This window comes from Triturus cristatus, chromosome 1_1 (assembly GCF_964204655.1).
Source record: "Triturus cristatus chromosome 1_1, aTriCri1.1, whole genome shotgun sequence".
Taxonomy (NCBI): domain Eukaryota; kingdom Metazoa; phylum Chordata; class Amphibia; order Caudata; family Salamandridae; genus Triturus; species Triturus cristatus.
In genome coordinates, this window is record NC_140579.1 from 1,115,703,348 (window position 1) to 1,115,775,436 (window position 72,089).

Below are 72,089 nucleotides of genomic sequence, written 5' to 3' on the forward strand. Positions count from 1 at the left end.
TAGAATGTAGAGCAGCTCGCGGGCAGGAGAAGGGGAAACAGGGGGGATTGAAGGAGGCAGGGTTATAGCAGTAGACAGACCACGGAGAAGAGTGGGGCAGGATTAGAGTGATAGAGCAGTACACAATCATGGGGGAGAAGAGAGGAAGGGGCGCAACTGTTTGTTCGTTTTCCGAGTCTAACTGAAGGACTGTAATGGCGAGTGTAGGGTCAGTCATGCTTGGTCTGTTGTTCCTTTGTTGTTTCCCGGCCGGCGGTTGTCAGGCGTTAGATTGTGAAGGTGAGCGGATCTGTGCTGCTTGCTTTGTGTAGACAACGACGCACTCTGAACTACCCCTTACACACTGACAATCCCTCATCGCGATCACTCTAAAAGCGAAAGTGATCGCGATCGCGATGATGCACGCTAGGGATGTGCGCGCAGCAGCGGGGGGAGGGGTATGGTGCTGAAGGCGGGCGTAGGAAAGGCAGATGGCTGGGCGAGAAGGGAGTGGGGGATGCGGGGAGCAGCTGTGCACGTGCACGCCATCGTGCACTGTAGCTTGTTGCCAGTACAAAAATGTGGGTAGCACTTTCTAAACCCACCTACTAAATCTCTCGCCTAACCCAGCGCATGCGCTGGGTTAGGCGAGACCTAAAAATGGTCGTTTTGCCGAGATTTTTATACCTGTTCTCGAATATTCCAATAAAATTGACGCAGCACTTCTTTAAAGTCCTACGAACAGCCTTGCTCAAGTTAGTATGGGGAGGCAAACAGGCACATATCGGTTGGGCAACCCTCACACTTGACTATGCCAAGGGCGGGTTCAGTGCGCCAGATCTATACACTTATTACTTAAGTGCCCAAGCACAATATGCATATAATTGGGTTAATCCCTATGCCTATACGCCACATGTAGCAGTGGGAAATGGAGACGCCCATCCGACCCCCCATCAGGTATTCTCACGCATACTCGGCGAGACACCCCAAAAACTGAAATCAACACACTAGATACGACAATCGCAGCATGGCACTCCATAGGCCAACTTGCTTCTAAACTTCCTATATATGCCCCTGCATTGTCCTTAGCACAACATGCCGCTTTATCAGTGACACAAGAAGACGGCCCTGTGAGATCACTGAGGGAGGTGGGTTTCGTCACCATGCAGGACCTCTATCCAGAAGGCAAGTTCATTACAGATGAAGATCTCCAATACATCACCAACCCCACGCCACTATTTCAGTTCACAATCCGTAGGCTGCGACATGCAGTTAAATCCCATTATATTATGTATCCGGAGGAGCCACCCACTCTACAATCTTTACAGATATTACTAACTACTCCCACACGTAAAAAGTTAGTTACTAAATTATACAGAGCAATACGTGCCGAAACACCCAGCACATCGGATAAGAGTCTTGTCTGTTGGAACACTAAACTGCCTTCCCCCCTAACGCCCGTAGAGTGGGAACACATCTGCAAGCTGACCAGCCAACTCACTCCCAATGGCAATCTACGAATCATACACTTTAAATTCCTCCATCAGGTGTACCACACACCCCTCAAACTATACAAATTTGGCGTGCGTGACTCTAGCAGATGTAAACGCTGTAATCAACTAGATGCGGACTTCTGGCATCTTGCGTAGGAGTGTGCGCTAGTGGCTAAATTCTGGGAACAAGTGGTGCAACATATACACAAGATGTCCGGGATAGACTTGCAATGCACGCCGCTGATTTGCTTGCTGTGTTATATTCCACATGCGAAGGGGGTGCTGGGTAAATTTATACGAATCGCAATGCTAATGGCTAAACGCCGGGTTGCTGTTACATGGGAGGGGGTGCAGGCACCAAAGGTGATGCATTGGATGAAAGACCGGGTATATTGCAAAGAAAAATTGGAACTGTATGCGGAGGAGTTACCGACCTCATCCAAACCCAAAGACATTTGGGAACCTTTACGTCAATTTCTTCAACAATAAGCCCCTATGCAGCTCTCCGGACAGGACAATTTGACACTATGTATCACCTCAATACGTCTTTGTAAAGCCAGCTATGGTCACTGATTTGCGTTAGGTAGGTCATGGACCTCTGTACCGATCAATCACACATTGTTTATGTTGGTTCTGTTAACGAGCTACCTTGCATGGTAGCAATGTGGTTTATTTTTGCTCTGAAAACGCAATAAAGAGAGTTTTTTTAAAAAAAAGGACATTAGCTTTACCAATGTCCCTCCTTTTTGCAATATGCAAACTGATTCAGCCCTAAGGGTGCACCACCTCTACCGCACCCCGCGACCTCTGAGCCGGACCAGCACCACGTCCCCTTCCGGACCCTCTTGTAACCTGCTGGATCAACACCCTTCAAATCCTTACTCTTCTTTCCCACCTTGTCCTTTTCCTCATTTTCTCGATGCTCATAGTACTGAGCCATAATCAGTATCACCAAAGGGAAGGAGGTAGTCCAAGTGCTCTCCGAAGCTTGCAACCGAGCCGCAATCTCCGGAAGCAAATTCGTAACAAACCTGTTAACAAACAAATAAACACCACCTTTGACTGACAAATCCTACCCACTGAAATCCAAAAACACCCATTCAAACCAAGTAAAAAAATCAGACACACACTCCTCTTTCTTTTGACGACATGCCGTCAACTTGTCCCAATCTACTCGTCTGGGTGGGATAAGAGAATGCATATAGGTGATAATACGACTTGGCAGAGCCAAGATCTCAGCCCTAGGATTTCACGGGCTTTCGCTCCTTATTCCATACCTTAATCTCATCCCATGTGCAGCCCAATTCCACCCTGTGGTCCTGTGTATGCACCTGCCTCCATATATCCACCGGCACCAACAGCCTGAAAAACATCTCAATATCTGCTAAAGTCATAACTGACGAGGAGGCGGCCTCTGTTAACTCTTTATAATACGCAGTAGGGTTTTTCCTAGGATCCGGTAACTGACTCTTAAGAGCTAGCACCTCACTTCTCTTCCATGGGGTAAAGCCCCACTGTTCCTGAAAATGAGCCGCTACCCGTTGTTGAACTACATCTCTTCTCTGGTTCCGCTGCTCTGGGATGCACCTCCCTCATCGGAAATTGGGACACATTAATCGGAGTTTGGTGATGTAATCTTTTTCGATAACAGAAAAAGTGTCTCAACATTATTGAGAACTTCCACTGGGGCCATGCCAGCTGCATATACCCGGTCTCGAATATCATAGATAATTTGAGGAGCTGTACCACCAATACACTGTTCCCACAAACCAATCAATGTAGCCAACATATGCTGAAGGGCATGCTGTTGTACAAACAGATCAAAATCTTTCATCACACTCCATATATCCTCCACACTATAAATCAGACTCCAAGCCCATTGTGCTGCCTGATTTGCAACCATCCTTTTCTCCTCTTCACCCACATCACATCGAATCAATACTTGTTCCATTCGCTCCCGTGCTGCCGCCTAATTCCCACCATCCGACCCATGCACCGGTGTCCCAACACTACACAACACTGAGGATGAAATGTCTGGGAAAGACACAAGAGATAAAGACGTAGGTGACAGGGTCAGCAATGACTGGGTTGTAGGTGTGAGAAGGAGAAGAAACATAAGCGGAAACAGCAGACACTGCGTGGGTGCCTTCAGTCACCACACTCGCAGGTTGCGAAACCGGAGGGGAGACAGACAGGGCTGGAGCCGAAGCTGTTAAGTCTGCAGAAAGACCAGAGGAAGGCGGAGGAGCAACGGGGGACTGAGACGATGGTACAACAGGATATATTCTCTGCAGGGCAAAGGGAGGTGGGGGATGAGTTTTCAGCAGATCCTCCACAAAAGGATCCTCATTCTCTCGAACAACGTAGTACTTATTACATTGTAATTGAAACTTCCTATCTGCACACTCAATTTCCTTTTCAGTTTGTTCTCTATCATAGCTACAGCTTTCTGGACCACTGTCTGCATTGCTTTCTTCCTAGACTCCTTCTCAGATCGTATACGCTTCTGCTTAGCTTCCTTCTGCCATACCTGCAAAGTATTAAACATTGACTACCTACTTCTCCTAGTGAACAATTTGTCCTAGAGACCCTTTCTATCACAATCGGATCAGTCTTAATTCTCTGCAGAGATAGTGGCACATCTTGTAAGCCGGGCTTTGACAGAATAAAGACTGGTGAGATTCTGATAGAAAGGGGCTCTAGGACAACACTGGGAGGGTCTAAGCTTATTGGAATCTTTTGCATAAATTACTGTTAGGCAAGGGTTGCCATTGAGCAACTTGTTCCCTGATTTTAGAAGACACAACTACAAATTGATACTGTTTGTGTAAATCCCTAAGGGTCATTCATCACATGAATCTAACGTCCTGAAGAAGGTCTAGCTGATGTTCACACCACATAGACCGAAACGTCGACAATCACACCTACTTTCGTTCTGAATCATTTGACTAAAGGATATGTTTTCTGTGTAATCGGTCACATCTCCCTGTTATTGGTTGAAAGAGGTGCTCACAATACCAACAATGAGGTGTCTGTAACATCAAAATATTTGGAAATTCCCAGTTGCTTTGTGTTATTTCATGAAAATCTTTTTTACCATTTGTACCCTTTTAAATATCCTTTCAATATAAATTCACTTTCTTGAAATATATACACCTGTGTAAGACTTTTTGTATTAGATTAGTTCTAATTGAAATAAGTCAATTTGATTTCTACGTGATTAAAATGTGAGCTACTGGATAGAGCTTGCGACCATTGTATGCAGATCAAATGCTTACTAGTGCATGATTGAATAAATCCCTTGTAGGCACACATACTCGCTAATATTTTGATCACCCAAGCCTCCAAGGGTATATTGGGTTCCCCACTTTTACTTATACCTGTCATGTATTACAACATAATGAAGCAATGTATTCAATCCAGTGCTACCCATACAGAGACTAGCGTTCTATATCGCATCTGGATTTTCCGACAAATAGCATGTAAGCGGGGCCCAAAAGTCTTTTGGTTTAGAAGCCTCTGGAAGCTCTTCTGCATATGTAGCCAATTGTTCTTTACAATAAACAAGCTCTTTCAACCATTGTCCCACTTTTGGTGCAGTTTTCCCACACCAGTGCTTAGTTACCAAGCATTTCACCAATAGCGCAGCGACAGCAACAATGCGCTTGTTACAGGGCTTTAATTTTTTTACCAGACCTAATAAGCAAATCTCAGGCAAGCATTTCACAGTTTCCTTTATAATCAACGTGAGTGTTTGGGTGACATTTATCCAGAAGTCATTGATGGGACCGCATGTCCAAGCCAGATGCGCAAAATCTGCCCTATCCACCCCACATCTGGCACACTTAGCATCTTCATGCAAACCATATCTCTTCAGCCTCATCGGTGTATAATACATTTGGTGCAGAAACATGAAGTGGATTACACAAAGATTGCAGTACGGCGTGAGGCGACCAGTCAGCGCACAGCCGTCCACCCAATCCTCCCAGATCATCGGCATGTCCAGCTGCTCATTCCATTTATCAAGAGAGGTGGAGCCTTGCACCTCTGTTTCTCTTTGAGAAGCATTATCTAGCCTGGTGATGAGACCTGTTGATTCCCCCACTGATAATGCAATTTGTAATGCTTTCAACATTTTCGGCTCCTCTGGGAATCCTGGGTCAAGCGTCCTAACAGCCACACGCAACTAGGTGTAAACAAAATCCTGCATTGTGTTACACTGAGTTCCTGCCGTAAAGTAATTTAAAGATAAAAATCTTCCATTAGGGTACATTTCCCCCATTTTAGTAATACCTGCACCCGACAATATACTGAATGCCCCCTTCTCGTGTGTCACCGAGATATCCAGGTGAGCAGCATTCGGCACAGCTGGCGCATATAGGTTTTCGTGTCCTGCGCGAGTTCCCAGGGCTCTCCACGCACCAACAGTGCACACAACCGTGTTGAACTCCTTCTTATTCCTCAGTGTTTTATGGTGTAGCACCATGGCCATCAGTGGGGTCGGATGCGCATTATCAGTAACCCTGGGTGTCAAATCCGCACCGCTTGCGGAGTTTGCAGATTTTTGGCAGCTCCACGTTCCACGTAGAACACGGAGTTACCGAAAACTCCACGCTCTGCAACTGAGCGGAGGTTTTTTGTGTTTGCGTGCTCAAAATGCGTTCTCACATGTGCGGGAGCGACTTAACGGGATGCCTGAGTTGGCCGTCGAGATTTCCCATCTGTTCGCGAGTGCCACGACATTTGGTAGCCGGCCGCCTGGTCCCACAAGAGTGTGCGATCACAAACATGTCATTCGGGCGTGCCATCGGACTTCCGGCTGAACTTTTGTGAAGATCACAATCCCGAACATGCAGAATTTGCAATCTGGAAAAGAATCTCTCTCGAGCAGCATCAACACCTTCTCAAAATGATGATTTGGATTAAAAAAACTCCTCAGATTGACATTTGGCTGTACTTTTTTGTGCAAGGAATCCTTTTTCTTTTTTTTGAAGAGGAGGAAAGTGCCCCAGATTCTCCAACTTCCTGTTCCTGTCCAGCATGCACCTCCCAGTGCTTTGTCCATCTCCTGTTCACTTTTCATTTGGATTTGGAGCTGGAAGGATCACTCTTTGTGTCTACTCGATCATATATCATTGGATTTGAGGACTTTTGGATTTGACATTTCACAAGTAAGTTGGAAAATTGGTGTTTGTTTGAGTGAAGCATTGCACTTAAATTTTTTGTACTTTTCATTGTTTTTTTAAAATGTATTGTTGTCGAGCTCCGTATTCGCTTACAGCTGCCTCTCAAGATCACCACCGCCAGTGGTTTCACTAATCGTGCCACTTGTACCTGTTCCAGGATTCTTCCTGGTTCTTTTAGGGCTGTTCCCCCACCCCCATTCCAGTCCTGATGAAGACCCGCTCTTGACTACCTATGGGAGCATAACAGGGTCGAAACGTCGACAACCACACCAGGCCCGGATCATCCAAAGGTGCTGCCCAAGGAAAGAATCACCTTCTGACAGTCCTATTGTTTTTCCCTTGTAATATCAGGCCATGTAAATACTTTCAATATATGTGTAAAGAATGTGAATGCTAACATTTGGATAAAACGTACGCATCATACAGCAATCTGAGTTTTGTGCCGTATTGTTTAAAAAGGTATTATCTTTATCTAGGCATTCTGAGATACTCTAGTGACATGTTAAATGCGCATGTTTGAATTACTTTGAAACCCGACAGAACCATTTTTTGAATATTATATTATACCCAGGTTCTGAGGGACACAGGGTCGCCCCATTTTTTGTATAATTAATTGTCAATAAGTCACCAGCATCAGTGGCACCAGAAAAGAAAAAAATCCAGGCTACCATTCTCAGCATGTTTAGGTCGGAGGGGCAGTACGCACGCAACCACCACCACCAACGGCACGTTAGTACAATGCGAAGCTGGCTAAAATATTAGCGCTGGGCCTCCTCCCTTTTTCTTTTGTGGAAGGGTGGGTTTTCTTGAATTTGTGACTGCCATCTGCCCAAAATGGAAGGTTCCCAACCGGTCCTATTTCGCCATAGTTGCTGTTCCACCACTACATCACGACGTGCTGGAATTGCTTGGACATGCTTTGCAGCAGAGTGCTGTTCACACTATCCACCTGACAACAGACATGTGGACCAGTTGCCAAGCCACTGATTACATGTGCATCACTGCACACTGGATCTCTTTTGTGGGGGTTAGAGAAAAGATATCTGCAGCAGGTGTTGTTGACACTTTTGAGATTGTTATTGCCACTCGGAAACATGCAACTGGAGCCATGTTTGCCATGGAGAAATCTCAACTGCTGCAAACATTTTGAAAGACTTTGACAGCAAGGCCTTTGAATGGCTGCGCCCAAGAGGGCTTAACATTGGTTTGGCTGCCACGGACAATGGCAGTAATATAGTTAGGGCCATGTATGAAGGTGGCTATTTCAGGGTCCTGTGTTTGGCGCACTGCATTAACATCATTGTACAAGACTTTCTGAAAAAAGAAGACCGAGTCAGCAACTTACTGACCACCTGCAGAAGAATCTGCACACATTTCAGCCATTCTTTTAAAGCCCGGAAGCAGCTGAGGATCATTCAACGTGAGCATAGAGTGCCAGTTAGAGCACTTATCCAGGAGGTGCCAACACGTTGGAACTCAACTTATTACATGCTTGAACGTCTGTTTGAGTGCTACAGACCAATCAATGAATATGTCATGCAAAGAGGGAATGCTACTGTGAAAGGCATGACCATTCAGATGGACCAATGTGGCCTAGTTAAATGCCTGACAGAGATGCTACTTCCTTTCGAGCTCTTCACACGTGAGGCCAGCAAGGAGGACTGTACTATGGCCAAGCTATCCCACTGTTGCACATGCTACAAGAACAGCTGAAGGGGGTGTCTGCAATGTACGCAGGTATGGAGGGAAAGAAAGAGGCATATGAGTTGATGGAGAGCTTAACCCTTCGCTTATCTGGAAATACAAGGGTGCAAAGAGGCATTGTGTCATCCAACCATTACATTTCTGCCACAATTCTGGATCCACGGTACAAAGCAGTACTGAACACTAACACATTGATTCCTTTTTTAGAAGTGGATGTTGCCAAGTGCAAAACTTATATAGCTGAGGAAGCCAGTCGCTTAGAAAAAGAACAGCTGGGAATTAGAGGCCCGTTACTCCAGCCCACAACAAGTACTGCAGGGTAGCCGGCATAAAGTTCAACTTCAGAGCCTGAGGGCAGTGCGGTTGGCTCACAGCAGTCAAAACCACCAACAACACCAAGAACAACATCAACAACAAGAACAGGAGCATCAGCCTCACCAAAATCAGCACAGGAATGGTTTCTACAGCAAGGGCTTGTTAGGTCCAGTGCTGAGGTAAAGGCAAAAGAGGCCGAGCAAAGCGGAGCCCCCCTGAGCATTGAGCGGATGGTCCAGGCCTATCTGGATGACCCAACAGAGGTCATCAGTGGTATGACTGACAGGAGTGCATTGATTCAGTTACATAATTTGAAAAAGGATATGTTGCTGTATATGTGTGCACTGCTCAGTGCTGTCCGGCTCAAAATTCAAGCTAAGTGGAGATTGGGTGGGCGCCGCGGGCCTGACTCTGTCCTGTTGCTGTTGTTGTAGGTTAATGCTGTAAACAGAGTAGACATGATTTATCCATGCCGCCTCTGAAAGTGTTCTTGTTGCACTCCTTAATTTATGAATTTTAACTTTACTTTTCTCCTTGATTTTTCAATATCCCTTTTGTTTTTTCATCTACACTTACAAGCCGGCCTTTACCCTTTGCTATACTTGGAAAAACAACTCACACTTACCTTACCAATCCGCATCTGCCAGGCAGGCAGTGACGACCCCCAAGATTGACGGACAGAGCGTCCATGGAAGGAAGGACCAATGCTGAGATGCAACTCCCAATTTGACGATAAAATAGTAACTTATAGTATTGTCTTCTTTTATTTCATTTGATTCATTTTTTCTCTTTAATCATGTTACAACTGTGTGTGTTGTTGTTTTTATGTTTGCTTATATATTTTACCCCTACAGCTATTTTTTAATTTTCTTTGCTAGCTTTAAAATGAAGCCCGGTACAACAGAACATAAAATGTATGTAATTTGGGTCTCTCAGGGGGCAGACAGGCAAGGCAATTGCATAATAATAATAATTAATAATATACTGCTGCCCTGTACTACTAGTCTAGTACTACTCATCATTAACCATTAAGTCATCATCATGCATGCATTTCCTTTTTCTCCCTTAACAGATTTATGATGGTCGTCTGCCATGATTGTGTGCTGTCCATGTATAGTGTTTGACTTTGTCAGACCTTTCTCTCAAATACCCATTCCCAACCATTTATCAAACCCTAATCCTCTTCCCTAGGCTGTTTATTTATATTGAGGTGTGACTAAATTAAATAATTTACACCATGTCACAGATCATGTGATGCGCAGGCTGACACCAATAACATACATGACTGGTGGTGCGTTCCTCATGGAACGGGTACTCTTATTTCTTCACAGCCAACAGATTCGCCTGGGTGGACTTTGTCCCTGACTCCTGTCACAGAGCAACATTCCTACGGTATTTCGGATGGCTCCTTTAACTGGGCGCGCTTCTCGGATGACTCCGCCCATGGACCCCTCGTCATGCCCGGCGGACCTATAAAGCGGGAGAAGATCCCGACATCGAAGGAAGGCAGAAGAGAAGAACCCTGAAGGATTGGAGGACCTGAGAACGCGAGAGATGAAGACGTTACAGGCGAGATGGAGCCACAGGAGGAGAGATGTCCGCTGCTGATACCTGAGACGAGGGAAACAGACAGGAAGAATACGGAGAAGCCAGGAGGCCAACGACCCCACGTTCCTGGAGGCGCGTGGCTGTCTCAGGTACGTGTGAGGCTTTCAGGGTGGGCCGGGAAGAAAGGTGAAAGTCGGTGTTAGCTAGCAAACACCACCAACCCCTGTGACCCCAACTGCCTTCCCTTCACCTTCGTACAAACCCTAGCCGCCGGACATTGTCACCTGGTGATCCCTCACTCCTTGTCCCTTGGGAAGAGAACCCCCTAGAACCCCTGTTCACCCAAATACGCTCTTCTCTTTACCAAGGTCAAGAAAACCTCCGGGGCTATCGAGAAGAGGATGGGAGGAAGATCCTGAGCATAAGGCAAACCAAAGATGGCTAAGAAGAATTAACCGGACGGTCTCCCGATAAATTTACCTGAACTGTAGTAAAGAAATAAAACTACTGCTTAAACCACATCTACCTGGCTATCTCGCTCCTTTCAGGCGATCACAAGTGGTGGAGAATGCTGGCAACTCTCCATTAGAAAAGAAATAATGGAAACCTAGATACAGCACCTTGTGAAAGGACAGGAGAAGTTAGAATGGGCAGTGGAGTGCCAGATGTCCTTGGCCCAAGCCGACCGGGAACTAATCAAGAATACGATTGCGGCACAAATGGAAGGGCTGCATAAAGTTACGGAGGACAAATCCAGATAACCTCACGGTTACAGGAACCCAGGAGTAGCCCTCAGGGTCCACCCAGCATAGGCCTGCAGAAATACGTTGCTGGGGAGGACCCAGACGCATTCCTTTTAAACTTTGAAAGGGCAGCAAGAGTATGCGGCTGGCCTGTGGAAAAGTGGCCCTTTTTTCTAGCTCCCCTCCTTACTGGTGAAGCACAAGCCGCCTACCAGGTGGCGAATCCAACTGGAAGCACCTCATACCTGGATATCAAGACCATCATATTGGATCATTTGGGATTGGATGCCGAGGCATATAGGGTGCGTTTCCACAAGGAGAAGGGGGCACCCAGAGAAAACCCCAAGATGCTCTTTTTTAGGCTGAAAGCAGCCGCCGACAAATGGCTCAAACCAGCTGAAAGCAGTAAGGAGGACATAATGAACCGTATTTACTTGGAACAGTATCTGGAGACTCTCCCTTATAACACCCAAAGATGGCTGTGCCAGCACACACACCTCACCACTGCACAGGCTGTTGAGATGGCCACTACCTTCTTCCCTGCCCAACCTCGAGAGCTTCCATGGGAGGTGGAGAAACTGGGTAGTTCCAACCCAGGAAGACCTGACAAGAAAAACATGAGCTAACCTACCCAGAGCCCCTGAGACCACGGCCTTCTAGACCCGACATTCCAATACACCGGGGTCCCCAGTGCCTCGACTTTGGTGACTGGGGCCACATTGCTCGTCTTTGCCCCCACAAAAGCCCTCAGATGAACCAGCTACATCCCTAGGTCAATTCTCTATACAGCCGAACTGGGGAGCTGCTTTTATGTAAGTTTTCAGGTAAACGGGAAATGGGTCATGGCTTTGCTGGATTCTGGTTGCCGGCAATCTGTCATCCAGGGCAATTTAGTTACCCCCAATCAGATCATCCCTGACGCCTTGGTGCACATACGCTGTGTGCATGGAGACATTAAACCCTACCCTGTGGCAGAAGTACTTCTGACACCTATGCATGGGTCCCCCTCCAGTGGCTAGGGTGGGAGTGTTCCGTACCCTTCCCAAAGACCTGATCATAGGGATTGACAACCCTGCCTTCTTAAAGATGATACTAGCCTCGGTACAAACTCAGGCGGGTGGTAGGGATGGGGTGACTAGGGGAAAATACCTTGTATGATTCTAATAACCCAAGAACCATGGCTCCTTGACAGGAACCTCGGTATACCCAAACCACTGACCCCATCCTACAGGACGCCTGGAGGGAAGCCCAAACTCCGGCACCAACAACCCAGCGACTTATCCATATTTCTTTGTTAAAAAGGGGCTGTTGTATAGAAAGGGAGCAAGAGATGACCCTCCCCAATTGCTAGTAGCCTTAGCTTTCAGGGATCAGATATTATTTTTGCCCATTCCCATCTATCAGCCGGACATAAAAGAGCATCTTATGACACTTTTATTGGCCAGGGATCTATGGTAGCATAAATAAACACTGTCAAGAGTGTGAGATATGTCAAAAGAGAAATCCTTATCCACCTCCCCCTGTTCCACTGCAGCCTCTCCTGGTTATAGGAACCCCTTTTGAGCAGATAGGAATGGACTTAATCGGTCCTTTACACAAGACGAAAAGGGGACACCAATACGCCCTTGTGATAGTGGATTATACCACTCGCTATCCTGAGGCCTTTCCTTAAAGGGCACCAAACACCAAAAACATAACCGAAAAACTCATCAAACTGTTCTCCAGAGTAGGCTTTCCCAGGGAGATTCTGACGGACCACGGCACCCCTTTTGTCTCTCGTCTCATGAAGGAGGTATGTCAGACCCTGAACCTTAGCCATATAAAAACGCCGGTCTATCATCCGCAGACTGACGGGCTGGTAGAGAGATACAACGGGACCCTCAAATTAATGTTGAAAAAAATGCTCAGGAGTGAAGTAAAAGACTGGGACCAACTCCTTCCCCTCGCCTTGTATGTCATCCATAGTCAAGTCCAGAGCAGTCTCGGGTGTTCCTCCTTCGAAATGTTGTACAGAAGACAACAGAGGTCCCTCTTGGAGATTGTTGGAAACCGGGCAACCGGGTTAGCAGTCACCAGGTTCCCAGCACCGTGGTAGCTTGGCTCGAGCGGTCGGGGGTCAGGCACCGTGTTAAGCGTACGTCACACCCTCACAATAACCATGCGTTCATCCGTTCCAAAAACGACACTACACCGTAAAAATTATGAAAGAAAGTAGTTTGTCTTTATCTTATTTTCTCTTAGTTGCAGGTTTCAGAACATACATACAATACCATAAGACTTTTCTTGAAAATAGCAGGTCAAATAAATGATACCACAGTGGGGTTTCAATAAATAGGATCAGGTCATAAATAAACACGGAATAAATATAGGTGCAATAAATACAGATGGCAAATAAATACAGTCAGGCAATAAATACAGTGCAGGAATAAATTAGTGGAAGACAATAAATAAAGCACCCTCAATAACTTAAATAACACCATCAATGACAATTACAGTTCACAACCCTTTCCCAAGGTATTTTGGTTTTACTTCGCCCAAGTACAGCTTGTGGTCATTTGGATGACATGGGGGGTGTCCCACCTAGGTTGGTCAAGGCTGGGCCTGAACTGAGGTAGAATAGGGGTAACCTAAGGATCTGGCTCTCCCAAAATACACAACCCCTCACAGAGGTCACTGCACCAGTCTCAGTTCACCCCTGGCACTCCCAGGCTGGTTCTAACACCCCTCTAGCCCCTAGAATGGTCTTTTAGGGCTCCACGGGGCCTCAGACGCCCCCTCTACCACTTATTGCCCTTTTCACGATGATCGGCTTCGCTCGGCGCCGGGTCGACGTCGCTGGGTGGCTCCGGTTCGATGTCGCTGGGCAGCCTCGGTTCGGTGTCGCTGGGCGGCCTCGGCCCGATGTCGCTGGGCTGCTCTGGCTCGATGTCGCTGGGCGGCTCCGGTTCGGTGTCGCTGGGCGGCTTCGGATCGATGTCGCTGGGTGGCCTCGGCTCGATGTCGCTGGGCTGCTCCGGCTCGATGTCGCCTTCCGGCGTCGCAGGGTCACGGTCTCCCCGTTTCCGGGTGTCTCCGGAGTGCGACCTCCACTCCCGACCTCCGGCGCGCTTCACCTCAGATTCCGGCGTCTCCGGAGTGCGATCTCCACTCCCGACCTCCGGCGCGCTTCACCTCGATCTCCGGCGACTCCGGAGTGCGATCTCCACTCCCGACCTCCGGCGCGCTTCACCTCGACCTCAGGTGACTCCTTACTCGACCTCCGGTGCCTCTCCACGACCTCCGTCGGCGCCCTCTATCGACCTCTGACGGCTCCGGGTACGACGTCTGCTTTCTGTCAGCGCCGCTTCTCCACCTCAGGCCTCAGGTCTCCAGGCTTCTCGACGTCAGGGCTCCAGGAGGACACCGCTAAACAGGTCAGGAGCTTGCTGGTCTTCTTCTTTAAGGCCTCTTCACAATATTTAGGTCCTTAAGATGGTTTTTCTGGTCTTGGTCCCACACAGGGCTCTAGGCTGGGCTTGGTCAGTAGGGACTAGCATCAAGGGTGGGTTTCTGGACCCCACTCCAAGCACTGGTTTCCACCCCTGCTGCCTTACTCCGACCTCCTTCTGAACTGGTCCTCTCTCCTCTCTAGTCAGATGCCAACTGCCACTCTGAGATGGCCTCCCAACATTCTAAACTGCCTCTCCCTGTCACAGGGTTCCAGAATGTTACGGAAGGTTCTAGAAATCTCCAGTGGGTTCTGATGATGTCACAGGTGACAATGGGTGGCCACCATTTTGTGTCTCAGGCCCTCAGACAGAAGTTCCAGGGGTAGGGAAAATGGCTCCCTGACCCTGCATCAACACTAAAAAGTCTGGTGGTTCCCAAAAAGGAAAAATTATAACATGGTTTGAGGCAAAAGTGGGACAAAATAAATAATGAGGAGGAGGGACCACCCAAAGGGCTGACAGGTCTAACACGCGTCCCCCCCAGCTGAAAGTGGGGAGAGCTACCCAACCCCTTGGGAGTTCTCATCACTAAGGCGGAAATACCTTGAGAGACCGTCTGCATTGGCGTGGTCCACTCCAGGCCGATGTTCCACCTGAAAGTCCATTCCCTGTAGGGAGATAGACCACCTTAGCAACTTGGGATTCTCCCCCTTCATCTGCATCAGCCACCGAAGGGGTCTGTGGTCGGTCTGAACTAGGAAGTGCGAGCCAAACAGGTATGGCCGCAACTTCTTCAGAGCCCATACCACTGCAAAGGCTTCACGCTCTATTGCACTCCACTTCTGTTCCCTGGGAAGTAGTCTCCGGGATAGGAAGACCACGGGTTGATCCAGACCCTCTTCATTGAGTTGCGATAACACTGCCCCAATGCCATGTTCCGATGCATCCGTCTGGACAATGAACTCCTTGGAAAAGTCTGGGGCCCTTAAGACCGGGGCCTCGCACATGGCTTGCTTCAGTTTCACAAAGGCCTGCTGGCAAGCCTCCGTCCAGACTACCCGTCGAGGTTGTTTCTTGGACGTAAGCTCCGTGAGGGGGGCCACAATGGTCCCATACCCCTTCACGAAGCGGTGGTAATATCCGGTGAGGCCCAGAAAAGCTCGGACCTCAGTCTGAGTCTTGGGGGGTTCCCAGGCCATGATTGCCTCGATTTTTGCCTGGAGGGGTCGCACCGCTCCCCTACCCACCAAGTGTCCAAGGTACACTACCGACCCCTGCCCGATCTGGCATTTACTGGCCTTGATCGTTAAACCAGCGTGTTTCAGGGCCTGGAGAACAGCTTGCAGGTGACGCAAGTGATCCTCCCAGCTGTTACTGAAGACGGCAATGTCGTCCAGATAAGCAGCAGAGAAACTCTCCATTCCGGCGAGGATCTGGTTCACCAGACGCTGAAACGTGGCAGGTGCGTTCTTGAGCCCTAAGGGCATCACGCAGAACTGGTAGTGGCCCTTGGGCGTGGAGAAGGCTGACCTTTCCTTAGCTCCATCAGTCAGAGAGATCTGCCAGTACCCGGAAGTAAGGTCAAAGGTACTCAAATATTGGGCAGCTCCCAGCCGGTCAATCAATTCATCCGCCCTTGGGATCGGATGAGCATCAGTCTTGGTTACTGAGTTCAGTCCCCGGTAGTCCACACAGAACCTCAGTTCCGGTTGGTCACCCGGTGGTACAGCTTTTGGTACTAGTACCACCGGACTGGACCAGGGGCTGCTGGAAGGTTCAATCACTCCTAGCTCCAGCATCTCAGCATGAGTCCGGTATTCCACCTCCTTCCAAGCATTATGCTCCATGTCATTCCCCAGCAGACAATCGACTGGCACGGCAGGGCTTACGGCAACTCGAAGTGACCCTGCAACCCCTTCCCATTCAAATGGAACCTCGGCCACCGGATAGTGGCCCATTCTGCCGTCAGCCATCGCGGCAGGGTGGAGTACATGGGGAATCACCTGCTCTGGAGACACCAGTTGGCTACGTACCATAGTCATACTGGCTCCTGTGTCTCTCAGAGCCTCCCCTCTTTGGCCATTGATGGTGACCCATTGCCCATACTTTGTGGTATTTGCGGGCACCTGGATCTTAGGAACCATCTCCCGTTCTCCCAGGGACACTAAAGTGACACCCGCCCACTCCCTTCCCTTATCTAAAGGCATCTCCTCCCCAAGCACTACACTAGCTACTCCGGGGGCCTTTCCTCCAATGGGAGGGGGTGGTCTTTTCGGGCACTTCACATCTCCCTTATAGTGTCCGACACCACCGCACTCGTAGCAATGGACAACCCTTGGCTGCTGACTCTGGCCAGGATTAGGGTTTCTGGGTGGGTTAGCCCTAGGGGTGAATCCTGTTCCCTTCCCTTGGAAACTATTTTGGGGGCCTTTAGAGAACTCCGTCTTCTTTTCCCCTCCCTCTTTCTTCTGGGGGGCGCCCTGTCCGGTCTTTTGAGAGTCCCCTCCAGTCCCCCTTGTGGACACCCGGGTACTAGCCCAAATGTCCGCCTCCTCAGCAAGCTTCCGGGGATTGGTCAGCTTGCTATCCACCAGGTGTTGACGCAGGTCAGGGAAACATTTTTCAAGCAGGTGTTCCTTCAACATCAAATCAAACAACCCCTTGTAGTCCCTCACCTTGCTGCCTTGTATCCAACCCTCTAATGCCTTCTTTGCATAGTCCAGGAAATCCACCCAATTCTGTGTGCCCAGTTTGTGGCTACCCCGGAACTTCTGTCTGTACTTCTCGGGTGTTAGTCCAAACTTTCTTACGAGCGCCACTTTCATGGTGGGGTAGTGGGTCTGCTCATCCTGCTCCAGGGCCAATAATGTATCCCTGCCAGCTGGAGGCATGTATTTATACAACCCCCCTCCCCAATATTTCTCTGGAACCCCATGGGCTCTTAAAGAGACCTCATAGGCCGCTAGCCACTTGGCGATATCATCCCCTGCACTATAGCTAGCTACTATGTCTTTTGGCAGATAGGGTTTGGGTTCCCTGGTGATTTCTTTGTCTTTGCTGCCACCATTAGGAACAGTTTGTGCCCTGACTCGTAGGATCTGGAGATCTATCTCCTTGAGCCTCAACTCGTGAGCCATCCTCCGTTCCTCCTTCTCTTTCTCCAGCTCCGCCAACTTCCATGTGAGCTGTCTTTTCTCCCTCCGGCCAGTTAATTCTACTTCTGATAAGCCGCCACTAGAGACACTGCTGCCCTTCCTTGAAAGTGTTCTGGGCCCCTCTACTAGGTTCCCCACCTCAGGTTGGTACAAACCAGCCCCCTCGCGGTCAGTCTCTCCATCCCTGTCCTCCTTTTCAGCCTTACTTTCTCGTCGTGCCTCCCCCCAAGCCCTCAAGCTGGTTTGGAGCTCACCCTTCTTTGCACCTTGGGGACAAAACACCCCCTCTCGCTCACAAAACTCTCTGAGTTGGGCCACAGTGTAGGTTTCCCCATCCTCCAACACAAACTCCATTTTGCCCACTCAGGATAGAAGACAGTTGCTTACAGAAGCTATGCAGGGGGGTACCTTTTGTAATACCTCCTCCCACCACCAGAAGTAAATTTGGAAAAACAAAACTCAAAATTAGGAAGTCCGCTTGGAGAAAACTCCCGGTGTAGGCCTATGGACTACCCACAGTTATTGTCGAGTGGACGCAAGCACAGCTCAATCCCACCACTGAACACCAATTTTATGTTGGAAACCGGGCAACCGGGTTAGCAGTCACCAGGTTCCCAGCACCATGGTAGCTTGGCTCGAGCGGTCGGGGGTCAGGCACCGTGTTAAGCGTACGTCACACCCTCACAATAACCATGCGTTCATCCGTTCCAAAAACGACACTACACCGTAAAAATTATGAAAGAAAGTAGTTTGTCTTTATCTTATTTTCTCTTAGTTGCAGGTTTCAGAACATACATACAATACCATAAGACTTTTCTTGAAAATAGCAGGTCAAATAAATAATACCACAGTGGGGTTTCAATAAATAGGATCAGGTCATAAATAAACACGGAATAAATATAGGTGCAATAAATACAGATGGCAAATAAATACAGTCAGGCAATAAATACAGTGCAGGAATAAATTAGTGGAAGACAATAAATAAAGCACCCTCAATAACTTAAATAACACCATCAATGACAATTACAGTTCACAACCCTTTCCCGAGGTAGTTTGGTTTTACTTCGCCCAAGTACAGCTTGTGGTCATTTGGATGACATGGGGGGTGTCCCACCTAGGTTGGTCAAGGCTGGGCCGGAACTGAGGTAGAATAGGGGTAACCTAAGGATCTGGCTCTCCCAAAATACACAACCCCTCACAGAGGTCACTGCACCAGTCTCAGTTCACCCCTGGCACTCCCAGGCTGGTTCTAACACCCCTCTAGCCCCTAGAATGGTCTTTTAGGGCTCCACGGGGCCTCAGACGCCCCCTCTACCACTTACTGCCCTTTTCACGATGATCGGCTCCGCTCGGCGCCGGGTCGACGTCGCTGGGCGGCTTCGGTTCGATGTCGCTGGGCGGCCTCGGTTCGGTGTCGCTGGGCGGCTTCGGCCCGATGTCGCTGGGCTGCTCCGGCTCGATGTCGCTGGGCGGCTCCGGTTCGGTGTCGCTGGGCGGCTTCGGATCGATGTCGCTGGGCGGCCTCGGCTCGATGTCGCTGGGCTGCTCCGGGTCGATGTCGCCTTCCGGCGTCGCAGGGTCACGGTCTCCCCGCTTCCGGGTGTCTCCGGAGTGCGACCTCCACTCCCGACCTCCGGCGCGCTTCACCTCAGATTCCGGCGTCTCCGGAGTGCGATCTCCACTCCCGACCTCCGGCGCGCTTCACCTCGATCTCCGGCGACTCCGGAGTGCGATCTCCACTCCCGACCTCCGGCGCGCTTCACCTCGACCTCAGGTGACTCCTTACTCGACCTCCGGTGCCTCTCCACGACCTCCGTCGGCGCCCTCTATCGACCTCTGACGGCTCCGGGTACGACGTCTGCTTTCTGTCAGCGCCGCTTCTCCACCTCAGGCCTCAGGTCTCCAGGCTTCTCGACGTCAGGGCTCCAGGAGGACACCGCTAAACAGGTCAGGAGCTTGCTGGTCTTCTTCTTTAAGGCCTCTTCACAATATTTAGGTCCTTAAGATGGTTTTTCTGGTCTTGGTCCCACACAGGGCTCTAGGCTGGGCTTGGTCAGTAGGGACTAGCATCAAGGGTGGGTTTCTGGACCCCACTCCAAGCACTGGTTTCCACCCCTGCTGCCTTACTCCGACCTCCTTCTGAACTGGTCCTCTCTCCTCTCTAGTCAGATGCCAACTGCCACTCTGAGATGGCCTCCCAACATTCTAAACTGCCTCTCCCTGTCACAGGGTTCCAGAATGTTACGGAAGGTTCTAGAAATCTCCAGTGGGTTCTGATGATGTCACAGGTGACAATGGGTGGCCACCATTTTGTGTCTCAGGCCCTCAGACAGAAGTTCCAGGGGTAGGGAAAATGGCTCCCTGACCCTGCATCAACACTAAAAAGTCTGGTGGTTCCCAAAAAGGAAAAATTATAACAGGGTTTGAGGCAAAAGTGGGACAAAATAAATAATGAGGAGGAGGGACCACCCAAAGGGCTGACAGGTCTAACAGAGATGACGAAGGAGGCATGGGAAAAGGAAGAAGAGAACAACACTCGAGGTTTCTAGAATATACCCAGGGACTCTAGTCTCGAATAGGTAAGCTGCGGGATCTAGCGTATTCCATTCAAGAAAAAAACAAAGAGAGACAGAAATTTTTCTACGATAAAGGGAAAAAGTGGAGACGGTTAGGAATTAATGTCTGGGTCATGGTTCTATTGCCTTCCTCCTCTAGCAAGCTTAAGGCAAAATGGTTAGGGCCCTATTAAATAGTGGGCATAGTGGGAAAGACAACGTGTAGGGTACAGATAAAACCCTCCAAAGTCCAAACCTACCATATTAACCTGCTAAAAAATGGATAAGTCCTCCTCCTAAGACAGCTCACCTCGTCCTACCTACCCCAACTGATGAAGTCTGTACCCTTAGGCAGTTGGTCGTGAACGACTCCCTATCTCTGGAGCAACAAAAAACCCTGATGTCTGTGTTACAACCTTTCTCGCCTCTCTTTTCTGACCTTCCTGGGAGGACTTCCCTGGTCAAGCATGCCATCCTCACAGACCTTGGGAAAGTCATAAAACAACGGCCGTATCGTATACCGGCTACCAGGAGGCAGGCCGTGAAAGACAAGATTAGGGCCATGTTGGGAATGGGCGTCATACGACCGTCCAAAAGCTAATGGTTATCGTCTGTCGTTCTGGTTCCCAAACCAGCCGGTTCTATCAGATTCTGTATCGACTTTAGGGCTGTTAACTCCATCTCAAAATTTGATTCATATCCCCTACCGAGAATAGACGAACTGATAGAAAAACTAGGGGATGCCCAATATATCACAACGTTAGACTTTACAAAAGAGAGGGATCAAGAAAAGACCGCCTTTGTCACGCCCGATGGCATGTACGAGTTCTCAGTCCTCCCGTTTGGTCTTCACATGGCACCAGCCACATTCTAGAGGCTAATGAACACCGTGCTCCGTGACTATCAAGCCTTCTCGTCGACCTACCTTGACGACATTATCATATTTAGTCCCACCTGGGAAGATCACCTACTACACTGTCAAGAGATCTTCCAGGCCCTAAAAAGAGCAGAACTACACGTAAATGCCAAAAAGTCCTGGGTAGGGTTCAACAAGGTCAAATACTTGGGCTACGTATTGGGGAACGGGGTAATTGAACCTCAGAAAGAGAAAGTGAGGGCTATTGTAGAGACCCCTTTTACCTCTACTAAAAGAGAAGTGAGAGCCTTTTTGGGCTTACTGGGCTATTACCCGAGGTTCATACCTCAATACTCAGAAATTGCGTGTCCTCTCACTGAGTTGCTATGAAAAGACACTAAAACAAAGGATCTGTTAAATCCTCCTGAGACTGTAAAAACAGTTTTCCGACTGCTTAAAGAGGCTATCACCTGCAGTCCGGTCTTGGCCTCTCCTAACTTTGCTGAACCCTTCATCCTCCATACCGATGCATCTGACTGCGGGCTGGGGGCGGTGTTATCTCAGCTCTCCCTGAAGGCGTGGAGCTCCTGATCCTGTTTATTAGCAGGAAATTATTTCCTCATGAGAAGCGGTACCCGACGATTGAAAAGGAGTGCCTCGCCATCAAATGGGCTATCAACAAGCTCTGTTATTATCAAGAGGGCAACCGCTTTACGTTGTACACCGATCATGCTCCCTTGCAGTGGATGACTAGGAACAAAGGCAACAACCCCTGGGCCCTCCGGTGGTTTCTGTCCCTCCAGCCCTTTACCTTTGAGGTTAAACACAGGAGAGGGGTCGATAATGGGAGTGCGGACTTTCTGTCACGTATCCTTTCTCTCCCCGATCGGGAGAATCCTAGGGGTGGGGTGTGTTACGGATCGCGTGATGCACAGGCTGACACCGATAACATACATGACTGGTGGTGCATTCCTCATGGAACGTGTACTCTTATTTCTTCACAGCTGACGGATTCGCCTGGGTGGACTGTGCCCCAACTCCCATCTCAGAGCAACACTCCTCTGGTATTCCGGACGGGTCCTTTAACTGGGAGCGCTTGTCAGATGACTCCACACCTGGACTCCTCGTCATGACCGGCGGACCTATGAAGCGGGAGAAGATCCCGACATTGAAGGAAGGCAGAAAAGAAGAACCCAGAAGAAGTGGAGGACCGGAGAACGCAAGAGCAGAAGACGTTACAGATGAGAAGGAGCCACAGGAGGAGAGACGTCTGCAGCTGATACCTAAGACGAGGGAAGCAGTCAGGAAGAATACAGAGGAGCCAGGAGGCAAACGACCCCACACTTCGCCCCGCCACGTTCCTGGAGGAGCGTGGCTGTCTCAGGTACGTGGGAGGCTTTGAGGGTAGGCTGGGAAGGGGGGTAAAAGTCGGCATTAGTAGGCAAACACCACTAACCCCTGTGACCCCAACTGCCTTCCCTTCACCTTCGCACAAGCCCTAGCTGCCGGACACTGTCACCTGGTGATCCCTCACTCCTTTTCCCTTGGGAAGAGAACCCCCTAGAACCCCTGTTCACCTAAATACGCTCTTCTCTTTACCAAGGTCAAGAAAACCTCCGGGGCTATTGAGAAGAGGACGGGAGGAAGATCCTGAGCATAAGGCAAACCAAAGACGGCTAAGAAGAATTAACCGGACGGTCTCCCGATAAATTTACATGAACTGTAGTAAAGAAATAAAGCTACTGCTTAAACCACATCTACCTGGCTATCTCGCTCCTTTCAGGCGTTCACACACCAATAATTGATCACACAATTGCTGGGGTGGATATGGTGAAAGCAACACTAACTCAAGGTGTTGTGTAGTTCCTATATACCTATATAGGTTCTGCACTTTTAGACAGCATATACTGCGGGATTGATGTCAGAATAACTCTGTACACCCCCAGCGGGTATGTTGGCTTTCTATATCAGCTAGCTCACAATGCCACTAGAATCTCCTCTTATCGGGGAGAGAATAGTTCTTGGCAACCATCGAACATGACAACCCTGAACCCTCAGTCGTGGAAACAATATACTACCTTTCGCTCAGTCACTCGTGCTCACTTAGGGACATATTCTCAAGGACGTATCGAAGAGTTATCGGCACTTTATTGCAGCCAAATTGGCGATAAATATATCGCACCATTCAAAAGCCGGTGCTAACAGCCCATATCACCAGTTTACCTGCGATAGCAGCCTCTAAAAACATCGCCACAGATGACACCAGCAACTAACGCTAATGAGATGCAGAGTAGGCGTTCCCATGCAAAAAGCAGCGAACACACCACTTCGCAACATTCTCAACGACCAGCCAGATCGGGGATAAGATCACAAAACAGGCAATAAGGCGCGTTAGCAGCAGGAAATTAACACCTGCCCTGACCTGGTGCAAAGTCGGATGACAACCGGCACCATAAAAGGGATCCCAGCCCAGAGCCACACCTGAAGAACTACAGATGTCATGGAGCTACTCATCATGCTGCTCGGAGCCCCAACAGGGCCACAACACCCACCGCCACCACTCCCAGGCCCGCCACCACCCCCGGATCCCCCCGCCCACCCCCCTGGACCACCACAGAGGCAGCGCAGACAAAAACAGCAGACCTTCAGGAAACGCACCAGCCTCACAGACTTACCACCAGAGAATGTCATTGCCCACTACAGACTCAAAAGGACAACCGTCCTCCGCATCCTGAACATCATTGCCCACAGGCTGACTGTACCAATACAGCGGACAACCAACATCCCACCTCAGACAAAGCTGCTGGCTGTGCTGCACCTGTTGGCCTCTGGGACATTCCAACCAACAACCGCCAGAGTCAGAGGAGTCTCACAGCCAGCCCTATCCAAGTTCCTCACACCTGTCCTGGATGCCATCATCAGCTTGGTACACCAGTACCTATACTTCCCCCACACTGCGCAGGAACAGCTGGAGACCAAGCAAGGCTTCTACGCCATAGCTGGATTTCCGCACGTGTTGGGGGCAATTGACTGCACACATGTCCTACTTGTGCCCCCTGCCGATACTGCACACAATTACCGCAACAGAAAGCACACGCATTCCATCAATGTGCAGGCAATAATGGACCACCGGGGACTCTTCACCAATGTCGTCGCCAACTACCCAGGCAGTGTGTGTGAGAAGTTGGCCTGGCATATACTGGTCACTAGTTATAGTGGCCAGCTTGCACCAGTCCAATTCGACTCTTAAGGTGATAGGTTTAAAAGACAACCTTTAAAGAAAGGTATCCTAGTTGTGGAGAGCAGCCTTCAGGCTAAGTCTTGAAGGAGTGTTAAGCTTATTGTTTTACCATGGATAACCTCTTGAATAACCAAATGAAAGAGTAGTCCACACACGTATATATATAAAAATATATGTATTTATTCTAAACAGAATCCCACAAGTCTCTTTATGAGGCTAGAGGTAAAGTTACAATTCAAACAAGCATTTATAGATACAATAAATAGCACTGGAATCACAGGGCCCCAGGGGGGGACCAAACCATATATTAAAAAAGTGGTATAAGAACCACGACAATTCTACAGACAATGCCTAGGGCATTTAGGATCGATGGCCCCTTGAGAATCCACCCCAGGTGATGAGGAAGGGGACCCACGGGAGGCGCGTGCAGTGGAAATAGCTGCTATCAGGATCTCTATGGAGAATGTCGCGGTTTGATTTAAACAAATTTAAGACACTTCTAGCAGGAGTTCAAAGTTAAAAACTTAGAGTTAAGCTTTTGAGGAGCCCACTACCACGAGAGTACCGAGGTACCACTGTTACCTGCCCCAGGGAAGCCGGGTGCATAGGTCGTTTTCGATGTCGGGTCGCGGGCTGATTTTCAATGGGAAAATGTACAAAACTGCTGCTAGCCAAAAGCGTCGATGATGCCGAGAAGAATGAAGTTGTAGATCTTGTAGAGAAGAACCTGAAAGCAGAGGGAACAGAGTCTGGGTCACGGCACAGTGACCAGGGAGCTCAAGGAAAAGAGCCCTTCAATGTCGGGTGCTTCAAGTAGAAAAGGTGTAGCTTGGATCTGCAGCCACGGGCTCCGGGAGGCTTCAAGGAAGGCCAGCTTCTGGAGGGTGACTGTCCCTCAAAGGATGAGGGTCGCTGCGGTGTTAGTGTCCGGATTGGATCCACTAAGCCTTGGCAACCGCAACCCATGCAAGATGAACAAATCAGCTACTGGTGCAGACCCACGAGGTCTGAGGGAGGTCTCCTTCGAGGAAACTGTAGAGCAGGCCTGCAGCAAACAGGGGAACTCTTAAAAGTAAGGATTGTCCCCCACCAGGGCCCACAAGTTGAGAGACAAGGGACCGCGGAAGGCAGCAATTTGGAGTGCGTAAAAGGGTGCCCACGGGCCACCGGAGTGAGCTAGGGTGCTGATCTTTGGCACAGTTGCTGCTGAGAGGTTGGCTCAATATTGGGCCAAAGCACAACTTCCCCACTGGTCAGGGTCGTGTGCTACGCTAGAGGTGGCTGGTGTCCTGGGGTATCGGGGATCTCGGCACCCACGCGGTCCATGGTGCTCAGACTTGCTGGGCACGCTCACTGGCCTCTGGGATGCTAGGAAACCCACCTCAAGGTTGAGAGAAGTCGTCGATGTCCAAAGGAGCAGCGAAGTTCCAACCAGGTCACTTGCAGTGTTTCAGGTGCCTGCCAAGCAGGGAGGTAACTCCTTTACCCCAAGGGAGATTTCTTCAGTCAGCTGGGCAGCAGCTCGTCGAAGGTCAAGTCTGTGAAGTCCAAGATTAATCTGATTCTCTGGGGACACGTTATTCACCTTTATCCACAAGATTAGGGGAGTGTCCAGATCAGTGTCCACCAATGGGAGTTGAGGCGGGAAAGGGTGGCTACACCCTCTCCCCTTTGTGTGTTTCCCACCTGGGCGAGGGGCAGGATGCCCCTGAACCGGTTCCAGGCGGTGTATGCAGAATGTAGGCGCTGTAGCAGCCTACGTGCAACTCTGAAAGGCATCCTATGGTGCACCCACACAGTTCCAATCCACATAGCCTGTCTGGGAAGGTGCTGGCACCTCCCTGCAACATGATCCCTATTGTCCAGCTGCCGAGGCTGGGGTTTTGCCCAGCAACAGGCAGCCAGAGTCGTGTGGGTGGCGAGTAGCATCCATTTTGTGATACGTGTGCACTTTTAAATTGGTGTCTCAATTCTGCCGCTTTTCCCATATCGCCCCTCTAGCAGGGGGGAATCATGCCCTCATGCCCATGACTGGACTGGAGGTATGATTCCTACATGTTTGACACCAAACACGATATGGTTCTGTGTAGCCATTCTCAAGTTATCACGCTATCGCGATATACTTATAATGCGGTTAAGAGTATATGGTATGGCTACACTACAAACAACCCAGCAATGGTTTTACGAGGGTTGCAGAGGGGCCCTACTCAGGTAGGAGTCCCCCCTCACACATATCCCAGCACCCTGCCTTGTAGGATTAGCAAGGCCTGCTTGAGGGGTGACCAATGAGAATACATGTGTTGTACATAGGTGGGATACAGGGTACCTGTATCCCTGTAAGGGGGTGCAAGCACCACCTTACCTAGACTACAGTAGTGGTCTGGTGGTGTCATTTGGTATGGCTGTCCCAGGGTGGCACAACAAGTGCTGCAGCCCTGGTAGGCCTCTGAGGGACCCATGCTCTGGGTACCTAGGGTACCATCTACAAGGGCTGACAGGGTATCCTCAGTATCCAATTGGGTTGTACCAAGGGTACTCACATCAGTTTAGAGAAGAAGCAGATAGGCTGGGGTCCTGGATAGCAGGGCCACAGCCTGGCTAGAGTCATAAAACAGTCAAAACATCAGCAAAAAGTTGGGGGCAACTATGCAGTCGATGCCACTCTCCTAGATAACACCCCCCCCCCCCAAACGCAGGGACATTAAACTAACCTTGACCAGTTGAGTCTTCATGTTCTAAGTGGAAATATCTGGAGAGGCCATCTGCATTGACATGGTTGCTCCCAGCTCTATGTTCCACTGTAAAGTCCATCCCCCTGTAGGGAAATGGACCACCTGAGTAGTTTGGGGTTTTCACCCTTCATCTGTTTTAGCCATAGGAGGGGCTTATGGTCTGTTTGAACAAGGAAGTGAGTGCCAAACAAGTATGGCCTCAGCTTCTTCAAGGCCCAGACCACAGCAAAGGCCTCCCTCTCTATAGCTGACCAACGTTTCTCTTTGGGGGTCAACCTTCTGCTAAGAAAAGCTACTGGTTGATCCTGGCCCTCTTCATTCAGTTGTGATAATACAGCACCTACCCCCACCTCAGAAGCATCAGTTTGAACTATGAATTCCTTGGAGTAGTTGGGTCTTTGGAGCACTGGAGCAGAGCACATAGCCTGTTTTAGGTCATCAAAAGCTTTCTGACAGCTGACAGTCCACTGAACCTTTTTGGGCCTCCTCTTTGAGGTTAGGTCATTCAAGGGGGTCACAATGGATCCATATCCCTTTACAAACCTTCTATAATAACCAGTCAGGCCCAAGAAACCTCGGACCTGAGTCTGGGTGGTTGGAGCAACCCAGTCCATGATGGTCTGGATTTTGCTCTGAAGTGGTTGAACCTGGCCTCCACCTACAAGGTGACCCAGGTACACAACCTGACTCTGCCCTATCTGGCACTTAGTAGCCTTGATAGTGAGCCCTGCCTTTTGCAGGGCTTCCAAAACTTTCCTCAGGTGGATCAGGTGATCCTCCCAGGTGGAGCTGAAGACAGCAATATCATCTAGATATGCTGCACTAAAGTCTTCCAGGCCTGAGAGGACTTGGTTCACCAACCTTTGAAAAGTGGCAGGTGCATTTTTCAAACCAAAGGGCATTACAATAAATTGATAATGCCCACCAGGGGTAGAAAATGCAGTTTTGGCTTTTGCAGACTCAGCTAACCTTATCTGCCAGTAGCCAGCTGTCAGATCAAATGTGCTCAGATACTTGTCTGAGGCCAATCTATCTATGAGCTCATCTGCTCTGGGAATTGGGTGAGCATCAGTCTTAGTGACTGCATTGAGTCCCCTGTAGTCAACACAGAACCTCATCTCTCTCTTACCATCCTGGGTGTGAGGTTTTGGTACAAGGACTACTGGGCTAGCCCAAGGGCTCTCTGAGGGCTCAATCACTCCTAATTCCAACATCTTTTGGACTTCTGTCCTTATGCAGTCCCTGACATGGTCAGGTTGCCTGTAGATTTTATTCTTCACAGGCAGACCGTCCCCAGTGTCCACTTCATGAGTGCACCAGGGGGTCTGACTTGGAGTCAGAGAAAACATATGTCTGTAAGACTGAAGAACTTGTCTACAGTCTGCTTGCTGCTGGTCAGTGAGGCTGCCTGCCAAGGCTACTCCATCAACTGACCCATCGTCAGGGTTGTGAGAGAGCAGGTCTGGGAGAGGGTCACTCTCTTCCTCCTGTCCCTCATCTGTTGCCATGAGCAAGCCCATGTCAGCCCTGTCCACATATGCTTTCAGTCTATTAACATGAAGTACCCTGTGGGGACTTCTGGGAGTGCCAAGGTCCACCAAATAGGTGACCTCTCCCTTCTTTTCCAAAATGGTATGGGGTCCACTCCATTTATCTTGGAGAGCTGCTGGGGCCACTGGCTCCAGCACCCATACCTTCTGTCCTGGCTGGTACACCACCAGTACAGCCTTTTGGTCATGCCAGGCTTTCTGTAATTCCTGACTTGCCTCCAGGTTTTTAGTTGCCTTCTTCATGTACTCAGCCATCCGGGAGCGGAGACCAAGTACATAGTCCACAATATCCTGTTTAGGGGGTTTGAGAGATTGCTCCCATCCCTCCTTCACTAGACAGAGTGGCCCTCTAACAGGATGGCCAAGCAAAGGCCAAACATTCAGAGGTGCTAGTCGGTTCCTGTAGAAATGTAATGGATATGTGAGAGACAAGATCATCCATGATATAGGAGCTATCATATGTAATGACCAACCTGTGACTAAATAGTTTCAGAAAATGTTGCCTTCATGCATGCGATTATGATAATATCTCAACAAAGTTGGAGAGCCTTAAGCAGGTGTAATGTGAATCTTATTAAATGTATTGTGATCTAAGTTCATGATTATGTCCATTTACACAGTTACAATGAACTATTGTATATGCCTTCACAGCATCTTTGGCAGAAGGCAAAGGAGAGCGTGGCCTACAAGGCAGAGAAGCAGCTAGCTCCTGCGGTTCCAGTGCTGCCAACACCAGCAACAGCGAGAGACCCAGTCTAACAGAGGGTGAGGAGAGTGCTGTGGAGGTTTCTAACTCTAGTACATCTTTTTCGGAAGCCTCCACCAGTGAGCAATCCTTAGTGGTGGTGAACCCGCCAGGAAGTGTTGCACCTGCATCCTTGTCCGCCAACCGCACTCCCATCTCCACCCTTCATGCTGCTCTCCCCCATCTGGCCACCCCCACACTCCTAAAAAGAGTGTGGTGTCCTTTGCCTCAGGTACCTCACGCCCTGCCCCTGTCATCCTGGCTGCACTCAGTGAGGAGGCTGTTAGCCTCCTATGCATGTTCATTGTAGGACAGACTGCTTTGCTGAATGCCATCCAGGGGCTTAGCTCCCAGATGCAGCACATGTCAGCTTTCCTGGAAGGCATTCACAGTGGTGTGTCTGCCCTACAGCAGTTGTTTCAGACTCTGGCCACCTCCCTAACCACAGCCTTGCAAACTGCCCAACCTCCTGCCCCATTTCCCATCCCTGCCCCATCCTCATTTCTCATTACCCAGCCCTGTCCAAAGCACATGCAAACATTTGCATGCATATGCCTCAACAGACTCAAGGAGTACGCACACACACACACAGGGGAAAAAAGAGGCACACTGACAAACATGTATCCACCACAGACACACTCACCGCCCCACCACTGACACACCCACTGACAGCACACACACCAACACCGACACACTCACCACCCCCTCCAATGGCACACCCACTGACAACACAAACACCACCACAGACACAATCACCACCCCACCACCTACACACACCCTGACAGGGCACACACCACCACAGGAACACTCACCACCCCCTCCACTTACACCCCCACTGACAGCACACACACCACCACAGACACACTGACCACCCCCTCCAATGACACACCCACTGACAACACACACCACCACAGATACACTCACCACCCCCTCCACTAACACACCCACTGACATCGCGCACACCACCACAGACACACTGACCACCCCTTCCACTGACACACCCACTGACTGCACACACACCACCACAGACACACTCACCTCCATCTCTACTGACACACCCACAGACAGTGCACACACCACCACAGACACATCACACTGACAGACACCTCAACAACGCACATGCACCTGCCCCTCCACATGCACCACACCAACACCCGTCACCTCTATACCACACATATCCACACAGACATTAGAAAGCACACCTCCGAAACACAAACACCAATGCTCACCCATGCAACAGACACCTAGCAAATGACAGACCACAAAACACTCAGCACATACCCCAGACCCACAGGCACCTGCACCCTCAACACACACAGCCACACAGCAGACATATCCAGTCCCTCTCCCTCCCACACCTCAACCCCTCCCGAACACCCCACCCATTGTTCCCAAGAGGATGTCATGTTTACCCTTGCCCTGATGCTCTCCACGTCCTAAAGCCTCCCTCCCAAACCAAAAAGAAATCCTCCCTCTCCCGAGACAACCCCTATAAAACAGAAACCCGCCCTGCAGAAAACAAAACCCACCTCTTCCCCATACAAAACCAAAAACTCAAATACGAAAAAGGCAAAAAGCTCCCTTGCCAAACCCCGATCCCTCCTTCCCATCCCAAGTCCAAACATTCAGATTAAAAAAAAGCCAAAAAGCTCCCCTGCCAAAACCCAACTCCCAGTCCAAAACCCCCCCTACCTTCCCCCACCAACCCCCTCCCATGTAAGATTGAGCGATGCCTGCTCTGCCACGTAGATGCCCCTTCCTGAGGAGGTTCCCATGGCAGTCCCTTAGGAGGAACGTGTTTATGCCAGTGCACAGGTGTTCAAGAGACATTTTACTCATTTGGACTGGCAGTTTGCCAAATTATTTTTGAGAGAATCATCTCCGTTTTTACAATAAATACAGGGCCCGATTCACAGAACTAACTTAAGACAAAATCCTAAACTTACTACCATTTTGGTATTCAAAGCAGGCACTTACTCATTTTGGTATTTACAGAAGTTAGGAGTCCTAACTCTAGGACTCCGAAATGCCTTCTGTGAATACCGAAAGTCTTAAAGTTAGGATTTTTCTCAGTTTAGGAGTAGTAAAGTCTAACTTTACTACTCCTAAACTGAGAAAAATCCTAACTTTAAGACTTTCGGTATTCACAGAAGGCATTTAGGAGTCCTAAAGTTAGGAATCCTAACTTTACGACCCCTAAACTGAGAAAAATCCTAACTTTAAGACTTTAGGTAGTCACAGAAGGCATTTAGGAGTCGTTAAGTTAGGAGTCCTAACTTTACTACTCCTAAACTGAGAAAAATCCTAACTTTAAGACTTTCGGTATTCACAGAAGGCATTTAGGAGTTCTAAAGTTAGGACTAACTTTTGTGAATACCGAAATGTGTAAGTGCCATCTGTGAATACCAAAATGGTAGTAAATTTAGGATTTTGTCTTAAATTAGTTCTGTGAATTGGGCCCATATTGTTTTATTTTCACCGAGTTTGTCGTGTCAATAATGTTAATTCACAATTGTTTGAGTTCTAGCAATGTTTCTAACTAAAATGTGAAGTACTTTTTTTTGTCATGCTGGCATGTACTCTTGCTAGATTAGTTGGTGTGTAGTTGGTTAAGTGCATACACTGGTTACCATAATATGTGATGGCCATTTGATGTAAGTACACACTTTCATCCTGTTAAGGTCCACTTGCACCAAGTAATTTATGTTGAACATTTGTTTTTCTAAATGTGTTCATGTAGGTGTGTTTGTTTAACCTTGATTCCTGCTCAGTCTGAGCAAACATGCATTACACCTTATCAAGTATTGTGACTATTGAATTGTGATACGGAACAAGACTTGCAGTAGACAAAGGATACAGTTCCATGGATGTATATGTTAGATACTTCTAAATTGAAACTGACATTGATTTTAGTGCTAATGCATAGGGTAAATGTTTCAGCTTCTGTAGGGCAATTTGTACATCATGTTACATTACAATCCTCCCAATGTGTGTTGCATATGTTTTTTTATGTTACAGTTTTCTTACTTTTTAAACACACCTGTATGCATTTTTAAAATGTTTTGGTTTGTTATCCTTTTTTTGGGCATGTGTAAATTTGTTTGAAGGCAGCTTGCACCAAATATTTATATCAAATGTACTGATTTAAATGTTTCTTTAAATTTCTTAACTATCAACATTTCAGACATATGCATTTCACATTGCCATGCTATTGCTTGTAAGTACGATTTTCTGAAACAAGATGACAGCACGTCAGTTCTTTGGCAATTGGAAAGGTAACAAATAAAGGTATTGCTTACCGTCTATTCCGACCGCAATGGTGTTGATTTTCTTCGTACTCGATCAGCAGGATTAGAGGCACTAACTGGTAGATCGGGTTCATGGTTGTGAAGGAAAGTAAATGTGAGTAAAGGTGAGCTTTTGCCTTATATCCGTCCTAAAACGCCAACTGAAGTGTGGCGGCTTGACCGCCACAGTCATGTCGGCAGAAAGGCACATCATGAATGGTCAGGCAGTGAACGTGGTGGTCCGCCGCCCGACAGCTGCTTTGGCCTATTTTGTGGTTGATGCAGACAATCTGGTGGTGTCGACGGGACCATGAAGGTCTTTAGTCGGTCAAACTGCCAGCATTGTAATAGCATGGGTGGACCGCCAAGTAGGCGGGCGGGAAAACCGCCAAAAAAGCCTACTCCGTCACGGTCCCGCCATCATCTAAATCAGGCCCTGAGTCTTAGATGCATCTTCAAATTTCCAACTGTAGTCAGAAGCTGCAAATCAAAATTCTAATTACTCTTACAGTTGTGTAAGTTACTTACCTTCAGTAACAAATTATCTGGTAGAGACAATGTATAGCGTCGGTTATGACATCAGTCACCTATATAGGCGCCACCCAGTCAAGTGGACATCAGTTCTTTTCACTTTGCCACACCAGAAGCGCAGAGCCATGAAGTGACTGACTTGATTATGTGTCATAACTAGGGCCCTGAAAAGGGAGTAACCCTAGCCCTAACAAATGAGTCCGCAGGGCGGGGAGGCATGGGTGGGTCTGTCAGGAATCTGCAGCTAGATATTGTCTCTACCAGATAATGCATTACTGAAGGTTAGTAACTTGTTCATCTGACAGACTTCTAGCTGCAGATTCCTTACCTTTGAATAGATACCCAAGTCATACCATCCTGGCAGTGGGCGGCAAACAGATTTCTCACTCTATGAAGTCCTGCAGGACCGAACTGGCAAAATGCCCATTCCTGTGGACCTGACTGTCCAGGCAGTAGTGCTTGGCAAACATGTGCAAGGATGCCCATTTTACTGCCTGACAGATGTCCAGGACTGGGACACCCCGAGCCAATGCCATGGTCACAGCCTTCCCCCTGGTGAAATGAGCTTGCAAGCCCTCAGGGGTCTGCTTCCTAGCCAGGGTGTAGCAGATCTTAACGCAGAGAACGACCCAGTGAGAAATTGTCAGTTTCTGCACTGCCCATCATTTTTTAACTCCCACGTTGCCCACAAAGAGCTGGTCATCCACCCGGCACTCTTTTGTGCGGTCAAGGTAGAATGACAATGCTCTTTTTGGGTCTGGACGGTGGAGACGCACCTCTTCCATAGTGGGATACAGGTGAGCAAAAAAGGTGAGCAGCGAGATAGATCGACTCAGATGGAATGGGGTCACCACCGTTGGCAAAAATCAAGTTTGCACCATGTTTACCTAACTTCCCAGACATATTGTCCATTCTGAGGTTGAGCGCATCCATTTTGCCGTCTATGGATTGCAGACTACTCTGCTTGGTAAGAAGTGTGGCTTCAAGTGTCGATGGGCCCTTAGAAGGGGTATCAAGTTCAGAGTCTGAAGTGGCCCGCTGCTGCGATTTGCCAGACTTTCGTGACTCAAAGGTGAGGCGTGGTTGATTCTTGTCTGATCTACCCATTTTATGCACCCGTGTGTGTCACAGCTATATCCGTATATCACGTCCCTGAGGTTGGCCCTATGTCTCTCAACTCTGCTGGGCAAGGGGGCCTTCACACACAGCAAGCGGCCACATCTAATCAAACAGGACACCCACCAGCACCGCCAAAAGTCTCAGAGCCTTCCAGTTTAGTATGCTACTTTTAAAGGTGTGCCAGTTATTCCGCCCCTGCCCTGAGCGCAGGCACACCCCAGACCAGGAGCAGTCTGATTCTATCTACGGCAGCCTTACCAATGCGTGTTTGCTTGTCTAGGCATGGGCTCGGCGAGGGGGCAGGGTGCCATTGGTCTCTGTATCACCACTATCTCCCGGACCATGTTGACCCATTGAAATTTGAATTGCGGCAATGTCCGGAGCAGTCAGTGTTGCACAGTAGGTCCCGCACCCAACTCAGGACTCGCCCCAGGAAGTGTTAGGGATCTCTAGATGTGGTCTCAGCGGCGTGTGCCTCTAACAATTACTAACGTGTAGCACAGGGGGAAACCCTCAACCATCCATCACACTATACCAACACAGTCTACTGACCAGGAGGGCACCCCAACCAGGACAAACTGCTACAGTTTAGAGGCTATCGACCCCAGTGTGTAGATGTTGCGGGCATTGGCTCAGTGCCCCAGGTGAAGGAGTAGATCGCCAAGCTCTCCGCAGGGGAACCGCCACTTAAGGCCTATCGTACTCAGCAGGCCGCACAGTCAGAGTCCCACCCAGCTGCAGCGCCACAGCCGCACACACTTAACTTAGGCCCCCGAGCACCGGGGCCAACTCGTTCCGTTCCCAGCAGCGTCGTCTTCTAGTCGCAGGCAAAGATGCCACCTAGGGCCTCACGGCCGCCACAAAGCATCCAGCGCTGCACAACAGGTTCACGAGGGGTGGGTGCACAGGCCTCCTGATCTGCCGTCTCAGCTCCCGGGTCCGCCATGAGTAGATCGTCACAGCACTCGATAGACACCGGATCAGGGAATCATGCCCCGAGCTTGACTCCAGTACCCCAGCACTGGCAGGATCCACGTGGCGCCACCTCAGCAGACTCTCCGACCGGATCTTGGTCGGGGCCTTCTCAGCTTCACACAGCCGCTATATTGTCAGCGGGGCCACGATGGCGGCGATCCATAAACACAGGATTCCGGGAAGAGCGTTGTGTCTTTGCCTCTCCTGTGTCGTCCTCAATATCACGGCAGCATCACCCTTCGTTTTGGGCGACAGATGTCGAAATTAGAGCAGGATTATTGGCGGATAGTATGTTCGGCCGGCGGAGCTGCACTAAGGCACAGCCATCTTGCCGTGTGCCCTCTAGCGCCCCCAACCTGCTCTGAATTTAGGGATTAAATTAGTAAATACTTTTGCCCAGGTATCAGCTATAATATTAGCAAATATAAAAGGGAAGGCAGCAGCAGTGGCAATACGCCAACGCCTTTACAACAGGAAAGTGAATTACCTAAAATTATCACAGACACCTATGCTGAATTAGGTAGAGTTAGTTTGGGAGCTAGAGCAATTAAACCTCAACTCATGGGTGGTCCTGAAAAGGATAACTCCAAGCAAGCACCTGATTCTTCCAAGAAGAGATGGGATAATAACAATAAAAAACAGAAAATTGGAGAAAGTAGATCTCTATCTAGGAGTGGGTCTCCTCAACAGGAGCCCTCCGAAAGGAGATACAACCTTAGGAATAGGGATAACATAAAAAAACCTGACAGGTATCAGGATACTGATACACGTTCCTCTCGTTCCTTTCAGGGTTCACCAAGAAAGTCCGAGAGAGAAGGACGGTCAGAACACAGACAAGAAGAGCGTACAAAGTCCAGAGACACACAACGCGCTTCAAGCTACCCTTCCAAAAAAGAAGACAAGCCACAATCTATACCTCAATTTAAAAAGAAGAAAGTAGCAGGTCTCAAAGTTAGACATGCCCAGAATTCTGAGGACTCAACTTCTGAACGGGAATGGGCTGTGACAAAGCTAGACAGCGCAACAGAAGTAACAATAGCTCACCAGAACCTGATGGAATTTCGGGTGACAGCGGAGTTGAATAAGCACATCACAGTGGAAACATCTAATATGAGGGTAAGTGTCCTGCATAGGTTACATGAGATAACACTCCAAATGGAGGGGGACAAACCCAGAAAAGTTAAAGGTCTCCTTCGGGAGAACTTGACGTATGGCTATGACATCCTTTAGCTGATTGGCCGCCTGAAATTGTTATGGATTGTCCAAAGGGAGAAACGGTAATTTTACCAGCTTTTCCCGACCACATTCCAATTGACTTAAAACACACTTACACGCAGGAGTGGGTGGAAGCCCTTGCTCCGGCCATATATCGCAACCATTTGATAGCATTCTCAGCGCTAGGTTCCCACCGTCAATTTTGTAGATTTCCCAGAGGGTATAAGAATAGCCCGGGTTGTTTTCCACTAGGGTAACAGAATTACTTCAGAATTTGGATGAAGAGGCATTGTCCTATGTAGATGATATTTATCTGACGGATGATGATTTACAGGATCACTTGACCAGGATGAGCACCATCATTTTGGGGTTTGCCTCTGAGGGCTACAAATTCAACTTTAAAAAATCAAAAATTGCCCACCTCATTGTCCTTTTTTTGGGATATGAGCTATCAAGTGAAGGAAAAAGCCTGGCAGCTAACTTTTTAGCAAAGTGTGCGCTGCTCCAACCTCCTAAATCTTTGAAGAATTTACAATCTATATTGGGATTTTTAAATTTTGGCAGAACATACATTTTGGATTACACAGAGAGAGTAAAACCTTTCTACAACTTAATCAGACCTGATTTCTCAGTTAGGCATTGGACACAGGAACACACAGATATCCTTTGTTCTCTACTAGGCTGACATGATCGTTCAAAACACTTACAGACACTTGTAAACGTACACAATCTAGTGATACGCGTTATAGTAGGTCAATCTGGGTACACTTACCTAACCTTCAATGAAGGAGAAACAATACCCATAGAATACAAATCGCATTCGTACACAAATGCTGAAATGCGCTTTGCTTCTACAGAAAAAATACTGACAGTAGTTCAGACCGCTGTAGTAAGAGAAAGAGCACTGGCTCAGGGGAAATGAATAATTGTCGTTACTCTGGAACCAGCCTTAGAGGCTGCTACAAAGGCAAGCGTTCCTAATGCTCAAGCCTTACATCCAAGATGGATACAATGTGCTAATTCTCTCACTGCAACAGATGTAGAATACAGATATGACCCAAGGCTAAAACACAAGTATTCCTGCAATATGAACATGAATATCCTCTCCTAAATGAAATAATGCCTCTAGATGAGTATGAATATATAATTTACACTGATGGATCTGCTCAGCCGGCCATAGGAAATAAACAGCAATACAGTACCGCTTGTGCGATTGTAAAGGGCTGTATGCGGGATGGTAAGTTCCATCCCAGAGATACGAAGAAACAGTCTCTAGGAGACTGCACAGCTCAGCTGGCAGAACTAAAAGCCCTATTATTGGCACTAATACATACGGATCAGGATTTCCCCACGCTGATTGTGTGCGATTCTTTTTATTGTGTCCAGTCATACAACAAATATCTTCACTACTGGGGTCAAAATGGGTTTAAAGACTCAAAAGGTGGCACAATAAAGCACAAAATGCTTTGGGAACAGGTAGCTGAGTTGAAAAACTAACTACCAAGAGCTCATGTGATACACACGCTGAGTCATCAACGTGATGGCGTTCACGCTGACGGGAATTCATTGGCTGATGAAGCCGCAAAGGGGGCAGTACGAACTGCTGCCGTAGCTGCAATCACTGGTTCAAAAATGAGAATAGGCTGACAGATAATGGTAAATGGTAGCTGTCATTGCTTCACGCAAAAACAGCACAGCCTTACCTAAAGGTTTTCCACTCAAATACTCCTACAAGTTAGATGCAAACAACATTCTTTATGCTCAGATTCCAGGATTATTGAAACAGCAAATTTGGTGGCCTGGGTTAACTAAACAGACGAAGAATTTTGTCTTAAAATGCAACATCTGTCAGCAGATGAAGGGTTCCACTGCGGCGCCTCCAGCGCAGCCACCTTTACTAATATCAGACAGACCACTCGCTTCTGTCTATTTGGACCACTGCGGCCCCCTACAATTGGATGGGGCTTAGAGGTACATCATGGTGGCAGTGGATTCATGCTCAAGATATCTTATGGGTATGGCCTCAGCGCTCGGCTGACGCTCGAACTGTTATAAAAGATTTGCAAGTTTTTATAGGGACATACGCAGTTAGCACATTACATTCTGACCGTAGCCCCACGTTTAGCTCTAGGGCTCACAAGGAAGCCATGGGAGGTTTGGGTGAAGCATTGCGGTACTCCTCTCCGTACCATCCCGAGGGAAATTTGGTTGTGGAGAGGGGAAACCGGGACTTAAAGCAATCTTTAACAGCAAGAGTATTAGGTTCGGTTGGTAGTTGGGTCAATCATTTATATGGAGTACAGCGGGCCCTCAACAATATGCCAAGAAGTCCTCTAGGGTGTGTCACTCCTTATGAAGTCCTTTTTGGGATGAGAATGTGGGTACCTGATCTCGATTGTGAAGGCACAGTGGCAGATGAGAAACCATTTGACATCAATAAACGTTTGGCTGTTTTACAGGATCTGAACGAATCCAGAGCACTACTAAGAAACGTGCAAGTAAAACGGACCACCACTGGGGAAGTCAAATCAGTCACGGCAAGACCTGTCTGGACCCCAAAAGTCGGGATCTGGTCAGAGAGAAGATCAAGGACAAAATAATTTGGGCCATCCTACAGAACGCCTGTACCTGTCCTGGCTGTTAAAGGAACAAGACCAGTACTTCTTACGCCTCTTGCCGGAAAAAAAGAAAAGAGATTCATCTCCATTGGTCTGATCAAACCAAACTATGTGACCGATACTGAATAGTAGGCCTCGTGGGCTCCAGGGTAGCCGACGCTCTCCTCTTGCTACGATACAGGATGTTCAGACAGAAAGACTCATAACATTCGAAGAATCACCAATTCGAAGTGATGGAATTTCCAACAATGAAATGGAACTTGTTCCTCTGGAAACAGAACTTCAAACTACACAATGAAAGACAAATATCAATTCGGCCTACCACTGATGTCTACATTAATATGCTTCAACAAGAGACACCTACGAGTTCAACACAACCTGCTGAGCTACCAAAGATAGATCGAACTGCATCTGGCTACTTCATCATTTTTGATACCCTCTCTCTTGATCCCAGTGAACTGAAGACACCGCCAGCTCCAGTTTCCCGTAAGCAACAAATTTGTGAATTCTACACTTTTCTGAAAAAGACTTACTTAGTATCACCTTGGCTCCAGGTCTGGATCATAACTGGGATATTGTTTTTTCTGTTCTGGATTGGCCTAGTGACTGTCTTTTACTCATAAATGGAAAATATCCCCCAGAATGCTCTTCAGTATCCAATTTGAACTTGGTCCTAAACCTCGTACATCATCTCATCGTGAACAAAGAGACCTGTTTTCTGTGAAGATTACAATCCCTGATGGTATAGTTTGGGGCAAGGTTGATTATGATGTATTTGGCCCTCCTGAACTTATGAAAATACCACATTCATTTAAAATTTCACTAAATTATGTATCATTACCTCTAGTACATTTTCCGATGATTGTGACTTTGAAACTGTAAATAATATGTTGCCTTATTTGGAAACATCCACTGCATTTTCGAACAATGAAATGTTAGAGGACACATCTGACTTTGATAGCATGTACTGTTACCAACATTATGATCATCACTTTTTACATAAATCCAGTATCCAGAGAAATGTTTTCACATAGCACCAATGGGAACATTGCCCAACACCCCAGAAAGTTAGTTTGAAAACTTTTGCACAGAAATTTTCATATTTTTCAGGGTTGAACACTTCTGACCCGGCCTTATATTACTATAAGGTTGCACCTACACCCGCACAGAAAAATATGCTGACTAACACCAAACAGATTTATTCTGCATCCTTTATAGCCCAACTTTCTGAACAGGGTTTCGACTTATGGAAGGAACCTAGAGACACAATATCAGTCTGGGGTTATAAAAATTGGCAAGTTCAGGTAACAGAAACACTATTAAGAGCATGCCTCATTCCACAACAAATAATATTTCAGAATGAAACCGTGCAACAGGCTTCCTGTCTTGGACTAGCCAAGAACAAGGATTTCAACACACCATGGTTTCCCACACCTTCACACATCAATTTTACATCAAGTGGAGGGGATGCAATAGATGACATCATTCAGTACAATACTTCAGACCCCAATTGGAAAGGATAGTTAGTTTGGCCCACAAACATAAATAGATGTCAATTAATCAATAAAACCAATCAATTAAACTTTATTCGGCTTTAAGGATAAAACCATAAAAGTCATACAGCCTACGTTATAGCATAAATCAGACTACAGGTTGACAAATGTTATAAATCCAAATGAACTATGCACATATAAAAAACATAAATTACAATGCAGATATTATTTACAACTTGTCCTTTGTCTGATGGCGAAGATAAGCAGGGGGCACCAGCTCAAGGAGTCGTCAAACACTACTCCCAGATAGGAAAAAACATTTGTCTTGGGTATTAAAGAACTACGGGGCATATTATCAAGAAACAGCGTTAAAACTATCGCCACTTTAGCAGCAGAAAACTGCCGCTAAAGTGGCGATAATGGGCTTGATAATATGCCCTTGAGAATTTCCATAGAAGCCCATGTTCTGGTATCAACATGGGCTTCTATTGGAATTCTCTGCGCCATATTATCAAGCCCATTATCGCTGCTTTAGTGGCAGTTTTCTGCCGCTAAAGCTGCAATAATTTTAACGCCGTGCTTGATAATATGCCCCTTAGTTTAAAAATGGGCTGCTGAGCCTTAGCTTTTCCGGGGCCCACCTGCATGATATGTGATTTAGAGCAGGGGTGGCTGGTGACATTTGAAAGTGGTGGGGCGTAAATACTGCACTGTGGCGAGCGAGCGAGGCCGAACCACCTACGGGGTGTTCGAGAAAATTTTGAAAAAAGAGTGGGCAAACGGTGCATTCTCAAGCAAATTTGAGAAAGAGGTGGCTTAGCGAATACATCTCTGGGAGTAGTCACAGCACTAACGAAGCTTGCGGCTGCCTATTCGTCCTTACAGTTCAGAGGAGGAATCTGTTGGTGTTTGCGGTGAGATCCTGCTCATGTCACTGAGGAAAGTGCAGCTATGTGTGTCATCGCCCCGACTGTGTTTATACTGGCTTGCATCATAAACAAGCTCTTCTCCCCTCATAGCTTGTTCATGCATACTTAAATCACCTTGCCCATTAAAAATGTCTCTCTTGACAATTATTCTATCATTTTCAGTTGTCATCAGGCAATTACTGTAGCCCTAGGACGGGCCCAATAGGAGCCCAGGCTCTGGGGCTGCTTTCTGAAGCAGATAGAATGAAAAGTACAGGCATGGTAATTTATAGCCCAGGCAAAGCACCTTTCTCCCAGCCCCGCAGAATTAAACCATTGCACCGTGCTGATGAAATATAATGACATTTTCGAAAGCATGGCTTTTCAGCCCATTACGGTTTTGTCCTTTTTAATATATATTTCTTTGCAAACACAGGTTGACAATGCCCTTCGTTCTCTGTGTTTTTCAGCCACATGCACATTGGGCAGCAACAATCCTCTCTAAGCCCTGACTCCTTTCATGTTTGTACAAGCTTAGCAAAAAGACTTTCCCCCTTCAGCACAAAATAAACATCTGCTCCCACCCAGCGCGGCGCCGAGAGCTGCAGAACGCGTGGTCAACAGTCGTGGCTCGCGGGGGGAAGATGGGGGGAGGGATGTCACGCGGGGGTGGGGAGAGTGTTAAAATACATTTTAAAAAATCTTTATCCTACCTGCTGAGGTCCTGAGTACGTCCGTGCCGCATCTGGTCCGTTCGTTGGCGCCTACAGCGGTACAGCCCCTCTCAGGCTCTCAGCCAATCCTGGCGCTGCCAGCAGCGCCAGGATTGGCTTAGGGCACGGTTACTGCTCGCCCGCCTGCCCATTAGGAGATCGAGGTTTGAGCCTTTGCTCAACCCTCGGTCTCCTAATGGGCATGCGCCAGCCAGAGCACACACTAGTGGGCATGACTGGGCACGGAGCGAACATTTGCTCACCTTCCCCAATCATGCGCACTTGTGCTGCTGCCTGTTGCCCCTGCCTGGTCCGTCTGACGATCATGTCAGTCAACATGACGCCGGACCGCCCACCGGCGGTCCGACGTCATGCTGACTGACATGATTGTCAGTTCTCCCTCTGCTTCTTTGAACTTAAGTAAACTGATTCAGTTTACTTAAGTTCAAAGACGCCAACGCTGTGGGCGACGCTGCGGGCTAATGGACGCACCACTACTGATTTAGAGTGGTTCACCAACAAGTCCAGCTCCTCCATAAAAGAGGCAAAAGAGTTAAGGAGAAGTTGTAAGCCCCCTGCAGTTCTCGCCAGGAGGACTGCATATTCCGCGTATAAAAGGACTGGCAGGCTACGCTTGCCTACCTGGGGACTATCAGCTTTGGTTGCTAGAAGGGCATTTTCTAGGGAGTTGGTGTATAAATTGAAGAGGAAGGGTGCAAGAATGCACCCCTGACGCACCCCCCTCCTGATGTTAAACTGACGGGACACTTTCAGGACCTTTGAATAGCGGACTACTGCCCTAGAATCTCGGTGAAGGTTCCTCAAGAACCAAATAATGCTTTTATCAATGCCAATGGATACCATCAGCTGCCATAACTTGGACCTGTTCACAGTCAAAGGCTGAGGACAGGTCCATGAAGGCTAAATATATCGGATATGAACAAGACACAGGTTCAAACACTGCTCTACAGTAGAACGACCAGGGCGGAAACCATATTGTATTTCAGATAAAACGTTGCTTTCATCCACCCAAGTTACCAACCTGTTAAGAATCATGCGACTCACCACCTTCACCACAGAGTCTAAGAGAGAAATGGGCCTGTAAAGTAACATGAGATACTATCCCGGTCGCCCTTTTTTAAATACCGGGACTATCGTCAATAAAGCCCAAGAGTCTGGGTGGCCGACCCACACTGAAGCATCAATAACAGCTGTAAGGACGGGCACCCAAAAGTCTATATGGGCAATGTAATGGTCAGGTGGAATCCCATCTGACCCTGGGGCCTTTCTTTGGGTTAGACCTAATATGCCAGCTCTTACTTCTTGGGTGGAAAATACGAGATCCGCCTTACCTTCCACGCTTTCCTGCCCTTCAAATAGTGTGGGCTTTGATTGAAAGATACCCTCAGAGTGGTGGACCCAATCATCCTTCGTGATGTGGTCGTCCAATAATTTGGCGTTCTCTTCTGAAAAAAAAATGGGCTATTAATAATGGCCCAAAAGTTAGAACTATTGCGCTGTGTGCTTGCCTCAACTAGATCAGACCAGGCCTCCTCCTTCAGCGAGGATTTACGAGTTGCTAGTGCGGCCTTATATGCTCTGCGAAGCCCTTTGACCACCACCTCGTCTCAGGGCTTCTTGCTTAAGGCCTGTCTCAGCTTCCTAGAAGCCTGGGAACAGACTGAATCAAACCATCTTGGGTCTTCTGGCTCACGGCCCCCATCCGGGACTTGTAAAAGCCTCCATAAGACAGTGGTCATGGTTCCAAATGCACCCAGGATGTCTGGGGCGCTAGCCTCGCCATCAAGACAAGACAACTGCTACACTGAGTTGCAAGGGATTCTTGAAAAGACTCTGGTGCTATACATCCCCATTTTAAACTCTTCCCCGCCTCCGCCACTTTGAGAGGGACACCCCCTCCACCCCCCTCAGTATGTCTATGTACTCGAGCCCATCCTGTTGCTACACAAGTGGGATTATGATCACTGAATTCACTTGACTGAACAAAGAAACCGGTGACCAGGGAAAAGAAAGGAGTAGATACAAAGGGGAAGTCCATAGAGGTCTCACAACTTCTACAGATGAAGGTGGGAGTAATATCTGTTTTCCCCAGGGGCAAATTGTTCATGACAGATGTTAAATCAAGTTCAAGTAAGATTAAGTTAAACTCGGTGCCCTGAAGGTTATGTTCCATGCGCAGACCAGATTGTCGGGCACAGCCCACAGCTTCCACTCCCCCTTGTCTAATATCCCCACACATATTGATGTTGTAGTTCCCAGTTAAGAAGATGCGATGACAGTTCAGGCCCTTCAAGGTGCCACCCCGCAATATTGACCCCAACTGCTTTATACTACCCTCCCCCTCGTGTCTTACTCCCGCATTGTAAAAATGTATCAAGAGAAGTCTGCTCTTGCCACTAGACAGCAACATCACGTGTACATTGGGTAAAACATAGAGTACAGTCACTGAAATGTCAAAGACAGCGAGCGAGATGAAGGTAGCAAGTCCCCCCTTGGTTCTCCCTGACGTGGACGGTGTTTCTGGGACAAAGAGAGTTTTATAGCCATCCAGGTGGAAGTTATTCTCAATAGCCTAAGTTTCCTGTAGACATATCACGTCAAAACCTTTCACAAGGGCTAGCCATCCTGGGTTATCGATCTTACTTGCCAGCCCTGCAATGTTCCAGGAAAGAAACTTGCACCCTAATTCCCTGAGTGGCAAGTACCGTGTGGTCCGTGGGCCCCACATGACATCAATCACAATCATCCAGCGTGCTCAAAGGGGAGAACCTGTTTGGAGTGTCAATCAAGATTCAGGGGTACAACCAAAGGGTTTAGTATCCATAGGCCAGACCCCCAATGTGTACAAAGAGAACATCCGGGGGTAGTGACATCATACAGTGTTGGGAAGTTATGCCTTGATTGGATAAAAACCTCAACACTGTCCCAGGAGAAACAGCACTTATCCTTACTCTCAGTTGAGTTGGATCCAAGGGACGTTTTACTAGGTCCCCGAAAGCCACGTCAGAAAAGTTTCTATTACGCTGTCTATAATGAAATCTGGTAAATCTCTCAACAAAAAGCTGTGGATAGACTTTGTGAAATACATAACATTAACCAAGAAAAGGCATTAGCTGTAGTTGACAATGGTATGACTACATTAACATCCAGGATTTATTCACTGGGCAACATTGTATCTTCTGCTATTGATATACTAGAACAGGACTTGTCCATACTACAACAGGGACAATCTCAACTACGTTCTATTCTGTTATTAAGCTGGACTCTGCAATCATTGCGTGCTGGTTATGTGCCTTAGCAACAGTACGTCTCTATCTTCAGCATATAATCTAACTGAAAAACAGATTACAATGGCACAAAAGGGAGCAAAATATACAATGCTGCGTATTGAAAAATTGGACAAATTACCTTTTACTGAGCAACCAATTTCCGAAAGGAGCTCTTTTGTCAGTAATTTTCACAAGCTGATTGCCTAATAGTAGTCCATAGCCAGTCTTAATGAATATCTAGTTAATATGTTTTATTTCCAAAACTTCCAATTTATTCAATCTACAACTCATTATAAATCAGCCAACGCGTTTCGTCTACACTGGACATCGTCAGGGCTTTAAATTTGCTGCTGAGTGATTATTCCGTGATACCCGTTTGGGCTTCGTCAATCTGTCCCCTTAATTGAGGTTTAAATCTGTTTTTCTACGCGTTCATATCCAACGCGTCGTCTCATCCGGCTGGTGCGATAATTCCCGCCATACCTTTTACTGTGGCAGAATCACCATCCACAGAATAGTTAATCCATGGCCAGATAACACTACCGGTCACCACTTTCCAGTTTCTGTATTGCCTAGAACAACAACAGGCAGGCAGATATGAAGCGATGGGTAGGGAATTCTTCAGGGAATCTTGGGAATTGCCGTACAATTTTGAAGCAGGAGTGTTGCTTAGCAGTACCAACTACGAGAATTCCTTAAGTGGATCTCTCATATCAGGATATCATGCTTCATGGGGCCTTTAGTGGCTCAGTTGCTAACTTATCCTGCCACTTGAAAGGTTCCCCAGCTGCCGTGATTAATCCGGTATTCAAGTTACTTTCAAATTGGAGTTACTTGATTCTTAACGATCAAGGTTGTTGTGGGATGCCCCCGGGCATCGCATATCTTGTCATTGTAAACTCCAGAGTTACTTGCTGTATGCAAGTCTTGTTTCCACCGACCCACAGAATCAGGGAGACGCCGTTATGGCCTTCGTTGAATGTTTCCTTTATACAGTTTGATACTCTGAGCCGAATGAGAGCCATGGTTTTACAGCAAACCATGCCCTTAACCTCTGCCCAAGATACTTATGATCACCAGGTTGCAATGTCCTCTGCCGAGATACAGGCATTGATACGAACAAACTGCCCTTTCCATTTCACAGAAATGGTACAACGTATCTTTAACATGTCTGATACGAAGGGTATTTTCCACCGTTTTAAGACCATAGGTTCTGGACTGTTAAGCACCTTTCAGACAATCCTTGGAGTTGTTCCCAACTTTATACACTCCGTATTCGGAAGCATTTTTGGAGGGTTTCCGCTGATCCTGTTTCTAATAGCAGGTATCCTGATTCTCCTTTTTCTGCTACAAAATGGACTTCCCAGTCACCAAGGAGTTGGAAAGAACGCTCTTGGAGCGCCAATACCGTGATGCATGGTACTCCATCTGGGTACACCTCGTCTTTGAGAACTGAGCGAGTCTTGGTTCTTGTAATTTAGACTAGTCTGGACCGACTGTATTCTGACTGTCCTCCAATGCCTGTTCTGTGGACAAGAATGCGTGCTGGATCTCTGTCTAACACTTCCAACAATTGCGCCACCGGACGTTGATGCTTTACTGGACCTGATAACGGCAAATGTTTTGCAGTGTCCTCAGCGTATCCCAGTGTTGATGTCTGCATTCTTAGAGCCGCCACAGGATGCCTCAGCTCCTGTCGGGAAGGATACCGGCTCCTCAACAAATACTCAGACCTCGGATGACACTACTACCTCCCCAGCAACAGCTGTGGTGAATACGGAGGAACATCAGTGCTCTATTGACCTGATCTGTGAGGTGTTGCAGGGACCGTCATCTGTGATTGCAGGCAACAGTGATGTTGCGTCTCCCAGCCAGGACACATAAATATTTGGCTCATCGTGTGCTGGGAAAATTTGCCCTTTTTTCAAAAACAACTAAATTTGGAATTTTAAGCAAGACACTTTTTCTAATCTGCATGGCTTTCAGTCTCTCATTGTTCGGACTATATATACGAACTTATTTAGTACAGACTTCTAGCACATGCACTATTTTTCTTTTTTATCATTTTATTGAAATGTTAAATTTTTAAGTACTGTTTTTAATAGACTTATTAATAGTTGCGTACCACGTTTAGCCGTTTAGCAGTACGAAGAATTTTTAATATGTCTTCCAGTCGGATCAGGAGTGGGTGTTATGTTCCATATAGGTACCCCAATATAGGCTCAGGTAGTCACCTAACCTTTCACCTATATTCTCCGTACCATTACACTACATAACGGTTCTTAGTACTGACCTTTTACCTAGTTACGGTAATGTCCAAAGATGACATGGGGTTTTCTCCGATAAGCTTAAGCCTCATTCATTATGCATGAGGATTCTCAGAATCACAGCAGGCCTACCATCTCCTGCATAAATAATAACTATGTATAAGGGTCATTCCTTCCGTCATCCCAGTCCAACATGACACAGCAAGGTATATCCCCAGGGGGTACCACTTTGGGTATATATACATCATCTCTTGCTGAGATAGTTAGAGGAGAAATGGACTTCAATGCCGACACACTGACGCGAGATGCTGAGGCTCCTGCACGCAGACACTCCAGCTCGCAGTGGTCTGACATCCATTGCAGGGTGTCCATCTCGAGACCAAGATGGGATCCCACAGTCTTTCACTTCAGGTAATGGGGTTCACTTTATCTTAGAGGGATTCTTGGCTCTACACCCACATACATGCTAGGTACATTTAAGTACATCTAGTTAGGGTCGCATTGTAGGAGTACGCTTTTATTACTGTCATGTATTTGATATACTTGCCTGTATTCATTGTTTTAGCACGATGGTAGAAATCTACCATCCTTTTACTCTGTTAGTGCTTAGAATCATTTATATCTGTTACTGTCTAATGGCACACCTATTTTACACTAGAATGACACTGGTTCAATAAATGCTTATTGAAGAACGCCCCCACCATTTATTCTGTGTATCTCTCCAAGACAAAGTGAGCATGAGTGACTAAGCGACAAGTAGCACTGTTTCCACGATCCTGAGGGATCAGGGTTGTCGTGTTCGATAGTTGTCCAGAACTATTCTCTCCTTGGTAAGAGGAGTTTCTAGTGGCACTGTGAGGTAGCTGGTATACAGGCTAACATACCCAGTAGGGGTGTCTAAAATCAGTCTGACACCAATCCTATAGTGTATTTTGTCTAAACGCGCAGATCCTACATAGGTTTTTAGGAACTACACAACAAGATCTTGTGGCTAAGTGGAACATAAAGGGTAAAGACTTTCCAGGTACGAAGAGCTCAATGGTGTAGCACTGACCAAATCATCCCTGTTTGGAGCACCCAAGCAACATACAGTGCTCGATTTCATGGCTCATATTTGGTGCGTCATACCCCTCGTCACTCGCTCTGCTATGTCGAGACATAGTGGAAGGTCAACGTTGAGGAGAATGACGACATCAAGCTGGAGGAGAAGGTCAAGGAGTGTGTTGACGTCTAGACCATCTAGACTTGCGGAGAAGGCTAAAAAATCAAGACAGAGACACGTACCATCATCCCCAGTTTCTGAATAGTCTAGGGTGTATTCTCCATCATCTCCTATAATACTGCCAGACTATCCTACTCCTACTCCTCCGCCTCCATCTCCTCCTCCACCAGTGACACCTCTGCCTCCTCCACCTCTTCCTCCTGCACCTTTTCCACAACCAGGGTCAATACCTCTTCCAGCACCACTGCCTCTGTAAGCTCCTCCTCCGAGGCATCTACCTTCTTCGCGACGATCGTGGTCCAGTTCTTGCCATCGTTTGTGCCATTCCAGGCATCGCCATAGGTCCAGGCGTTCTTCATCTCGCCCATCCACCAGACACTCATATCATCACTATGCGTACAGGTCCAGGTCCAGGTCACAAACAAAATCAACACATCATTCAACCTACTATTCCACTTCTTCTTCCAGCACAGGCAGATTCTCGGTAACTCGGTCTGATTCTCCTCAATTACGGATCCCTCCACTTGATGATATCAACACCTTTCAGGAGGTGCTGGTGAGAGGCGCTTCAAAATTAAACATCCCGATGCCAGCGCCCTTACCATCCACATCGATAATCTTTAAGATGCTTCACCCTAGATCAGCATTCAGGGCTCTCCTACTATTGGTCTGGGCCTGTTAGAACCAGCAATGGACTTGTTTGTTACACTGGCCTCAGCCAAATCTGCTCCATCGAGGCTGCAAACGAAATACAGACCTCCAGAGTAGGAAACCCTGTATCTCCATTCCCACCCTCCTCCGGATTCTGTGGTTATCCTTGCAGCAAGGAAACACTATTCGCCCACTCCTTCATCTACTGTGCCACCAGACAAGGAGAGTAAAAAGTTGGATTAACCCGATGAAGCCGGGGGCCCCACCCAAAACAATAATTGCCAGGATCCTGAACTACTGTGATTGTGATGCCATCCTACAAGCAGCACGCATCAGGGGAGATTTGCCCTACAAAAACGCATTGATCCAGTTCTTTCTGGACTTCACCCTCCTGGTGCAATAGCAGTGATGCATCTTTGATGAGGTTAGAGGGCACTCCAGGCCGAAACCTCACATACATGATGTTCTTCCCAGCTAAACTCCCTGTGTTCGATAATGGCACGTCACGGTATTTCACAGTGCCCAAGGATGTGTGGGACTGGCTTGAGGACGGACGAGTGAACAAGCAACTGCAAGAGCGCGATAGGCGGCGACGCGGGGGCCAGAGTGATGACCCCCCCCCGGGTCGCCTGATGATGCTTCAGGAGAAAGATTCTACCCAGACTTGGTGAGCGTGTTGGGGGTGGGGGCATCCAGCACGCTTGCAGGGGATGACTGACAAGAAACTAATTGTGCTTAGCGTCAGGCCTTGGATAAAATCTAGGCAAGATGAACTGAGGACTGAATCAAAGACTTTTCTACACTTGAAGGTCTCGTAAGTGTTGGGATTCTCGTAAAGGCACATGGAAAGATGCACATTGGACATTAGAGTAGCAGGGGAGGTGGAAGGGTGGGGGGCTGCCACTGGTCTATAGGAAGCAGCGCCAGCTGACCCCAACATATAGTGATTGTTTAATTGGGTGACAGGCGCTCTGCAAATTGGGGATGTGGGTAGTTTTAGACCTACAGTGCAGGCTTGCAGGGAGGCGGGTGTTCTATATGGGTGTTTGTTCCTGCGTTTTTGCGTTCTGCAGGTTCTATGCTTATTTTGGTTTAGCTTCAGAAACACCAACACATGAAATATGCGATATTCAGCCAGATAGTGACACTGGGGAAGGTGGGGTGGCGGGGAGGGAGAAGGGAAGGTTGCAATCTACCTCAGTACAGACATGACACCACAACATACAACAGCAATGAAGGACATGACATGGAATGTCAAGGGCCTGGGAGATAAAAATGAAATGTACTATGATCCAACAATACTTTCATAGACAGTTCCCTGACTTAGTTCTTCTACAGGAGACAAATTTGAAGGGCAATAACTACCAAGCAATTAATGAGTTTGGATACACCCTCCTGGCCCAAGCGGGGGTCACATTGTGTTCTAGAGGGGCTGCAATCCTAGTAAAAAATACAGTACCCTTTCTGTCGCAACGTACATGGTAGGACCCACCGGGCAGGTACGTGGCGTTGACAGGGACATGGGAGGGCCGGGCTCTCAACAAATGCTCCACACACATACCACTGAGGCTCCACGCGGAGACTCTCCCAGAACATAGCAAGCTAATATTAAACATGCCTCCAGATGTCCTCAAACAAGGAGGTGACATGAACGCCACAATGTCATTACAACAGAACAGGGCTGCGACGTCCCTTCGGGCACCAGGGCCACAGCCACTGCGTGTTTTGCAGAGGCGATCGGCTCATGGACTTATGGAGGATGCACAGTTTGGACACTAGGCACTTTACAAACATTTCAGCGGCACACTGTAGTGGCTCCCAGCTATACTACATCTTTAAACAGAGTGTACGCGGGGCAGTTTCGTGAGGCAGGTCACAAGGTGTGGGGCAAATCAGATCATTCTCTGATCAAGGTGCTTTTGCAGGGTCCCATCCAAGACTACACTCTCCCACCACGCATAGACCCCTGGCACTTTAAGGACTGCGAATTCCGAGACAAGTTCAGGAAGCGAACAAAACAGTATTTTGATGAGAATACCCGCTCGGTAGACTCCCACAGTACCCTACGGGAAGCACACAAAGTGGTGGCCCAGGGCTATGTGCAGGCAGTGGTTGGGAGTAAGATGAAGGAGCGGAGCTCTCATTGTGATAAAGTGGAACAAGAACTAACGGACATTGAGATAGTACTGGGGCGGGATGGAATGACCTACCCGGCACTGAAGCATAGGCTGCATCTCAGACAGAGAGAGCTCAGAGACCTGGAAGAAAACGAGGCTAATGCACACGTGGCAGCCACGCAGAGGCGAATATACGATCTAAGCGACAAAGCCAACAAATTATTAGCATGGCTAGAGAGGAGGGATAGTAGCCGAAATTGGGTCTCAGGGCTTCAAGTTCCCGGCAGCCCTCCGATGAGGTCTGGAGAGAAAATAGTGGAGGCTTTCGCAACCTACTACGAAGTGTTATATCAATCAGTCTCTAGCAGATAGGGAAATGACAACGCCAAACTGCTCAAGGATATTCCCCTACCAATGCTTTTGGGGCAATTGAATGGAACCTGACGTAGGAAGAGATTGGGGGGCCATTCGGGATTTACTATCCAGAAAGGCAGCAGGCCCGAACCACCTCCCTGCGAAACTGTATAAGTGTGTAGCAGAGGGAATAGCCCAGCCAATGCTAAATATGTTCCATACCGCACAGGAGGATGGATGACTTCCAGAGGATCTGAGATTGGCGACCATTGTAGTCATTCCAAAGAAAGGAAGACCTCTGGAACTATTTTGCTCTTCTAGGCCCATCTCTTTACTTAATTTCGAGGCCAAAGTCCTCACAAAGGTCTAAGCCAACCGGCTGGGCCCAGTGATGCCCACGGCAATCCATCCTGATAAATCAGGATTCATGCCACACAGGAGTACTAGGCTGAATCTTCACTGTCTTTATGGAGTCATGCATGTGATGGCGATCTGGCTGGCTGAGGCTGCCGCGTTGTTGTTGACAATGCACGAATGGCATTCGATAGCATCAAATGGCCATACCTCTTTGCGGTTCTGTCCAGACTGGGCTTCGAACCAAAGTTCTGCGCCTGGGTTAAACTTCTATATCACAACCCACTCGCTAGGGTCCGCGTGAACGGGACAATATCTAGACTATTCCCACTACATAGGGACATGCGTCAGATATGCCCGCTCACCCCTTTGCTTTGGTGCTTGAGCCACTTGCGGTGTGGGTTTGTGGGGATCCGCTCATTTAAGGTATTGATGTACAGTGTGGTTGATAGGAGTGTATCTCCCTATACACAGATGAAATTCTGCTTTATGCATACAAGCCCCCTCAAACTTTCCACAGACTCATCCACATTTTCCAACTCTTTGGCAGCTATTCGGGCTACCAGATAAACTGGGACAAGTCCTTAGTATTTCCTCTGATGGATGAGATCCCACCTATCACGTCTGCATGTGCGGCACTAGTCTGATGAGAGGAGTTCCGGTACCTAGGTATTTGGATCACCAAGTTGGAGGAAGACTTCATGACTCGGAATATACATTCCCAACTGTTGAAGTTGCAAGGAGTCGTGGGCCACTGGCGGTGCCTTCCGATCTCCCAGAGTGGTCCTGTTCAAGATGATGGCTCTCCCCCGCCTGCTATATGTGCTCCAAAACACCCCATATCAGATCCCGGAGGCCTTCTTCCGTGCGATCGAGGCGGAGCAGTGTAACCTGCTGTGGGGTGGTGGCATCCCACAAATAGAACTACGCAAGCTTCAGCGGGGGGTCTACGAGAGTCTCCTGGCGGTACCTGATGTCAGGAGTTATTACTTAGCATCCCAGCTTATTAGTGGAAATGATTGGGTCTTCACACCATACACCGAGCCTGCTCACCGAGCAGACCGCCTCGCCATGGAAAACGGCGGCCACCCAACAGTGCTGTATAGTAAAAGACATGAGAGATCTCTCCTGGTATATACGGGGACAGTGACACAGGCATTGTGAAAAGCTACAACACTTTTGGGATGGGGAACTAAACAAACGAAACAGAGCCCGCTTGGGGAATGTGACTTGCTGGGTGAGGTCAGCGCCTGCAAGTTTTTGTAGGTGGGGTCTCATTGTGACAGACCTCCTAGGTGATATCTGGTGTAGCGGTACCATGGTCACTTTATGAGATTTACAGATGGAATATCAGATGGCAGACTGAGAGGGATTCCATTACCTGCAGTTGAGGCATGCCCTCCAATGCCATATATCGGAGGGAGAACAAATACCTGAATATTCCCCGCTAGAGGACATACTCTCACTCGACCCATTGATTGCCAAACCTGTCTCCCTAACCTATTGAAAGATTATGAATAACTCCCCTGATCCTAAGGTGCCCTTGAGGGAAGAGTGGGAAACAGACGTGGGACTCATGGAGGACGACGATTGGGTAAAAGTTATACAGTACTGGGGAGATTACTATACGGGCGCGGTTCAGATTGATTCAACGTCGGATCCTTCATAGATCATATGTCCCTAGGACACTTCAGCACCGTATGGGCTGCTGCAGCACAGACCGGTGCGCTAGGGGATGTGGGGAGGTGGGTACCTTCTTTCACATCCTCTGGACCTGTCCCAAAATTCAGTCATATTGGGCGGGAGTTGCCCGAGTGATGACAGCTGTGGTGGGTATTCAGGTCCCAGTTGAGGCACGGTGGCACATATTACGGATACAGACTGGCAAAAATATGCTAGAATATGACATAGGCTTGCGAAGGGGTGGCAAAAAAGAACATTGCACGGGCATGGGGAGCTGCCGATACTCCATGGATTGGAGATTGGAAACATGATGTAGATTGGTGGCAACAGGCGGGAAAAGTCATTGACCAAAGCAGAGGATGCCCCAAAAAAATGGGAAAAAAAATCTGGGCTGCATGGGTACAGTACAGAACTTAACTACCGGAATGGGTGGAATCAGGAGAGGGCTGAATCAGAATATGATAGTCTCTCCTACTTACTGTATACTTCCTTTCATATTGACTATGGATGGTTTCCTTGAATTCCTGCCTGCCACATTACACTCCGTCTCTGTACCATACTGAATGGTGTATCAAGCAACTGTCTATGAAAAAATTGTAGACAAGGTTTGCAGTACAGCTGCTACTACCATGATAGCAAACACAAGGAGATGATGGACAGGGTGCTGAAACTTTTCAAAAACTCACCCCCAGTCACAGATCTGGGTTGAATCCATCATCATTCTTTAGCTCACTTTGCCACCCCAGTTCAGACACAGCTATATGCAATTCAGTCTTGACCCTGTGCCTCATGGGAACAGTCCAGTCCGAACTGCCAAGCCATGTCTTCCCTGGACTGGAAACAAGCATCCTGGGACCGGTTTCGGGCTAACAACCCTCTTCAGTCAGGCTAGCTTGAATCCAGTGGCAAAGTGAGCAAGGGACCCACGTCTGGGCAAACCCTGCCAACTTAGGGTGAACAAACCAAACACAAGGAGATGATGGACGGGGTGCTGAAACTTTTCAAACCCTCACCCCAGTCACAGATCTGGGTTGAATCCATCATCATTCTTTAGCTCACTTTGCCACCCCACTTTGACACTGGATTCAAGCTGGCCAGGCTGAAGAGGGCTGTAAGCCCGAAACCGGTCCCAGGACGCTTGTTTCCTGTCCATGGAAGACATGGCTTGGCAGTTCGGGCTGGACTGTTCCCACGAGGCACAGGGTCAAGACTGATTTGCATATAGCTGTGTCTGAACTGGGGTTGTAAAGTGAGCTAAAGAATGGTGATGGATTCAACCCAGATCTGTGACTGGGGGTAAGTGTTTGAAAAGTTTCAGCCCTCCGTCCATCATCTCTTTGTGTTTACTACCATGATGGCAGCAAGTACATCGGCTTTCCTGTGCAGGTACGACAGAGCCTTGTGGAAGTCTTTGCAAAAATCTTCCGATGACCTCCCCTGAGACACGAGTGTGTCCTTCGGAGGAGAGACTGTTATCAATCCGTCTGAAGTGTCACTCTCTCATGAATGTTTTTAACCTCACAGAGAGAACAGTGTCATCTTTTATCAGTGCAATGGCTTCTTTATATCTTTCTAACTCTGAATGCCCGTCTCTACATGCGTCCTCTCCAGAAATGTCTTGAGGATCATTGGGACCAACTTACGAGCAATTGGAAAGACAAGATAGCACTTACCCCCCAATGCAAAGCAGTATGAACATCTAAACCTGCCACAAGAAAGCATGAACAGTCTCAAAGAGGTTAAATGACTCATTCAGTCTTTCATTCAAATGGAAGAGATTTTGCATTTGGTGTTCTAACAAGAGCAATAATTCCAAAAACCTGCTAAGAAGATGTCATTCTTCCATACTTTATTTTTGCCATATTTGACTTGCAGTTCTTTTCCATAAATGTTCATTTGGCAGCTCTTTCTGCCTACAGAAAATGTCCTTCACAAACCTCTTTTTTCAAAATTCCTGTTTTCAAGGTTTTTTCAGAAGGGTTGAACAAAGTTTTCCTCCCATAAGGCATCCATCCCCATCCTGGGAGCTTAATATAGTCCTCTCATGCAAGGATGATTTGAACCCATTCACAAATCATACTGGCAACACCGCTCTTGGAAAACTGCTTTCCTCGTAGGGATTACATTAGCACATTGGGTTTGCAAAATCCAGGCATTGTGTTCTTACAAACTACACAGTTTTTCATTGCAATAAGGTAGTGATGAGGACTCACCCAAAATTCCTACCTAAAGTCAATTCGGATTTTCGCGCCAATCAGACTATCTCCTTGCCTACTTTCTTTCAGCACCCTTTCACAACGGCTGAAAGGACTCTCCATTCTCTAGATGTTAGACGAGTCTTAAAGATTTATCTGGACAAAACAAAAGATAACCGAAAGTCAGACCAATTGTTTGTGAGCTATGAGCTGGTCTGTACAGGTCTAGCCACGTCCAAACAGTCAATGTCCTGATGGATAGTCTCTTGCATTCTATTTTGCTGTTAGAAGGCAAATAAGGTTTTGTCTGGTAGGCCTAAAGCACACTCCATTAGAAAGATAGCGGTTACTGCGGCTTTAATGAGAAATGGCCCTATAGCTGAAATCTGTAAAACAGCTACTTGGAGATCTGTGCACACATTTACCAAGCATTATTGTTTGGATTCAGAAGCTAGAACATATGCTCAAGTAGGACAGGCTTCCCTGAGAAATTTATTTTGGTCAATTGGTTTTTCCTCTGTAATTTACACTGCTCTTGGTGGGGATGGGCTTGCTATTCTATTCAGTGCTTATGACTAGCAATGGAGGTCCTGTGAGAGAGAAGGAAAGGTTTCTTACATATAATCCCAGTTCGCTGTCAGGGTAATCTTCATTGAAGTCATAAGCAACTCTCTTTCCTCCCTGGTGGAGATGATAGAGGCAATTATTGGACCTATCTTATACTGCCACATCTCGTCAAAAAGAACTGATGCAATTTTCACCTGCTGAGCATGATGCGATACTGGTGGTCTCTGGCGCCCTAAAGGTACAAACGCTGTTTTTACATTTACATAACAGTCTAGCCTATAGGGCTAGACTGTTGTTTTTTCTTTTGTCTTTCACTTTTAAAAAAGGGGTTTGTGAAAGAGATTTAATCATTTTTACCAAAGTATTGGCCTTAAATATACATATGCATGAGCATTCGTTACCCTTTTTAAAATGCAAGAAGAAATTGGCCATTATAACTTTCCTTATAGGCTACACAATGTTCTTGTCTTAAGTAAGTGTTTCTTCAAGCCTTCCTGAAGCAAGGAGAGCATATACAATTAAGAAGATATATTAGGAAAATTAGGAAAACGTGCTCCTGGATTACCGCACGTGGGCAGGACTATTCAGTGTTTATGACTTCAATGGAGATTTCCCTGAGAGAGAACGGGGATTACAGGTAAGCAACCTTTCCTTCTTCACCTTTCGAATAGATACCAAAGCTATACCTCTCAAGTGCAGGGTCTGTGAATTGGCTCAAACTGAGAAGTCCTGAAGGACAGAGCAGGCAAAGTGCACACCTTGATTGACCTGGATGTCAAGACAGTAGTGCTTTGTGAAAGTGTGTAGTGACACACACATAGCAGCCTAGCAAATATTCAAAACAGGCACTGTGTGTGCATGGGCGGCTCCTCCAGTAGGGCGGAGGAGCGTCACCCAACTGCTTTATCGCAGTGCGAGAAAGCCAAAACATAAAATGGTAATAACTAAAAGTTATTACCATTTTATGTATCCTTTGCGCATTGCAGGCGGGCAGGTGGGGGGGGCTGCTCTGCTCTTTGACATAGACATATTTTTCTTAGACTACAATAGAGTATTACATAATGTAGTTACATTTTACTTATATGTTTCTTCATGAATACGATTTGTAAGTTAGAATATGTGAGAAAGACATGATTTTATTTGTGGAATTAAAGACCTAACTGTGAACTTTTTTGTTTTGTGCATTAGGAGCCAATGGGAACCAAACCACAGCTTGTACAATGTTGTCAATAATGTTACATATAACACTTAATATCTGTAAATGTTTGTTTCAAAACAGCGTAAACTGTGGAAGATTTCCATTTGAATGAATATGGGTTTTATAGAGCGCATAGTAACCCGGAAGCATCCCAGCGCTAAAAACCAAGACAGCAGATTCGGTGGGGTGACCAGGGAGGGGAGAGAAGGAGTGAATCAAGGGAAGAGGTGCGTTTTCAATAGTTTTCTGAAGCGGAGATGACTGGGTTCACTCCTGAGTTTGAGAGGTTCCACATATTAGCCGTGTTCACCGAGAATCGCCGACCTCCTGTGCGTGCCTTTTTTACTCTGTGGACTGTGATAAGGTGTTCGTGATCCGAGCGGAGAGGCCTTGTGGCTTTGTAGGGCGTGATTAGGTTTTTGAGAATGGGGGGGCCCTTGTCCTGTAGAAGTTTATGCGGCAGACAGAGGGCCTTGAATTTTATTATTTCTCTTATTGGGAGCCAGTGCAGGAGTTTAAGAGCTGGTTTAGCCGAAGTTCTGGCCGGGGTGTTCGTGAGAAGCCGGGCAGCGGCGTTCTGAATTTGTTGTAATTTGTTGAGGGTGGCTTCGGGAGCTCCCAGGTAGATGGCGTTGCCATAATCCAGTCTGGAAAGGATAAGGCCTTGGATGAGCAGTTTCCGGGAGGTTTGTGGTAGCAGGGGCAGAATTTTTCTGACTGATCTGAGAAGGCCGAAGCAGATCCCAGCAGTTTTTTTTGCTTGGGTTTTGAAGGACAGGTCCTTCTCTATCCAGATCCCTAGGCTCTTGATCTCCTCTTTGGGAGTGGGGGGTTCTCCCAGGCAGTTGGGCCAGAGGTTAGGGGGAAGGGTGGGCCCTTTATGTCCGAGAAGCATGATCTCAGTTTTGGACCCGTTGAGTTTAAGGGCGGATTCGTTCATCCACATAAAGATTTCAGCGAGGCTGGTATGAAGGTTGGACGGTTCTAGGTTGGGATGGGATAGTGAGACTACCAGTTGGGTGTCATCTGCGTAGCTAATGATTTTTACTCCAAACGGGTTGACCACTCCCTCCAGTGGGGACATGTAAACATTAAATAAAGTAGGGCTAAGGGATGAGCCTTGCGGTACTCCGCACTGGAGGGGAATCGCTGTGGAGCGGGTGTTATTCTCCCAGACCTGGAAGGAGCGGTTGTTTAGGAATGACGTGAGCCATGCTAGAGCGGTTCCTTCCACCCTGATGTCTTTAAGTCGTTGGATGAGGACCTGGTGGTTGACAGTATCGAAGGCCGCACTGAGGTCCAGGAGGATCACTGCCACTGATCCTCCTGCGTCCAAAATGCATCTGGTCTCCTCCACCACAGCCAGGAGGGCGGTGTCCGTGCCCTGACCAGGGCGGAATCCAGTCTGAGAGTTCCTAAGGAGGTTGTTAGACTCCAGGAAATGAGAAAGTTTTTTGTTCACTATTTTTTCCGTAATTTTGCTGATTCCGGGGAGGAGGGAGATAGGCCTGTAGTTGGCCAGGTCTGACGGGTCCAGGAGTGGTTTTTTGAGAAGGGCTTTGACGACGGTGGCCTTCCAGCTGAGAGGTGTGGTAAATAATTTAATTACCGGAACTTAATTTGATGCGGAAAATCTATAACAATAGCTCAGTAAAATAAGAGGCAGAATCCGTGGTATTAGAGGTTCGGAACGGGCTTTATTCCAGAATCAATTTAAATTGAGGAGCTCCATATTCCATCACCACGAAGGTTCAGGAAGTGAAGAACGCTACTTTATTGACAAGTAATCATTTTTATACAATAGGCATTACAGTGAAGCAAATGCAGGAGGCGTAACAATTGATAGTAAAGATAAAACATACATGCGTAGCAAAAGTGGGTGTAACTGGGCGTAACTAAAGAACGTCATCAGGTATGATGTCATAATAGGGTGGTTCCATGAAAGAATTTCGCAATGTCAGCAGAAATACTTGGCAGAAATGCGCGCGCAGCAGCATGACGTGTGATTGACGTGCAACTAGGGGGTGAAGGGGACTTGACATTTAGCTCTACATGTGGCGACAGAAGTCTGGAGGGTCAAGTCAACCTAATCCCAAATCATATCTAACATCCTATGTTTAGAGAACTATGTTATCCAAAAGAGAGGTCTCTTAGAGTAGAATCTTATTCTATACTGACTATGAGTGCGTGTACAAGCGTCTAAGTGTCTACACAATATGCGAGGGCAGAAATCTTCCATAGTAACAGGGCTATGAATTACTTGCATAAAGACAGAGAAGCCGGGCCTTTTGCTCGGTAGCTGGAAGAATGTTTACTTAAACTACTAGACAGGAATGCATTGGGTAGGGAGCGGAGCAGATAATCTCGAAGGTGAAATACAGTTTTTGGCAGGCAACAGGCTGATGTCAGGCACCGTTAGCTGCGCAGAGAATGAGGACAAAGTTCATGGATACAGATGCGAGCTCAGACTGAAGCTTTCAGAGGCAGAAGGCAGGAAAAGCTTGATGGCAGAATCAGGGCCTACTTGCCTGGACTGTAAAATGGCATAAGTGAACCATATAAAGCCGGTGGCCTTTCGTACTCAGGAATGGAATATCCGGCCCATTCATGGCGGATCTGAAAGAGGACATGTTGGCGGTGGACGCACATGTGTTTGCGTCTTCATAACTGGAACTGGAGGGAACATACATGTACTTGTGATTTATACATGAAACCGTTGGGGTCCAAGATAGGGGACATAACTGATCAGAAAAATCCATATTTCCACATTCCCTCCTTGTCCCCTACTTGCCCGTTAAGAGATATCAATCTTCATCAATCCATCGATCTGTTCATATAGCATCATTTGTTCTTCTTTTTTCTTCTGGAATGAATGAAATCTTGGTGGTGGAATACACGATGTGGCACACAGACCACAGATCGCTGGTCCACATTGTAGACATAGACAGCAACTGAATAGTATGAGAAAGCCAATACCTAGGAAGGATAGGACCTTCCATCCAAAGGTAGATAATACACTCCAAAACCAACCGGACCAAGTCCAGGTGCCTGGATTCTGGTGTATCTGGCTTACAATCTTATGAAGGCGAGTTATGGCTTTATATACAGATGGCGAATTTTCTGGTATGAAAATGCAACAACTTGATCCGATGACCCTACAAGCTCCGCCCCTATCGGCCAGGATGACGTCAAGGACAAGACGATTTTGAAGCACAACAATCCGCATAGCAGACTGCTCTTCTGTTAAATTGCCTAAGGCGGAAATAGTTTTGTTCACTACTGCTTCAAGGGTTCTAGTTAATCTACGTATCAGCTTACTATTGGTAACTGTACCTATATAGGGAAAGAGACCTTTATTGAAATCTGTGTATTTTTCCCATGCTGTCTCAGTATAATCGACTATTGGGAGATCTCTCCTTTCTCTATTGTGTACTAAATGAGTATTTCTGTGATAATCAGGAGGAGCTAGGAAAACAGGTGGCAAAAGGAATCCGATGTAGCAGGTACCATCCCAATCTAGTGGCAAACGTATGTATGCCGTCTGACCACATATGAAGTAGGAATGGCGGGAAGCTCTAAATGTAGACTTGCCTTGATCACTAAATTCTATTACAGTGGTGCATCTACTATGGCCCATATGTATGGAACCATTCTTTCTTACACATAATTCACCTTTAACTGGAAATACTGACATGGCGGGCAAAATTGGAGTAGCTTCGGATTCGACATTCAGGATCATGAGATTAAGCGTAAAATTACCTAATCCATACACTTCATTTTCTAGATCAGTTCCTGTTCTTTTGGGAAGTCCCTCCTTGTTGGGGTGGCAGACTTTGAGTAAAACTAAGTTCATATTTCCCCATACCCAGTTATCCTGGTAAACTGCAGAATTCGAATCTAGGGAATTAATTAAACTAAACCATGCTCCACAGGAGCCGTTGTGTGTGAACGGGTATGGAAAGAGAGGTAGAATTCCTTTATAGTTCTGATAGGGAGGGAGTCGACCACATATCCAACAATTTGTAGCATTGCTAACCTGATGGGAATGATGTAACATACTAATAAAAGTGTTATTGCGCAGCGCAAATCTATAAGACAATTCATGCGGAGGTAATTCACTAAAAGAATGTTCAGCAGTAATATTGTAAACATGTCTAGAAATAGGATAATATGTGTGCAACAATATACTTGCAGTAATTATTAAAAGATTTAAGAAAAACAAAATTAATAACGTCACTGTGCTATGACTACGCAGTGATTTACAGTACGCATGTCGTTTCAATTTTATCCTTCTGTTTCTTTCTCTATACAGGTCTAAGGGATACATGTCAGAGACAAATTCGACCGATTCACCTTGGAGAGGACTTAAACAATCAAATTGCCTGACTTGTTAGACCTAAGTTTTAGTTTGTATTGTTCATGGTTATTCAGTTCAACCAAAGGAAGTTTAGAGTCACTCGGGGAAGACACACAAGGTGTGTCGTTTACGTCTGACGGTAGTCCATGAAATTTCTTGATATGACTTGAATGTATCCAGCCTTTTCGTCCTTCGATCTTTACGGCTGTCCTCGTCGTTAGCAATACGAGTTGAGGCGACTTCCACCTAGGATCCAGCTGAGACTTCCGATCAAAGTTCCTCACTAGAACTAAATCCCCTGGAAGTACGTCATGGGGTTTCACCTCGGTGTTGTCGGGAAAGGCTGCAGCTACCTGTGAACGACAAGATTGTAGTGCAGACATCAAGGAAGCCAAGTAATCTGTCAGCATATTACAGTCAACATCAGTTATTTTGCGTGGTATAGGCGTCCCCCACATATTTGGTGGTCTACCGAAGATCACCTCATACGGGGATAGCCCTGTTCGAGAGTGTGCTACCATTCTCATGTAAAAAAGTGCAACGGGTAAGGCTACTACCCAGTCGACACCTTTCTCTCTGCATATTTTGGACAATCTAATTTTCAGGGTCTGGTTATGTCTTTCCACGAGACCTGCTGCCTCGGGGTGTCGGACACAGTGAAATTTCCACTGATAGCCTAACAAAAGTGAAACGTGTTTCATTAATTCGGATGCGAACGGCTGGCCGTTATCTGAGTAGACAACACATGGTAAACCGTACCGTGGGAAGAATTCTCGAACTAACTGTTTGGCAGTAGTCGGGGCAGTGTAATCTGAAACCGGGTATGCCTCTGTCCAACGGGAAAGAGCACAGACAACTACGAGAACATATTTGAATCCTCGACATCGTTCCATCTGGATATAATCCATCTGGAGGACTTCAAAAGGGTGATCAGGAGGCTGAAATCCACCCTGTTCTACGGGAATGCTTTTACCTGGGTTAAACTGACAACAGATCATACAGGTACGAACTTTTTGTTTAGCTGCTGCTCGTAAATGTTTGTTGAACCAAATGTGTTGGATGCTGTCTAGCATAGCTTTTTCTCCTAGATGTGCTGGACTATGTACAGTGTTAATAACGACTTGGACCATTGAATCAGGAAGGAACCACACAGATTTTTCCTTCGTCATCCATCCTTGATCCGTTTGGATCCCTCCTAATTCAGTCCATTTCTTTATTTCGTCTGGTGTAGCATGTGTCTGTATGTCGATTACGTCAAGAGCGGGATCCTTAACCATCATGCAATGTGTTGGTGTCGGGACTATTGTCTTTGTCATGTCGGATGTTTGAGTTTGAGCAGTCTGTTTAGCTGTTCTGTCAGCTAGATCATTGCCTTGAGAAATGATATCAGTAACTTTCGTATGAGCTTTACATTTCATAATTGATATTGCAGTGGGTAGATGTATTGCATCTAATAAGGCATGAATAAGGGGTCCGTGCTGAATGTGGGCACCGTGAGAAGTTAAATAACCTCTCTCTCGCCACAGCACGCCGAAATCATGTACAACTCCGAATGCATAACGTGAATCAGTGTATATGTTGACTTTTTTATTTGTGGCTTGAATACAGGCTTGTGTCAGAGCGATGAGCTCTGCTGCTTGAGCGGACAAGGTATTTATGCAATTTGTTTCAATGATTTCAGTGTCTGTTGTGACTGCGTAAGCGGCCACTAGCTCTCCTGTACCTGTTCTCATACATGAACCATCTACATACAACGTCAGGTCTGGGTCTGACAATGGGACGTCTGTCAAATCTTGTCTGGGTTTCGTCGTGATAGTGATAACTTCAATACAATCATGTGCAAGTGGGTCTGTTCCATTTATAGGTAACAGTGTGGCAGGATTCAATGTACTACAACGTCTGATTTCTATATGTGGCTGAAACAATGTTAATTCGTAACCAGTAAGTCGTGCTATAGTCAAGTGTTGTGTTTGTGTGCGGTTCAAGAGAACCTCTACTGCATGTGGTACTTGTACTGTCAATGGATGTCCTAATACTATGGCATCGCTTTGTCTGATTGCTAAAGCTGTTGCTGCCACTGATTTCAGGCACGCAGGCAAAGCCTGAGCTACGGGATCTAATGTACTAGAAAAATAAGCACATGGTTTGTGTGATCCTGCTTGTTCCTGTGTGAGTACTGACAAGGCAGTACCTTCGCGTTCTGTAACGAAGAGTGTAAACTGTTTATTGTAACATGGTGTTGCTAAAACAGGTGCTTGGCATAAGGCTTTCTTTAGGCTTTCAAAAGCTTGTGTATGTTCCTGAGTCCAAGGGAGAACAGTCGATGTGGCTGCCTCCTGTGTTGTCAATTGAATGAGGGGTTTTGCTAGAAATGCATACTGAGGGATCCACTGCCTACAATATGAAGTGAGGCCTATGAAAGCCCGCACCTCCTTTTGTGTCTTGGGTATCGGCATATTTGCAATTAACTGGATGCGATCTGATGTAAGCTGCCTTCCCTCCTTGGACAGCGAGTGACCAAGGTAAACAACTCGCTGGACACAGAATTGCAGCTTAGAAGGGGACACCTTGTGCCCCTTTTCGGCCAAAAATTGTAATACCGTCAGTGAGGCTTTCTCACATTCAGGTTCGCTTCTAGCGGTGATCAGCAGATCATCGACATATTGAAGCAGGGCAGTGTTGACTGGCATGTGGATACTGTCGAGTTCTCGTTTCAGTGCTTGGCTATAAATGCTGGGGCTTTCTGTAAATCCTTGAGGTGCGCGTGTGAATTTAAAGCTTCGTCCATTTAAACTAAATCCGAACAAGTATTGGCTTTCCGGATCTATTGGGACGCTGAAGAAGGCATTCTTGAGATCAATTACAGTAAAGAATGTTGCTTCGGAATCAATGGCTGTCAGTAATGAAGAAATGTCTGGGACTACGGGGTATTGTGGTACTATGCATTTATTTAATTCGCGCAGATCAATAACCAATCGATATACTGGCGGGGCTGTTGGATCGGTTCGTTTAAGAATCGGAATTATCGGTGAATTACATACATTGGAGTCAGTTTCCACAACCACTCCTTGGGTAATAAGCTCGTCAATGATTTGTAGTAAAGCCACTACAGCATCTGGTGGTAACTTGTATTGTCGCATTCGTGGAAGTACCACTCCTGCCTTTAGTGTGACTCGATATGGTGTAATGTTCATGCAACCAACATCTGTAGGGCCTTGTGCCCATAAATGTGTCGGTAAAGTCTGTAGTCTGTGATCCATGTCTCGGGACACGTAGTGCCCTTTGAAATCACGTAAAAATAATCTTACTCCTTCTGGAGAACAACATATAATAGCTCCTAGAGCTTTCAAAGTTTTTATGCCTAACAAGTTTTCTGGACATGATTTAGTAAGTAATAAATCTGTAGTTCGTGTCAAGGGACCGATCGTAAGTGGAAGAGGCTGTGTTACTTCGTTAATGATAGGTTTTCCTGAAAAGCCAAGGGAAATATTCTGTGTGCCTGAGAGGGGTGCCCCTGGAACTTCACTACGTTTTATTGTTGTTCGGCTTGCCCCTGTATCAAGTAAGAATTTTCTATCTTGACCTAATAGTTCACTGTGTACATAAGGTCCTTCTTGATCTACAGGGACCTCAATAAGGGGTAAGCCAACTTCCCTCTCTAGGCTGTTTCATGAGTATCGTTGATAATCAGGATAGTCATACTGTGCGGTCTGATACATCTGTCGGGTCGTTGTTTGTGTGGCAGCAATAGGCTGCGGTGGTGGAGCTGGCATAGACTGTTGCGGAGCTGGCATGGACTGTGCATGCTGCGGAGTTCCTTGTTGATTCTGATCCTGTCTAAGTGGCCGTGGTCTTTCTTTGGTGTTACCTATGGCGATATTATGTTTTAAAACGGGACAATCGTGTACATAATGACCTGGCTGTTTACAATAGTTGCACGTCCCTTTAACAGGACCTGTTGAAGCACTGGACTGTGTTATACCCTTCTTATGACCGTCAACTGGCACTGTCTGGGAAACTAGCATTTTCATTTTCGTGTCTTTCATGCGTCTATGTTCATGTTCTTGTTCTTCTCTAATTCTATTGTGATGGTACTGTAGCATTTGTAACATTTGTGACGGAGTGTTACCTTGCCAGGTACTCTCGAACTTCAATACTCTATTCTTAACTTGGGGCAAGGCATTTTCAACTAACTTTGTCACAAACAGATGTGGATACGACTCGCTACTTGCTTTTATTCCACTATTTATACCAAAACATTTCTCAAATCGGGAATAGAAATCACTAGTGTCTTCATCTGATTTCTGTTTACAGGCTGAGATTGCACCCCAGTCTTCCTTTTTCGTAGTTAATAAACGTGGCAGTACCTGTACTAGTAGACCTGGTAGTACTTTGATCTTGTCCCCAAGCCCTGAACCTGGACCTCGAGCTTTTTCTTCGTTTTCTAATGCTGTCCAATCTATCTTCTGGTCTCCCACCTCCCAATCCTTTTCCTTGAGTTTTTCGTAAATGCCCGCAGGCATTAATACCTTCAATATTGTCATAATGTCGGGGTAGGTATATTCTCCCATGAATAACATATCTTTAATTTCACGATGGAAACCTGCTGGGTCTTTGTCATGACTGGGTACCACTTTCTTCATTTCTAATAGTTCTATTTTAGATATGGGTGTGTATACAAACACACGTTTAAACTCATTGTCATCACCCTTTATCGGGTGCACTTCGCGTAAGGGATTCTGTCTATCCATGTAATGCGTCGTTCTTTCCTTGATGGGCAGTGAGACATGTTCAGGACATACAAAAAGGATGTACTGTTTTCTGCATTCTAGTATTTCTCTAATTAACTTAGTACCGGAACCTCTCCATTTATTCGTGAGTAATTCAGTCAATATATCAGGTAAGGGACCAGGATCGGAGTGTTGGCTTTTATATAATATAAGGAGTTGTTGAATCATATAGATACCAGCTAAACGCTGTTCATCTGGGGCGAGGTTTAAAAACGTATGTACTAGTGTATCATCACCATATTTTCCAGGACTATCAACCCAGTGAACGGCTGACCTGGCTAACTCTTGTTCGTCCATAGAATCGAGTATATGATAACCCCTTCGTTCTCGGAGTAATTTGTCAGCGGCTTGGAATGAATGTTCGGGGGACCTTATATTTATTATAGGAGTTTGGAATTTTCTGTTATTATCTGGACGTATCGGACATATCGGATCAGTAAAGCATCTAGTATTATTGCAAGATCTTCCTCTACCTACATAGGCCATTGTTTCTAACTGTCCTGTGGGCAGTTCTAATTCTTCCTCGTCCTCGATTTGTTCTGGTTCGTCTACTGCTAATCTTTCCTCGTGTATTCGTTCTATTTCTTTGCGGATCTTTCGGCTCATAGCTACTATGCATGATCGTTTATCATGTCTCCACTCTGATATATTCTTACCCCATGTGGTAAGAATTTGCATTTCTTCCGGATTTACCTCCTGTTGATCTTGATTTCTGATCACACAGTTTATGAGGAAACGTAACAGTTCCCCCTGTATTTCCACCTTTTGGTACTCCATGGCTCTGTTAATACTCTCAGGGTCTCGCCCTGACTGAACAAAATGATATATATTTTCTAAATGTGCAGTCATTCCTGGTAGCTTCCCTAAATATATTGCAGCTCGTCGGATACGTAATGATGCCAGCATCATTTCGTCCCCTTTTCCGGGCACAGGGTCATATCTACAGTCTATTAGAAGTTCCTTGAGCGTGTTGGGAGTTACTAGTTTGGGTGTACGTTGGTGGGCTAATTCTTGAAAGGAAAGTTTATTTGTTCTCGGTGGCGTAGAAAAAATGCTTGATGTACCTCCGGTAGCACCACCTGGGGTGCTGGATGTGAAAGGATTCGTTGAACGAGATATAGCAACCATAGGTGTGGATGCGGATGTAGAAACAGATGTGCTTGCCGGAACTTGTGTCGGGGTTTGCTGTTGTAGAGGTACAGACGAAGGAGGGTCTTGGCGTTGAACCCCCTCGGCAGGCGGTCTATGTGGCGCAGCATTAGCATACTCGGGAGCTGCGTCGTCTAAATAAGAGGAAAGAAAAACATCTTCTGCGGTTCTGGGATGCCCTTTGGGATGTGCTTTTATCGGAAACAATGGGGGTGGCAAGTCTCTTGGTATCTCCGGAGTAGCCTTAGGTAGTCCTTCGGCCAGAAGAGGATACATACCATTCACAAGGGCATTTCTTTGTCTGTCTGTTTGTTCTGACTTTACTCGAGTACCTTCTTCACTTAATACACTTTCTCGAACTTTATTTGAATTTTCCTTACTTTTCTCTTCCTGTCTGAGCGCTTTTTCTGTACGTCTGTATGATTCTTTACGCCATAATTCAATGGCATCTTTCTGTGACTGTCTAGCTTTCCTTTTCCATAATTCTTCTTCTACTTTCATAATGCAACCTGCATCCCAGGTCCCAGCTGCGGGCCACCTCTGACTTTCTGGTAATTCCTTGGTGTAGTCTACCCATAGATCAAGAAATAATATGGCGTCTAGGCCATGTTTATGATACATGAAGTACCCTGGAGTGTCCCTAGGAGGAATGGGAACAGCTTCTTCGAGTACCCCTTTTCTGGTTTTGATCTGTCTTAATTTCGAAAAGAGCGGCATATTGAGAACTGATCTGATACCTAATTTTGAACACGTTTAATACCATAAAACACAATAATGAACAGTCATTCACACCACAATATACAGAACGTATTTAAAACATTTTAACATTTAACATTTAATGAATAAACAATGATGGTCATTTAGGGAACTAGTCACTAAGCATAATACTCGATACTAACTAGGTAAATCTGAATTATATACTAGACATACTTGATATACTGCTAAACAGTACAGATACACTGCTGAAACAGTGCAGACCGGATTTGTGTACCCAAACCCGTCTTGACCGGCACAACCTATGTGCACGTCAGAACGCCTCCCCGATAATGGTACTCACCGGGTAGCTCGGAACGGAAGGCCTCGGAACTGAACTGAACTTGAACCGGACTGGACTCGACTCGGAACTTCGGAAACTTCGGAAAACTGGTGGGCCTCTGTATACCTCGGATCTTGCTCTCTCAGCTAGGCTCTGGTCGGGATACTTCGCACTTCTCACCGCCTCGTCTGGGTGTTGATCGCAGCCTCAGTTACCCCCGCTCGGCAGGAGGGAGATACAGGAAATCCTGTGGGTACGCGTTGTTGTCCGTCCAGCTGTGACAGGAGACCGGGCCTGCAACGCACCGCCGGCGCGTGAGATGAGAAAGTGTCCCTGTTCGGGCGCCATTTATGTGGTAAATAATTTAATTACCGGAACTTAATTTGATGCGGAAAATCTATAACAATAGCTCAGTAAAATAAGAGGCAGAATCCGTGGTATTAGAGGTTCGGAACGGGCTTTATTCCAGAATCAATTTAAATTGAGGAGCTCCATATTCCATCACCACGAAGGTTCAGGAAGTGAAGAACGCTACTTTATTGACAAGTAATCATTTTTATACAATAGGCATTACAGTGAAGCAAATGCAGGAGGCGTAACAATTGATAGTAAAGATAAAACATACATGCGTAGCAAAAGTGGGTGTAACTGGGCGTAACTAAAGAACGTCATCAGGTATGATGTCATAATAGGGTGGTTCCATGAAAGAATTTCGCAATGTCAGCAGAAATACTTGGCAGAAATGCGCGCGCAGCAGCATGACGTGTGATTGACGTGCAACTAGGGGGTGAAGGGGACTTGACATTTAGCTCTACATGTGGCGACAGAAGTCTGGAGGGTCAAGTCAACCTAATCCCAAATCATATCTAACATCCTATGTTTAGAGAACTATGTTATCCAAAAGAGAGGTCTCTTAGAGTAGAATCTTATTCTATACTGACTATGAGTGCGTGTACAAGCGTCTAAGTGTCTACACAATATGCGAGGGCAGAAATCTTCCATAGTAACAGGGCTATGAATTACTTGCATAAAGACAGAGAAGCCGGGCCTTTTGCTCGGTAGCTGGAAGAATGTTTACTTAAACTACTAGACAGGAATGCATTGGGTAGGGAGCGGAGCAGATAATCTCGAAGGTGAAATACAGTTTTTGGCAGGCAACAGGCTGATGTCAGGCACCGTTAGCTGCGCAGAGAATGAGGACAAAGTTCATGGATACAGATGCGAGCTCAGACTGAAGCTTTCAGAGGCAGAAGGCAGGAAAAGCTTGATGGCAGAATCAGGGCCTACTTGCCTGGACTGTAAAATGGCATAAGTGAACCATATAAAGCCGGTGGCCTTTCGTACTCAGGAATGGAATATCCGGCCCATTCATGGCGGATCTGAAAGAGGACATGTTGGCGGTGGACGCACATGTGTTTGCGTCTTCATAACTGGGACTGGAGGGAACATACATGTACTTGTGATTTATACATGAAACCGTTGGGGTCCAAGATAGGGGACATAACTGATCAGAAAAATCCATATTTCCACAGAGGGACCGTTCCCTGACACAGGGAAGAGTTGATGAGGTCAGCTAGGGGGAGGGCGATTGTGGATGCCACTTTTTTGAGGATGCGAATGGGCACCGGGTCGCTGGGAGAACCACTTTTAATTGTGGCAAGCGTTGTAAGGACCTCTTCTTCCGTTACCGGGCCGAGTGTATCTAGGCGAGTGTCCAGTTCTCCCGGCTGCGGAGAGGAGTCTGATACAGGCTTGGGTAGACCGGTTGCGTCTACTCTGGGGTTAACTTGGGGCAGTGTAGCGAGGATCTTGTGGATTTTCTCGTCAAAGTATTTTGCCAGCTTGTGGCATTTGTCCTCGGAGGTGTTAGGAACTGGGGGAGGGTCAGGGACTTTGAGCAGTTCTTTCATGATGATAAAGGATTCTCTAGCAGAGCTAGAGGACTTTTTTATTCTCTCGTCAAAGAATTTGCTTCTGGTGTTGCGTAGGGCGGTTTTATAGGTTCTCATGGAGGAGCGGAAAGCGTCTTTTCTGGATATGGATCCGTCTTTCCTCCAGGCGCGCTCTATCTTTTTACATTCTTTTCGTAGCAGTTTGAGTTCAGGGGTGTACCATGGGGCGGGGTTGACTCTTTTGGCTTGTTTCAGGGTGCTTATTTGAGGGAGGAAAGAATCGAGTGGGAGGGTGAGCCAGGAATTGAATTGCGCATCTGCGGTTGCTGGATCTAGAGCTGGGCGGGGAAGAGACTGCGTGAGTCTGGTGGCCCATTCTTCAGGCGAGAGTTTGGACCAGCGTCTATCCGTGACCCGGATTTTGGGGGGTTGGGGTGGCGGGACGTTGGGATGCCAAGTAATGGGGACCAAGAAGTGGTCTGTCCACGGCAGTGGGAGGGGGAGAGCAGTTTTGAGGTCGTTGATATTGGTAAAAATGGGGTCGAGGAGGTGACCTTTGTCATGAGTAGCCTCTAAGTTCACTAGTCTTAGGTCGTAAGAGGTGAGGTAGAGAAGGAGGTCGGAGGCTGTCAGGTCCTTGGGGTCTAGGAAGTGGAGATTGAGGTCTCCCAAAATTATGAAGTTAGGGGATGACGTAGCCATAGAGGTAACAGTTTCAACGAGGGCGCTAGAGAACTTGGTAGGGGCTCCCGGTGGGCGATATATGAATAGCCCGGAGAGGGAGACTGTGGGTGAGATTTGAAAAGCGAAATGGCAGCTCTCGCAGTCTTCGATAGTGCCGTTGTTCGCTCTGCAAACGAAGTGCTCCCTATATATTA